Source organism: Melozone crissalis, unplaced genomic scaffold (genome assembly GCF_028551555.1).
Source record: "Melozone crissalis strain CALT ecotype California unplaced genomic scaffold, PUWL_Pcris_2 ptg000016l_1, whole genome shotgun sequence".
Taxonomy (NCBI): Eukaryota; Metazoa; Chordata; class Aves; order Passeriformes; family Passerellidae; genus Melozone; species Melozone crissalis.
In genome coordinates, this window is record NW_026535794.1 from 43,336,935 (window position 1) to 43,388,740 (window position 51,806).

General features: G+C 40.9%; 2 protein-coding genes across 2 annotated transcripts; one reads left to right on the forward strand and one right to left on the reverse strand.

The window, feature by feature from the left end:
• Positions 1-420: 420 nt before the first annotated feature.
• Positions 421-20,730, reverse strand: EAF1 (ELL associated factor 1). The gene is made up of 6 exons (XM_054274013.1): positions 20,551-20,730; positions 17,030-17,124; positions 13,550-13,686; positions 10,855-11,021; positions 4,192-4,422; positions 421-2,287 (listed from the first exon to the last, which is right to left on the reverse strand). The coding sequence occupies exons 1-6, from the start codon at positions 20,651-20,653 to the stop codon at positions 2,241-2,243; spliced, it is 780 nt and encodes a 259-aa protein (XP_054129988.1). The 5' UTR covers positions 20,654-20,730; the 3' UTR covers positions 421-2,240.
• METTL6 (methyltransferase 6, methylcytidine) lies at positions 20,718-29,835 on the forward strand. Its single transcript, XM_054274012.1, has 6 exons — positions 20,718-20,768; positions 22,390-22,773; positions 23,453-23,587; positions 24,783-24,953; positions 26,671-26,812; positions 29,427-29,835. Exons 2-6 carry the CDS (start codon positions 22,492-22,494, stop codon positions 29,573-29,575), a joined length of 879 nt encoding a protein of 292 aa, XP_054129987.1. The 5' UTR covers positions 20,718-20,768; positions 22,390-22,491; the 3' UTR covers positions 29,576-29,835.
• Positions 29,836-51,806: the final 21,971 nt, after the last annotated feature.

A 51,806-nucleotide genomic window follows, 5' to 3' on the forward strand; every position in this document is an offset into this window, starting at 1 on the left:
GGGCCAAACTGCAAAGCATGGCCAAACTGAGTTTAAAAGTGGTGCAGTTGTGTAAAAATATCTTAATTTGGTTACCAACAAACAGAGAAAGGGAAAAAAATCTGTCAGGGAGGGGTGAGCAGGAAAACATGGCCTGAAGCACAAAAACAAGGCAGAAATTGATTATTTGAATGAAGCTTTCCCAACTGCTGATCTAATCAGCAATTAAAGCAGCGATTCAAATCAATGTAGCCTAGTGCTATCTTACCCTCTAAAGTTTCATATCTTTTATTTACACATAATTAATAAACTTCCTATGACATGTCCTGGATTTTAGAGTACATGAGAAGGTAGTGGATGGTAAGGAATGAAAATGCTGCACTCTGCTGCTTTTCCATTTGAGTGCAAATAATATCAACAGAACTCAGGCATTCACTCCAGTAATGGGGAAATGGCATCAGAAAAATGTCTCTCTGCTTATTCAGATCTTTAGCTGGGGGAGAGTCAGGAGCAGCATTAACATTTATTAGACTGCAAACCATACTATGCAGATCTCTGGCACCAAAGTGTGAAATCCTGAATTGGTACAAGCTTGTAAGACAGACCATTTTTACTGTTAGAGGGAGAACAGAGAAAAAGAACAGAAAAAAAAAAAAGAAGAGCAATTGTGGCTTTTCATCAAGTATATTTCATAATTGTCCATTAAAATACATACCTACATCACAAAACACTTTAAAAAAACCAAGTATTTTTAATGTATGTACAATAATGCAAAAATATGCCTAAATATGTATCTAATGCAAAAAAATAAACCATTTAATAAAATCTCCCTTCAAATGTCCCCTTGCTCTTCAACATGTTAAAAAAAAGGACAGAGCTCAGTAAACAAACAGGAGTTAAAACACAAACTGACAGATGAGAGCAGTGCAAAGCAGAGACCTGAGAATGGGGAGGCATTTGATTCAGCTTCCCATGCCTCAGGATTACACCACAACTAAGGTGCAACTTGTCCTATGTCAGCAGAATTTTGATTTTAAAGTCACAAGAGGCTGCCTATGGCACTCATTTTCCATGTGAGCAAAAAAGTTAATAATAATCCAACTAAGCACCCTTTAAACACCCTTTAAACAGGGGTGAATTTCACCCTTGGCAAATATTTCATGTTCTGTGTACTCCTGCCAAGCACAAGGAGGTTCATCCAATGAACAGTACGGACTAAAGTCTACCTTTACAACTGTGGTGGGACAGAGACTTCTGCTGTTTCATGGCTGCTTGTTTTGTCACCTCTTCTTTTTGCACTCTCTAGGAAACTGCAAAGAGGGCTCCAGTCTTAGAATTTCAATAAGTCAAATATTTTGCATTTGTGGCATTGCAATGTCACTAGTAGTTGGGATTGTAAGTATTTCTGAAGACTAGGTCTGAAAGTCTGAGTTAAATGAGACCCTTCCGTTTCTAAAGAGAATGATTATCTGATTCCTACTTGGATGAGTTTAGGTGATTGATGTGTATCCTTTATCTTGCTAGAGTCACTGCCCTTAGAGCACAGCAGGCAGTATGTGACACACAGCTCTTGTTTGCAGAAGCAATCTGAGGAGGTTTCAGTATTGCTCCATACAGGGAAGGTGGCAGGAATTGAAGCACTATTTAAAAAACCTGCTCATAAGGCACTGATGCAGCAAGGTTTGTGACAAACATGGTTTAATCATTCCTATCGTCCAACTGTTTAAAAGTCAGTCTATTAAATCAACCATAAATAGCAATAAAAAGGCATTAAAAAAGTCCCAAACCAAAGAAATCAATTTAGTATTGAAACTTAATTCATGGCAGTCCCACTTCAGTGCACACACTAGCTCCTGCATGTTTTTATAAACTCATTGTAGGCACATGCTCACCCTATATACAAAAGTCCCCCAACAAAGTCATGATGCACTGCACATACCCTACAAACAAGAGATTTTCAGATGGCCTCACATAATTACATGTTAAACTTACAGATGGTGGACAGGAACATACATTGGCTCACTCACTGTACATATGTACTCAAAGCTTTAGCAGAGTAAGAATATACACAATATATACATGTAATTCACACAGTAAAACAGTCCTCAACATCTGCTATTTTGTAGGGCTATGCATTTCTTCTATTAAAATTCCACACATGGAACCATCTCTGTGCCAGCTCCTCTTCATAAGCAATAGGATCACTTCAAGGTAAATTAGTTCTTCATGTATATGTAACAGAAACAGCAAAAGCTCAGCCTCTAGTCATCACTGTCACTCCCAGACTCACTCAACTGCAAGTCATTTCCTATGGAAAACAAAAACCAACAAAACACAACAAGTGAGTAGGTGTCAATTCACATTTCATGGCAATCAAACCAAAGAACAGTCACATTGACACTGCAAGATTTAAGTAAGAATAACACATGAAATGAATGCAAACATCATCTGTGATTTAATTAAACTGCCCAAGAACATCAAGAGCTGCATGGGGCTAATAGCTGGATTCAGGCCAAACCAAGCATCCTTGTCTCCAGAGCCACCAAAGGTGCTCCCTGGTGGGACAACAGCCCTCTCCATGCTAACAGCTGCAGAAAACACTCCACAGTCTCCACCCACCAAAGCTCCAATATATGGCTCTGGGACAAGGCATTGGGGAATTCCTTGGCTTTCTTTACCCTTTAAAAACAGATTTTTTTTTGGTGAAAGGCCATTTGGGTAGCCAAGGCAAGGCCTCCACATGCCAATAAACCAAAAGGGCTGTTAAAGCCATCACAACTCAAGACTGAACGAAGCTGACATGTGCTGTGAAGGTAAAGGCTGCCCTCCAAAGTGCAGAGATTGGATAAATGGCCAGGATATGGATCAAACCTACTGGCTCTGATTCTGTTTTGCAGAGCAGTCATGATTTGGTGAGATGGAGGGGATAAAAAGGGTAAAGAATCATGCTTGTGTTCTGATAATTGAACCTAACTCTTCCAGCATTTTCCCACTACCCTCCCCTCAAAACAGCTGCAGGGCATCTATTCAACAGACATAGAGACAAGACACGGGAGACAAGGACTTGGGTTAGGGGTGATTCTCCCACACCAGAAGTATTTTAAATCCAAAGGCAAAAGCACTGCATGAAGAGAGGAGCTACCCTGGTAGTTCCCAGATTGTCCTGCAGTCAGAGGCTTCAGATCATTAAACCCATGCAGTACTGTGGTCGAGGAGAAGCAGGGAGGAGGCTGCTCACAACCAGAAACAGGGAAATGGGCACAGTCCTAATGACTTTGTTGAACTTTCGATTTCACTTAGTCCTTCATTACTGGCAGCAAGACTGACACGTCTCTAAGCTTTCCAGCAGGGCTTTTTGGTGGGGTCTGTACAATATACTTATCTTCTCAAAGCTGGAAACCCTACACATACCTGTATTCAGACTCCCACCAGTTCCCTATGAATGGGTGCCAAGAGATGTGTGCAAATATGCCTCAGGAGGAATTAAGAACAATTTATGGCAATTGTAAATTCAATATTCTAACTCCACCGAGTTAGAATGTACCTGATGTAGTGCAAGGAAAGAGCAACACCCAGGCACACCATGTCTCCAGAGAGAGTCTCATGGGACAGAACTATGCTTTAAAAATGTTCCTGACACTTCTTAAAGGGTGAAGTGAGCTTGTACTGATTCAATGCTTGCAACACCATAGCTGCAATATTTTAACAAAATTTTCATTTAAATTTCCCTTCAAAACGTGATATTTGTGAAAATACAGCTGAGACCAACACAGTAAATCTGCTGACAAAGCAATACTGAAGACCACAGAGACTGCACTTAGGAACCCAGGACAGCCTTGAGCCATTTACAGTTTTTTACAGACCTTTAACTAACAATGTGTCAACACCACTATTTCCATTTAATCTGTGTATTCACATGAAAATAAATCCCATCCTCCAGTGCACCAGATCCTCCCACACCAATGGCTACTTGGAGGCCTGAATCAAGACCCAACAGGGACAATGGGGACCACTGCACTGATGCCCACAGGCTCTCCACACCTTCAGACAAGTCCCAGCCCCCTGTTCATACAATGCCCATGTATTTGAGCCAGTGCAGCTCCCTGGAACTACTATTTGGCAAAAGGCATTTCATGGAGTTAGCCTATCACGCTAAGTAAATGAGTGGTCATAATCAGCTTTCACAGTGGTAAGACACAAGCATTTACTTACGGAGCGTGTTCATGAGCTGATTGCTTCCCTGTGGCCTGCTGGTGCCATTAGCAACAGCATTCCTGTTGTTGTACTGCTGGTGTGGTGGCTGGGAAGGGGAAACGTGTGCTGGCTCTTCCCCCTCGCTGCTGGAGCTTTCATCTTCACTCCCAGATGAGCTCTCTGAATCCGATGAGCTGCTTCCACTGCTGCTGCTCATCTGCTCAATAATTTCAACCTCTGCTCTCAGTTCTGAAATAAAAAGGAATTCATCTGGTTGATACCACAAATACAGGGCCCCATGGAATTTTGGAAAGAATGTGCAAATGCGATGGTTTTGTCAAGTATAGTTTGTCACACCAAAATATCTCACATGAAAGGAAAGGGAAACAAAAAAATCCTGAAAACTTTTTTACTTATTGCTATAGCTACATTTTAAAAAACAACAGCATAGGTTACTATCATAAAACCTTCACTTCTACAATTATTCTTCATATACTTTACACTCCTGAGAGCATTTTCAGCTTCATTATTTCTGACAGGCCATGGTCAACATACAAAGTAAGCATGTCAGCTGATCACGGAAATCTAAATCTGAACTGTTAGATGCTGGTGACATTTAGGCCTTTGGAAAACACAAAAAATGGTTACATGGATATGGGCAAATGATTACAACAGAAACTGCCTTGACTTCAGATAATGTATGAAACTGCTTCAGCACAGTCACACAGCCCATTGTAAACAAACTTCAGAAGCAGATGGATGACATCAAATAACTTTGCAGTAGGACAGGTGAGAACAGCTGAGAATTTTCACATACTGGGGAGTGGCAAAAATACCATAACCTGCTACAGAGCTTACAAGTAGCCAGGAAATAACGAAACTACTCTGAAACTAGGAAGGTATACAACTCAAGACACTGCCCACTTTAGGATTTCCAGTGCAAAGAAACACTGGAACACCAGGACAGCACGACAACAGCCTCATCAGCAACAGCTAGTGCTGGCTGAATGGCTGGTTACTAAAGAGATATTAAGGTGTGTCACCCCAAATGATACAATATTGTAAAATTTGTCATAATTATAAGTGGCTTAAACACTAGTAGAGGACAACTCCTTTGTATCCACCCACAAGGCTGAGTATCTAATGACTCAGTTCATCTTGGCAGATTTCCAGGAAAGAACAACATCCACAGATATATTAAGCATGGGATGTGAAACCCTCAAAATTCAGGCTTTTGTTGTGCTAGCAGCAGTACTATATCCACAGTGTTAGAACTCAGTGCTTGCCCTGGAAACTCACAGAATAAAGGACAAGAATGAAAGAAGGGAGAGATGAGGTATTATCAACCCTACCTAACAAGTGGAGAACTGATGCCAGGAGTAATTCATGTTAGGTCAGATGTGTGTCACGAGTTCCTTTTTAATAGGACTCATTTTCCTTGGGCTAAAAAATAGCCCAATAAAAATAAAAGAGTAACAGTTAAAGTTTCCTAAACTTTAGAGAACTTTAGAAGCCTAAAATAAAGAGTAACAGCTAAGTTTCCAGCCTCCGCAATATTTGCTGGAGAGAATTCCTCTAGTTTAGCATGTATCAGTTTGAGAAATTGTGTTTTCTTTTGCCAGATTTAAAATCACTATTTTTCACTTTCAAGGTTTAGAGCTCAATTTCAAGTGCTTTGGTTACACTCCAGCTGGGTATTTCAGGATAGCAGCGCTGCTTCTCCAATTTATTTCCTACATCTAGATCCCTGCCTATACCATCTGTGCTCTCTGTAGTTTACCAGTATGCCAGGTAAACCCTACTCTTTCAGCTTGAAGACTTAGTATAAGAGACCATTGGAAGAGAAAGAAAATATGATTCAACAGAATCATATATTGATTCAACTGGCCAACAGCAGATAGCACTTTGTACTGTAATATCTTTCTACCTTATTGCCTCTCAACACAGTCTTGCAGGCTTTAAAAATACATTTCAGGCCTGGAGTCTGATACACAAACAAATGAGCACTTGTGAATCACTGTTCTCAGCCTACTCATGTTGAGGCTTTCAAATTATAAATGTTCCTTGTATTTAAGGCTAGGAAATTAATAGGGGAAATCTAAAGGAAAGGTAACCAGGAATAAGGGTATTTTCTCTTTAAAATGCCCAGGTTTAAACTTTTTTCCCTCCAGCTTAATGATGTAAAATTTCTACATTCTTCTAGTGATGGAGTAGTTAGTTGCAAATTACAGTGATTATAATACATTATTAGAATATCCTGGACTGCAGCAAGCACAATCACCTATCACAATCCATAGTGCAAAAAGATCCAACAGACAAGTCTAACACAGGACAAGTGCCTGAGAATTACAGAGCTGGAGTCTGTGGCTGGATGGAAGAATGTTGGCACAGTGACTGAGAACATAGAGCCCATATGTAAAATAGAGTGAAGAAGGTGAGGTGATCTTAGGTATTGGTAGTGAGAGGGAAAAGTTAAAACAAAAACACACTGCAGACAACTAGAAAAAAAAAACAAAAACAAAACTAAGCAAGAAGTGTGGACTCAATACAGTAGGTGAGGAGATCACTGAAGGAAGTGATGCTGCCTGACCTATGGGAAAGGAAGATTAGCCTGGCCAATTTTAAACAGAATTGGAGATTAGTGTGAGAATGAAGAATGGGAAGTTTCTGCTGGGGAAGCAGAAAACTAAGAGACCATAAAAGACATTTGGTTATGAGAAAGGAATGAGAGAATGCCTTGGAAGTAGTGCTAAAGCCTGCTATGCTGAACAGAGGCAAGAAAAGGCAAAACAGAACCAGTATCACAAGCTTCAAGGACTGGGAAGTCAAGGCTGTTATCAGTGACACTGGTCACAGGTAGAAACTTGGTCAGAGCTCATCTTCTAATCAACTTCTGCCTCACAGGCTGACAGCTCCCCCTCAGATCTCTGTTGTCTCTCATTCCTTGAGCCCAGAATTTTAAACATCTTGTCTTTGCAGATGATAGAAAAGCAATTGTTTCCACTAATGTTCTGGTGGCTGCTGCAACACGAGAAGTCTGTCAAGAGAAATTCAGCAGGACCACTAAGGAATTCTGTTGAAAACACTCTTGTGTCACACTGCCAGTGACTAAGCCAATGACATCAAAGCCTTATAGGAAAATCACAGCTGCTTTACAATGGTTCAATTTTGTATTTTCCCATTTGACTGCTATGCTTAGTACAGCTATAGGTACTGAAGACGTGGGTTAAACATTTCCTCATGGTGCTTCCATTAAAATAGCTGTGTGTGTATGTGCACATGTATTCTAAGCTGAACAAGGATAGATTTGACCTTTCCTAGACATTTCTGCACCGTAAGATCAAACACCTCATGTCGATGAGCCTTTGCAGTCTGAAAGATGACAAGAGTCAGGATGTGCAGCAGTTACTTTTAAAAAAGCTTTCCATACAGTACAGTTTTGAGCACTTGCCTTAATTGAGTCTACATCATCTGAAAAGGCTGACACTGCTTTGGGAACCTTAACTTCTCTACATTTCACGTTACAGCTGTAAGATTTCTTTCAAGAAGACAAAATGACCGTTTTACACTGGCGGGCAATGCAGGTTTTAGAGTAAAAAAAAAATAAATTCAAGGTCAGAAATCATTATCCAAACAGAACAGCCTTTCTCAATAGGGCTGTCTTCTGTATATATTCAGTATTAAATAAGAGTGTTTAACTGCTCCTACTTCTTCTCTCAATTCCAATAGGTTGTGCAGGTTTTTTAACTAAAGCCTTCACCTCAGACTGCAAGAATACAAAGAACTGCCAGAGAAAAGTAATTTAACTTTAGGGAGGGTTAAGTTTGAATGCCTATAGCAGAACACATAGTGGTAATAATAGAATGCAAGGTGGAGAAATCAACTTGATACTGGCACCCTGAGCCTGTGGAGATAGCAGCTAGAAGAGGCAGTATTTCATACTGATGTGCAGAAAAATTGACTGAGGTGTTCTTGAGAGACAAACAGTGCGATGGCATAATCTTCACATACCAAAGCTACAGTCCAGGTAAATAAAATCTGCTCAGATTTTTAAGCACTGAGTCTTCAAACCTGAAATATGATTCTGTGGGGTTTTTTCTCAAATGTTGTAACCGTGTCAATATTATTGCATGCTGTAATTTTTCAATATTATTGACATATATCAATATGTTGCATGCTGTAATTATGTCAATGCTGTTGAAAACATTTTCTGCTATGATCAAATTGGTCTGATAAATGTCAATTATTTTGTGCAAATAAATGACTGTATTGTGGTATATGTGTGCAAATCTTCACAGCTTAAGGAGACATCATCAGATGTAGCTGAGTGTTCAAAAGAACAAGCTCCTACCCTCTCCTATGCTCCCTTCAGGCACGAGGACAACATAGAAGTTTGAAGAGGAAAGGATTTCACTTGTGCAAAACCTTCAACACAGCCTCCCAAAAGCCTCTGTCCATGAAGGAAGGGAGTGGTTCAATTCCCAGATGCTCTGACTCTGTCCTCAGACACTGCTGTTTGGACAGCTGTGTACTGGGACAGAACTGACCTACCTGAAAGTTCATTTCCAGCTCATCTGTAAGAGAGGGGTGGAAATGCCCAGCTGAGGGTACCAGGGAAAGCAGAAACCTGCACTGAGGTTACCTTAAAACTTAAACTGTGAAACATCATGAAGGCTGTGTGTCTCACCACACCCTTAAGTAGGGCATACTGGAAGCAAGAGGGTGTCAAAGTGCCAGAGATCCTTTCAAGAAGCTCCTCTGGGAATTTTAAGTCCTGTGCTGTGTTCATGAAACAAAACCCACAGAATTTCAGCTGTTTATCTTTCTTTCCTACAGAGGAAGCACTTCAACCAAAACTAAAACTACTACTTGAATGGAAAGAACACATGCTCTTCTGACTTACAAGTCCATGTTAATAAAAACATGCATTAAGGGAAGATAACAGGATAAGGCAGACTAACTTACAGCTTTTACAGCTTGTCATTGCCTATATTTCATTGTGGAATGGTGCCATTTTAATTCTACCTTTTTTAAAGTAGGTTCTTATGATAAAAATGGTTTATCAATGCTGACATTCTAGATCATCAGTGCTGGAAAGGGTTATAGACTATAAGCAAAAACACCCCTGCCCAGGCTTTTGGCTCTTCTGGGGCTTTGTACAACTCCCCCTATAAAGTAACAAATTAAAGTCCTATTTTTAGTAGAACTCAGGTGCTCTAACTCTTGATTTTGGGAACAAAACTGCACAGGTTATTTATTTGGAGGTACTTTCATATAAAAGATCATCAGGTGGCAAAAATATATTAGGATAGCTCTGAACAACGTGACATATACTTCAGGCCACTAGAAAATTATCTTTTAGAATAGATGTCACCCCATACAAATGTAATTATTTTACTGTAATACAACCTTTACAAATTGCTGTATGTATACAAAAGAGTGCCCCAAAGGTTAAGTAACTTATTATACCCTACAGGAAAAGACATTTAAAATCCACAACTGACTTGATTTCAAAAAATTGATATATCACCTATTATCATTTTCCTTACCTATTATACAGAAAATAAAAATAACAATGAAGCTAACAGAATCTCTCAGAGGTTGATTCTGGCTGCTGACCAGCATCCAAGTATTGAAAACACTACTGCTGCAGAAAAGTGAGACCAGTCAGCACCTATGCAAACACACAGCTTAGCAGCAAAAGTGTCACCTAGTGATTACCATGAACTGAAAAAATACCCTGCTGAGTAATTAACTTCATCTGGGCAATTAACATAGGCAAAGTCTCCAGACAAAAATAGCTATATGGGACAGAGAAAAAAGAGAAAGAAACCCAGAAAAAAAAAGCAGACAGAAAGAACAAGCTTAAAATAAAATAATTGTGTCTGGTGTCAGTGCCAGAGAATTACCAAACAAAAATTTGTCTTCTTTATCGTGACTGTATCATCCACAGCAAAAACAGGTATCACATCAGTAGGAAAAGAAGGCATGGGCAAAGAAAGTGCATCCTACCCACAGCAAACACTAAGACAAAGCTCTGCCTAAGCAGAAGAGTGAGCTGAGCCAATCATTCCTTTAAGGTACTTTTTAAATAGAAGTTTAGCAGCCATAAGGCATGTGTGCCAAAGCTGCAAAGGAGTGGTTGTGAAAGAGGGTAAGCTGCAGGTTTGTTCACTCTCTCATTCCTCCCCTACTAGCAGTGCTTGGCATGGTGCAAGCTTGTCTTGTACTGGGAGCACAGCTGCCTAGCCCCTCCATCCCCCCAGCCTCACTCAGTGCAGGGTAACGTTCTCCAAGTGACTTGACTGTAACGAGACCTTGGACCATTGCACTTTGTTATTGCTGCTGTGGTGGCCTAAGACACCCCAGCACTGAGCTACAGGTTTCTGAACTCACATTGATTTTTTTTTCTTCTTTCCCAAACAGAGAAATAGTTTGGAAGAGAGAAAACTACCCAGAATGAGGAAGTTTTCTCATGCCAGTAATATAGCAATACAAAGATCTATTCTAGTAGAAGAGAATAAATAATCAGTATACTAAGATGAATAAAGGAACAAGATATAAAGAAGTCAACACAGCTATCAAGCACCATCTTTTAATCCCTGAATGTTTTTATAAATTGCACAGTCATAGTTTTTATTATAAAGAAGAAAGACAAAGAAACTACAAACCCTTCTTTACCTCTCTTAATATCGTCCAGCTGGGGCTCTGGTGAAGGATTATCCTTCAAAGGAGAAGTTTTAGGTCCAACTGCTGGCTTGGTTGGGGCTCTGAACTGTGAAGGAGGCTGAGATGCTCGGGCAGACTGTTGCTCTATTCGGGCTTGGATCTTACTGCTACCCTCTGCTCTGAAGAAATAACCAGATACATTTAGTGGTACTCTGCAACTATGTCCAACTTTTCAATATCCTTGTGCTAAGGCTTCATCTCTGACTTCCTTTTGTACAGATCTCTAATTTGTTTTACAAAGATGATGACTGAATTACAGCTTTCTGTATGCAACACTTGCTTTCAATAACAAAGAAACATATACAACTACACTGCAACACTCTTACAAAATGTATTTTCAAATCCAGATGTGGTTCAGTGATGCCAAATTCTCTACTTGAACAACAATGAAGGCTTTAATTTAGCAGTTAGCAGTTGTATTTTTAAAAAAAGAATGATCAATCATAGTAATTTAAAGTAACTACAAATCCATTCACAACAAAATCCTGCTTAAAACAGTCACAGCAAAAGAAACAATTTTCTCAGTTGCAATTAAATAATCTCAAACTGAACTCTCTTAGAGGTCAACTTGGCTAGAGTAATCACTCTTACTGCTAAATACAGCATACAAGCATTTAATTCCTGGGTTGTATCCATTTGCTGTTAGCTCTTCAAAACAGTTTAAGCCGTTTCCTTAGTGGAAAATAGTCTCCAGAATAACACTATGCCAATTTGTTCAGTTCAAACCAGGTATTTCTGCCTTTTACTGAACTTCTGATGTGACTGAGACTGCAGAACAGTCAATACCCTTGGCAGAAAAAGAAACCCAAAAAAACCAACCACAAACCCAAAGTAGGTTCCTTTACAGTACACCATATAAGGTTAAAGGGTATGGTGTATTTATTGCATAACAGCAAAGCCTTTGGGGTTATGGCTTTGTGCAGTGCAGCACAGAAGCAGCTTGTGGATATGAGAGCTCAGTTTCTGTTCTAGGAGAGTCCCAGGTCAGGAGTGTTACACTTTGTGTCTGGAAACTGATCCCATAATGTGAGATAAATTAAAGTAGCCCATGTTGAACGTCCTGGGGATTCACCTAAACCACCTGTGGTACCAGAGCTGGTACATGAGCATTTACTGGGATATCTCTGTGCCTCAGTGAACTCTAGATTCAGTCTCACACAGAACCCCCTCTTCATTCACCAGTGACGTGCAGCTGTTGGATACCACATTAATGCAGCTTAAAGTTTATCTACAGCAGAAGTGAGGAGTTGGCAAGATACTCACTGCATCAAGTGGATGGTAAAAGTCAAAGCTTTCCAGCATTAATTATGCTCATGGAACTACAGATGGTTTTATGTGGACTAAGCTCACTTACTCCCCTGTGAATTTCATCAAGGTATTAACACTAAAAGCCCTGTTCCCACAGAGTGCCAACAGGACGTTAAAGATCAGAGTAGTCATGGAAAATAAAAGGCACTTCTGATCTAGAAAATCAATGACTTTGCAAAGCCCTGCTCATCAAAACAGGGACCCTCAAACTTTTTACTACCTGAGAAAATTTTAAGTATTTTTACCCACATGAGACTCAAGAGTCAGTGTAACCAAACATCTCACAGAACTCAGGCCCTCCTGCACTTATTTGCTCCCTTCTGACTTAAGCTTCACCCAGACAAAGTCCAGCAGAACTGAAATTGGGAATTCAAATCTCATCTGTGATGTGCTCATATCCACTGGACAAGATGAATACTACATGGATGAGTTTTCACATCACTGACTCAGAGGAGTGTTACAGTCCATTTATTTTGCACTCAAGGTGTTCCTGGCAAACACCCAGCCAATTACCAATGAGCCGCAACCCACATTTCTAGTAGTTTTAGCAGCTAAGGGTTCTATACTGCAACAAAGTGTTTTTTAATGTAAAACTTCTAAACTTATTGAAGAGTCTTTTCTTCACAAGACATTCAAATGACTGCTTTCTCTTTATGTGCCAACCTGTGGTGCAGTGATGCTGAAAGATCCAGAGACTTCAGGTACTGGCAGAGCAGTAGGACTGGTAAAAACTTTCCAGCTGCATACTTTGTAGCAATTGTGCAGCAGTATTGGGTCAGAAAGGATTTCTGGCTTCATCAATTCTTCTAGGCAAAACACCATAACCATTATTTCTACAGCTCTGCCCACCTTCACCAGCTGCAGGCTTTGTACTTGTGTTCCACTTGATATATTGCTTATCCAATATGGGAATGAGTGCTCCTTGTTCCCTAAGATTATGTTATTGAAACATCGTGACTCCCACAGGAAGCTGCAGGGAACAAACCTAGAAAGTCCAATAATCTTTTTGGCAGTCTAATATTTTCATGGGTTTTTTTGGCTAACTAGAGATTCTTGAAACACATCCCATCCTTCAGCCAGCATCTAAAGCCTCAAAACATCACAGGTGTTTCACTGCAAACTATAATTATGTAATTTCAGCCATGGAGAATTTGCAAATTCTTTACTCTTGGATTCACACTCCTATTTGCATTTTTAGGCATGATAATTGGCCATGTAAAGCTAAGGTTTAGTAATTAAACATCACTACAAAATAAGAGAGTTCTGTTTCAAAACCCAGTCTTAATATGAAACTTCAGCAATAATTAATCCCATCAATTAACCCTGTCCCCAGCTTTACCTTGTTTTCTTGACTTGAATGCTGCTACTAAGTTTTTCCAGCACATATTCCCCAGTGTCATGATTGATAATAAGCACACAGTCCTTCTGATATGGCCTTTTATTTCCTTTAAAGACAGTCATCGGTGGAGTTGAACCCTGGTACAAAGAAAGAGCACATATTTGGTTATATTACTCTGTCCAAAAATTTATGAATACTAAGAGGAAAGAATGTATGTTTTGTTCTGAAAAAGAGGCTCAGAACTTAATGTTTAGTGCCTACAGAAAATATTCATTCATGAAGAGAGAAATACAGAGAAAATGTGCAGTAGATCAGACATTTCCTCATAGCAATATTATGCCTTTCATCATTTTAAGTGTCCCTGTTGTGACAAAACATCTTCGCCATGGCTGCCTTTATTTACAGTTCTCATTCCCAAAATGGCAGCGTAACTAAATTTGCATAGCTGTCCCTGACACGTATCAGAAATCTTCTTGATGTTTCTGCCCTGGAAATCATGGGTTTGGATAAGAAATAAAGTTCTAATTATTTGAGCAGCAGAACTATTGCCCAAGGAAATATGTGGTCAATTGAAAAATAATTTAAACTGCACTGTATATTTTGCATAAATATATATGGCAGTATTTTCACAGTGGATTACAAGCAATTGTCACTTACAAACTATGTAAGAGCAGCTGCCTTCTCCAAAGTCAGATTAGCATGCATATGCCCATGCAATTGTACTGAAATGTCTTCTCAAAGGCAAATGGGGTATTTTGATGCCTTCCAGAAAGTCCCCAAGTCCACACAATGCTACACAGAGCCTTAAAACTCTAAAGGCTTAGACTGAGAAGCAAAAAAGACAAGAAACTCATGTGGTGGTGCACACTGGCTAACTGGTAATGCTGAGATCATGCTCAGCAGTACTGCATCCTTGCACAGCCTGGCCCATACACTGGTTTTGACATTACAGCCAGCTGAACCCATGGTTTATCTGCAAATAACAGCATGGATACACACCTGGCCATGACAAAAAGCTGTTACTCAAGGGGTTATGTTCTCAACTATGAAACATTCTCAGGCTTCTCTGTAATGTGTAGATGCTGTATAAAAGAATGTAGATTTTAAAAACAAATGTTTATTTATATGCACCTTTGCACGTACTGTAGGAAAGCAACCAAAATCGGGAGGCAAATGAAAAAACCCTGCACTCTCCTATATATTAATCTGAGTAGCAAAAATGAACAATCACATTTTAGCTACTCTGAAAGCAATTCCTATTCTCCATGTTGTTCACAGATAGAATATATTTGAATTTAAAATAGGTTCTGAACAGTAAGTGTGAAAAATCTGAGTTCTTAACAAAGACACAGTAAGAGAGATTCAGAAATACAATTCAGAAAGGATGTCTCAAGAAAGTCTAGTCTTCAAAGGCATGTTACATTTTTATCATTCCTACATTTAAGAGAGGAATGCAACATTTAAGAGAGTAAAAAGAAAGCTTAAAGTCAAATCCTGCATGCTGTTGACATCTAAGCCACGAAAGGTATAGTGCACAAAGGTAATGAAAATTGATCAAAGTTTGTTGGCTATCATTCTGCTACCCAGAAGCCTCCTAAAGCAGCAAAGACTGTGATTCTGGCTAAATAATAAGTAGAAGTGTAAGTGCTCAAGCAAATTAAGTCCCATTCTTCTACTTAAATCTAAATGTTTAGGGTTTATGTTGGTGCCTAAGTAACAGTGGCTTACAGATTTTGCTGATTACAGGACAGAATTGTTTTCACCTGTGAGGGTTTTTGCCTGACAGAGTTCAAGAAGCGTTTGGACAATGCTCTCAGGCACATGATGTAATTCTTGGGATTGTTCTGTGCAGGCTTAGGAGCTGGATTTTGATGATCCTTGTGGGGACCCTTCCAATTCATGATAGTCTATGATCTCCTGTAGTACTCTAACAAGCAGAAATTTTCCCTTCCCCAATCCAAATTGTTTTTCAGTTATTAAAGTCACTAAATGCACATGCAGAAATAGTACTTCAATTTATCCAAGCTGCAAGAGACACCAAAATATTTCCATCAAACAAATTATCAGAGATATTCTCAGGCACTAGGCAGTTTCAAAAAGAAAACCTCAAGTCAGAATTTGAATGCTATCCAATTGTTGCTATCCAACTGGGAAGCAAAGCAGCATCCAAGAAATTCAGTGAAACTTGTCAGGATGAAACGATCTCAAAACCTCTCATTCTCTTCCAGTATGCCAAGTGTTTTCCAGCTTTCTGTCCAGAACACAGGCAGCACTGCCTTGGAACAACATACACAGAGTGGCTTGGCTGCCTCAGCCTTTGCAGCATACCATAAACTCAAGGCTGCTCATACTGAGGGGAAGATAATCAAATTAAGCTCCTCAGTACAGAGATTTGAAAAGGAGTATTACAAGTGATGCTGCTCAACCCAAAAAAAATCAATGAGCAACTCTGTTTCCAACTAATCCAAGATGAATGCTGTTAGTTGTGCTGTTACCTGCTCTCCAATAGCACTACCATGCTCACCATTTCTACAGACAAAAACTCACATAAAGGAGTGTGTGACCTCCTGCAGCACTGATGGTGACCAAAGCCATCTAATGAACAGGAGCAGGGTGAAGCAGCTACAGCTTCACTCAGTGAGAATTATCACAGTACCTTCACCTACCAATTAAAACCACAGATGTGCTGGGAACAACAATACCAAAAGGATCTGACACACGGCTTCCAAACTGACTGGTGCCCCCTGCAGCTACCAGACCCATTGATGTCTGTGAATTCTGGTTTATTGGCTTGACACATAGCATCAACTTCAGCTAATAAGCAAATCTAGTTCCAGCACATGAGCACTTTCTTTTGTTTTGGTAAGGAAACCACTGAACCTTCAATTACAAACCAGCTGCACCTCTGAAGAGATTGATCACTTGTTTTATTGCTGTTTGACCATCATCCTCACACAGTAGATCTTTATGGCATCATTAGGGAAGGAAGTGGATGGGAAACTACTTCATGGCCACTCACCAGGACTGTCCCCTTGCTTCCACTGATGAAGCTAAAGGCAGGGAACCCTCTATGCCCTATCTGTACATGATTGAGAAAGGCAGGAGCTTACAGGTCTGCCTGTGGGTTCTGAACATCCAACCTTGACTGAAGCTCGAGTGACATTGCCTTTACACAGCATTAAAAATGGATGGGAACCAGGTGTACAGCTCCAGCTAATAGTAAAAGTCTCCTTGCCTTTTAAGGAAGAGTAGGAAGGAAGGAATCAAAAGTAAAGAACAATTTGGCAACATTACAAATATAGCCCTTTATAAAGAGCCAACTGTACAGTCCTTTCCTAAGGTGGTAAACTATAAGTCTGGCTGCTTAAATATTGAACCCACAGTGTTAATAAAGAAAGTGAAAATAGCATTTATATTAGAATGTAACAACAATGCAAATTTGTTGGAGAGTAAACAGGAGCACATATATAAGAGACTTACTGGAATATGTGGCAAAGTGATGGTAACATCATCTCCTTTACCCACTTGGAGATCCCCCTCACAAGACGTATCAATCGATGCTGGCTTAAAATCATCTAAAGAGGAAAACAATTGTGATTACATTTGTTAGAGTCTCCAGAAGCATCAATGTGCCCTGCAAAGAGCCACCATACATTTACTGTGATTATAGGGAATAGTTAAACACACACTAGTGTTTACAGCAGGGTGGACTAACACACCAGTACATTGTGACTCTGAGCTTCCCTTTTAAAACAGAAATGAGGTTGTAGATCTTGTGTTCGAACACCAAAGCAGACTTCTCCAAACCCCAGGCTTTGAGTGGCACTTGGTTTTACTGGCAAGTGTAAAACTGTACCAATCAAACCCAAAAGAGTAACAACTTCCAAAACCCTGGGCTCTGCTTAGCTCTTGCCAATTGCAAACCTGAAGACTCCTCTGTGACAAACACTAATTTAATGACACTTGTGGAGGCTGGTAAACTGGCTGAGAAGCTGACTACAGTCCCCTTGAAGGACAGTCCTTAAGCAACAACCTCTGGTCATGGTGAGGAAAAAGCTTCCTCCAGAATGCATTATTGCCATATTGATATTGCCATATGTTGATTCTATGTGTCCCACTGGCCTTTCCCCTTTGTTCCACGCCTGTGCCCTCCTCTCATTTGTTCTGATGTTCTGCCCCACTCCTTGCTATCCCTGTATAAACTCCTGCTCCCTGCACCCTTTTCTGGCAGGAGCTCAATAAAGCCCCTCTGTGGAAGCCCATATGAAGACTCTGTCCCTTCCACCCAGGATGTCTTTTTAAAGACACTTCTCTGGGAAGGTCACAGCACTCTCACCACCTCCGCCTGCCAAGACAACTGTAGCTTTGAGTGGCACTTGGTTTTACAGGCAAGTGTAAAACTGTACCAATCAAACTCAAGAGAGTAACAACTTCCAAAACCCTGGGCTCTGCTTAGCTCTTGCCAATTGCAACCCTGAGGACTCCTCTGTGACAAACACCAATTTAATGACACACACTTATTTAGTCTCACTGATATTTCAGTAATTTCTTTAATGGCCATCTTGCCTCCACAGTAGTGCTAAAAGCTCCCCATGGGTGGAGGAGATCTCAGCTCTCACTTATGAGGAAAGAGAGAGGTGCTGATCTTACTTCAGCAGCTTCATGCTCCTCCAGAGCCACTGTGGACAGAAAGGATCAGTAAGGGGAGGCACTGTACTGGCTTTAAACTTACACTTGTTTTAGGTATTTATGCTCTGTTGTACAATGCTTTGTCTCCCAACCAAGGCACTTCTGTTTAATGTATTCATTTGAACTAAGAATATTTTAAATTAAAAGTATTTTCTCCTCATTATTCTGTTGCGCTGGTAAGCCATAAAATAACAGGAAAAAACCCTATCAGAACCTCTAATATCTTGAGAGAGGATTTAGACAAACTGAAATAAAATCACACAGCTATAGGCTAGTTTGCCTTGTGTTTGTTTTTATAAGAAGCCTGCATTCAACTCTAGCATCCCTGCATCTGAAGAGATGCAATTATATTAACGATTGAGGCTTTTAATTACTGTATTAGTTATGAAATTAATACCTCAGAACAAATTTAAAATATAATTCCACTATGAAAAACACATTTGCAGGAGAAAAACTCCCAACCCTGACTTGTAATAAATTCTCATTAAGAGGATGTTAATATTTAACTGAGTTTTACTTTGACAGCACAACAAGCAGAATCAGACACACTTGACTTAATTCTCATGCCTTAACTGCCAGATCAAATCATAGCCTTCAATTGCTCATCTGAGCAATCTGTTTCTAGCTATTGTTTCCCACCTACTTTATGTGCAAGCTTGCTAAATAAAATAAACCAGCTGTACAAGAGATAGTGTCTTTCCAAAATGGGATCAAGAATTCCAACAGCACAGTCACCAACTTAAAAGGAATATCACTACCAGACTTCTTTCTTAGGCACAGCAATATAGAGTTACTTTAAACAAACACTCAACTAATTGTTTTCATTTTGTTAGCATGTGCCTGGCTCATGCTCATGTAGATGGAGAGCACATATTTCCCTCCAAATATACCCACAGCTCTTTTCCCAAAAATCAGATGTTTCAAGATGTGTTTTTCAAGGATAATCCAGTTTATCAGTACAAGAATGAAGTATCTTAAGAAGGCTGAAACAAATATGTCCTACAAAATCCTCTCTTTGTAGTTTGTGTGAAGAGGATTATGGCAATAATATAATGTTTGGAACCCAGATAAATCATTCCAGAACAACAGTTAGGGGAAAAATATACGAAGACAACGAACAAATCTCATTTAAAAGTCACAGATGGAAAATAGAGCATTCAGAAAGATCTTCTGAAATAAAACTGCATTCTTCCAGTTGTAGTCTGAAGACCTTTGGCTTTGCAATCCCGTAGGAAATTGGTTATTGAAGCACTTTCCATTCTAGAAATCCAGTATATTTCCACCTGGATATAGTTTGGGTTTAATTCACACAGGATCAGGCACTTGGGTGACCAGTATCACTGAAACTACTATTTGTGGTGTATGAATATGGGCAATGAGACCAGGCCTGTATTTGTGCATCATAAGCCAAAATATCCTACTGCTTTTTGTATAAATTCTCCACTTTCACAGAAAACGAGTAAATTATAAGTTTAGTATTCTTTACATTTACTCTTGGTGGTTTACCAGTCATTTTAGTAATAAAAATTGGACTAGTTTTGCTCAGATTTCTTGCACCACAAAATTAATGTGTGGTAATACAAGGAGTTCCTCTTCAAAACAATCTACCTCAGGATTTATCTTGCATTTATTAGGAATTACTGTATGTGTCTGAGTCCCTTCTGCTTGCTTTCCTGGCATACTGATTTATTACAGCTGGCTGGAGCCGGGACAGCCAGGGAGAGCTCTTCTGGGACACACATTGCTTCATCAGGAAAACACCCAGCTACAAACCCAACTCTGGATGCTCGGGCTGCCTCTCCAGGCCGGGCCTGCGGTGGCACCTGTCCTGCAGTTCATTGCCACAAAGAGAAAAAAACAAGACGGCAAAGCCACCCCTTACGGAGGAACTCTTCATGCTTCCGAGCGATTAATGGCAAACTTTCTAAAGCTGTTCCTTCGCCTTGGCCTGTCTCGCTCAAACCGCCTCCCCGCCAGCATCCACCCTCCCCTTCCTCCCGGCGGGACCCCTCTGTGGGGAAACACTGGTGGGGAGGAAAGACGGGGGCTGAGGGAGCGGGAAAGGGGGAGACGGCTGTGGAGGGACAGCGGGGAACGGCGGGTAGCAGGGCGCTGAAGGGGACAGGAGGGAAGGGGGAGACGGGCGATGAGGGGGCAGGAGGGGAGCGGGTAAGAAAGTGGGGACGGAGCCCCGCGATGGCGGAGCGAAGGGGGCGAGGAGAGCAGCGGGGTGGGCGCGGCAGAAGGAGCAGCGCAGCCGGGGGACGGGACGCGAGCGGGGAGGAAGAGGCGGCCGCGGGGGAGGCGCTCACAGCGGATGGTGTGGAAGGAGGCCTTGGGCCGCCGCTCGAAGCTCTCGCCCAGCTGCAGCGGGTGCTCCTCCTTGTCCAGCAACGAGTTCGCCGAGCCGTTCATGGCCCCGCTCCCGGCCCGGCCGGTTCCTTCCCTCTCCTCCGTGCGCTGCCGCCCGGCGTCCTCCCGGAAATTCTTGGCTTTCCCTTCCGGGAACCCTCTCCGGGGCTGGCGGCGGGTACGGCGGGGCGAGGCGGGCGCCCGGGGCCGGGCTGGGGCTGCTGCCCCGGGGAGGGTCCCGGGGGAGGTGGGAGCCCGGCGCTCCCCGCCCTCGGTAGGGCAGGGCAGGGCAGGAGGGACTTTCCTTCCCTTCCCTGCCGGGGTATCCAAGCCCCGGCTACGCTGGGGCAGGAGCTGCTGGAGGGAAGCCGGTTCCGCGTGGGGGGACCGGAGGATCACACGGAGGTGTTACATGTTTGTGGGCTTAGCTCTGGATTAAACACCTTTAAAAGGCTCTTTAGCCTAAGCATGGGCTGTTGCGACTGAGTTTATCATCGCGCTGCCTTCCCACCGCAGCAGAGGCGTCACTGAAAGGACCGGCTCGCGTTTGTTTGTTTGCGTGTGCGCTCCTTCTGTGATGAAATAATGGAGCGTGCCTGGGGTATAGGCGGATGTAGAAATACGGCAGAAATGTTGCTGATTAAGTTTTTGTTTGTTTGTTTTGATGATATGCTCTTCTTGAAGAGACATCCTTTCGAAGGAGCCTCTTCTTCATAACCTCTTGCGCTGTTCTTGGAGGAAAAGAGGGTGTGTCTGTGACAATGGACGGAATTCTGACAGTTCTTCCTTTGCACGCTTCCGTATTTTGTGTTTGTGTCATCATGCATATATCATGATAGCATCATATATAACATGTGCATACAACCCATGTTATGTGGCATAGAATGTATTTTATCATAAGATAAAATACATAAGTAGTACTCTTGTTTGTTTGTTTGTTTTAGGGTGTGTGCTGTTGTGGTTTTGTCATTTCCTTTTTGGTAAATTGACCCCAATGCCTGGCTCCAGGCACTGATGTACACGAGTGCTGTGTGTTTGCTACCTGGGCTTCCCTGCGAGTTCCTGGGCCATGCAGGATTTAATTGCCATGTTCCATCATCCAGGATCTGCATGTTTATGACAAGGCAGATGTCAGAACCAGTTTAACATCAGAGAAAATGTTTGACTCCCTGCCCAGCCTGTATGAAGCTCTTTCTGTGAACTTCTGGAAGTAAAACCACCTGTGATTGCTTAAACCAGCGTGAATCCTCAGAGGAGGCAGTGGGATGAATGCTGGCACAGGGCAGCTCTGGGCATTTTGGCCACAGTACTGGTTTTGTTCCTTCCTTAGGGGATGTGTTATAAATGCTGTTGTTTTCACCAGTGTTTTCTCACGGACCTGAGAGCAGGAAGGAGAAATGCTAATGTGAATACACTTTGTTTCATTAATTTGAATGACATTCATCTTAAATGTCGTCTGTTCTTAATTTACCTTTTTTTTCTGAAATGTTCTAAGTGAGGTTAATGAGAAACAAAGCCCTTGCTTTCGTTCTCAAGTCTCTTTTAGTGAAAATAATGTTAGAGCTGCACCAGCTTTTTCTTGTTGGGTTTCTAGAATGCAGAGGGAAGACCAGGAGACTCTGAAGTATCCTCTTTAACTTTGACATCAGTATGATGTCGTATAGAGTTCTTAGCTTAGATGAAGGTTTTCTGAAATTAAGAGAAATCTGGTGACATATAAGTCCATCAAGTAGGACAAATCATTAAAGTTGTAGTATGTGCATACTGTAATTTTTTCTCATTTTTAATTCTGCTTCTAGATCCTCGCTTATTTGACCTAAATTAAGTGATGGAATCATACACTAAAGAAAAAAAATCATCCTTGGGTCTTTGGTGTTCATGTTTGTGTGAAAGAATCTAGGATGTTTCAAGAAAAGGTGTCAGCAAATTGCTTAAATATAGTACCAACATCTACTGAAGATGGTGCTTTCCAAAAGAAAGGCCATAATGCTCGAGTCCTTAGCCCAGAAGAAGCAGAAAAACTGGCAAAAGATCAGGTTTTGGTGTCTGAGTTCAAACAGCTAAAACTGGAGAAAGAGGCACAGAAGAACTGGGATCTGTTTTACAAAAGAAACAGCACCAACTTCTTCAAGGACAGACATTGGACAACCAGGGAGTTTCAAGAATTAAAGGCATGTCGTGAGGTGAGATCTGTACAGTTCTACTGTAAAAGATGGGATTGATTGTTTCCAGGGGAGTGAATAATACTTAGAGCAAAGCCATTTGGGTAAGAGCTGCCACATGTAAAGTTTGCAGTGCCACGTGTGTTTTCTTCTAATAAAAAAGATAACTTCTCAGAATCACATGCATCAGTTTAGTTCTAGTTTATATTTGGCCCTTACTGGATGGGGGTGCTGTTCATAGCATCCTGGATGCTGAGAGTGCAGTCTGGAATATTTGGTTTTCGAGTCCTAAAGTAGACAGCCTGTCTCTGTGTGTGCAGGCTGGTGCTCTTCAGTACACTGCTTTAGAGAAAAGCATCCAGAACTGCAGGCTGAACACAGTTAAGGGGAATAGCCAGATGCATCTGTTGTTCCTTACAGCTGAGTGAAAGACAAGACAGAAATAGCACAAGTCTGTTGATTACTTAAGAGATAGATGACTGAAAAAATATTAATATGTTCTAAAATTATTTCTAATTTTTTGGAAATTCAGGATGTCTGGGTTTTAATGTCAGATTATGCAGTGGCTGTCTACTTTAGTTTTTTTGAAGAATCATAATTAAAATTGATTCTAGCTTTTAAAATACTGGTTGAACAGTGCCTCTGCTCATGTGATGAGAAAACAAAAATTATGTTTTGTCTTGTATTGCTTCCTCCCCAGTTTGCAGATCAAAACCTGACCATTCTGGAAGCAGGCTGTGGGGTTGGGAACTGCTTGTTTCCACTCTTAGAAGAAGATAAGAATATTTTTGCATATGCCTGTGATTTCTCTCCTAGAGCTGTTGAGTATGTGAAGGTTGGTGTGATATTTAGAACTTCTTTTAGAGTGTTTTTTAGAAGCTTCTAAAATTACAAATGACTGTAACAACAGACTTCTCTTGGCTTCCTTTTTGTAGGAGGGGTGGGATATGCTTTGCCAAAAAAATTGAGACTGATGCATTTCAGTGGAGATCCTATGTAAGAAGCCAAATCATTGCTCCAGACTTGGCTTTTCAGTGTCAAATTAGAGCATTATGGTATATTACTTGAATGATTTATGAAGATAGTGTTTTTTGGGTGCACTACTATGTCTCTGTTGACTGTGCAGTAAAAGCAAAATTTCATTTGTCATGGAAGCTTGCCCTTAATAGAGGGAGTCCCAAGGAGAACCTTAAAAACAAGGCTGGGAATTATTGTTAGAGGGATTTGTAACCTGATTAGCAGTAGGTATGTTTACACTTAGTTATGGGTACTGCAGTCCAAAGTGGAGCCCTGCAGCAGAGTTGATGGGGGCTTTGGGCATTAAAAGCCATTATTAAGTTTGTAATCACAGGTAAATTTGTATATATCTGTTAACTGAAAGCATTGTGACCAAGAACCACAAGGCACAGACAGCATTTATCATGCAAAAGATGGGAAGAAAAATGCCTGTGGCAAACAGAAGAGGACAGCAGCTCCCTGGGATGCTGTGGCTACACCCCAAGATGAGGTTGGGCTGAGCCTGTGCCCTGGGTTTTGGATGATTTAAGGGCATCTGCCTCCACAGCTCTTGCTGAATTTATTTTTTGCCAAGACTGGGGTTTTTATTTTCCACAGCAAACCTGTGGGCTAGAACAGCCCAGCTGCAAATTATGTGACAGAAACCCCAAATGTCTGCAATCTACCTGTAGCTCAGGAGCTTTACTTTCATCACCCTGTAATATGTAATTTCTTTCAACAGAGTTTATGTATTCTTTAAAGAGTAGATGCAGTTGTAAAACAGAAATAGTATGTTTTCTGAATTGTCTTAATGCATATTCCTTCTCAAACTCATGGGAACTACTAGTTGTAGTTTCACTACTGTAGTTAGCAGCAAAGAATTTCTGATAGCAGTAACCACCCGTTGGAGGTTAATATTTTCTTGCCACTCTGTTTTGTGTCTCTCTACTGATTAATTTCACAAGATTTTTACTTCATTGTAGCAACAAATGCTGCTAATTTTCAGTGAAAGCTTGCTCTTTTAATGTCCCTAGAAAAATGCCTTATATAGTACTGAAAGATGTAAAGTGTTCCAGTGTGATCTTACCAAAGATGATCTTCTAGACAATATACCAGCAGATTCTGTGGATGTTGTCACACTTATATTTGTGCTTTCTGCCATTCATCCTGACAAAATGCATCTTGTCCTGAGGAACATTTACAAGGTAAAACCAGCTGATTTTACTGCCTTTAAAGCACTTTCCTTCTTTTTAGCTCAAAAGTGTATTTTTTATCTGAGAAAATTACTCTCTTGCAATGGTGAGTTTTCATATTATATTCCATGGATGTATTTCATTAGTTCACTGAGTAGGCAGGACTAAAATATGTTTTACAATGTCCTTTTTTTTTCCTTCTGGTATTGTGAAATTGTTTGGATTGAGGCCTAATTCATGCCATCAGTGTAATAAAAATATACATCATATATGGCCTTAATGTACTTGAAAGGGGCCTACAGGAGAGATGGAGAGAGATTTCTACAAGAAAGAGCATGTAGTGGCAAGGAAGGGGGAGTGAATTCAAAGTAAAGATTAGATTTAGATTAGATGGTAGGAAGAAATTCTTTAGGGAGTGTTGGAACAGGTTGCCCAGAGAGGCTGTGGATGCCTTACTCCTGGAAGGGTTCAAGGCCAGGAGAGATGGGGCTTTGAGCAGCCTGATCTGGTGGAAGTTGTCCCTGCCCATGGCAGGGGGTTTGGAACCAGGTGATCTTTCAGGCCCCTTCCATCCCAGGTCACTCTCTGACTCTGTGATTTTAAAGCTGTCACTTGGGCTGTATGCTGTGAATAATGTTTATATATTACAGAGCTGTCTGTGTTCATAAGGTGTGAATGATAGTGAGCCAAAATTAACTTCCAGAGATCCAGTGACCTGCAGTTAGGATGTTGCTGTTATTATGAAACATATTTGACCTGTGGTGATTTAACAGTGGAGTGTTCAGAAGTCAGCATTAATCTAGAGAGACTCACCCCTCTAAGCTGTCTTTGTTAGTTGGCAGACTAGGACAGGCCCACCCAAAGGGTGATTTAAACAAACTGAACTGTGACTGTTCTGAATTTTCCTGAGATGTCATATATTGACTGCAGAGGAAAACAATCTGTATGTTTTTTATTTTTGCATATGTGTGTATTAAGGGTCTTGTATTTTCTGATATTATTTGGCTTATTATCAGCAGTTTGAAAAAGGAATATTAGGAGGTTTTTTTGTATATCTCCAGCTGTTTTCCAAAATCAAGATTGGTTCTTACCTCATATAAGTATTTAGATACCTAAAATCAGTGTGGGCAATGACCATGTATTTATCATTTCTAAACTCCTTATGGCTTCCTTTCTTTACCAAAAAGCAATGTTAAAAACCCATTATGCACTTTGCTAAAATGGTTTCTTATTTATTTCGCAACATATTGCAACATGTTTCTTTCACCCGCGAGAAAAGAAATGTCACAATATTCCAAATTTTATTGTTAACCATTAAACAAAATCAGGTGCTAGCAAACAGGCTACTAGCTAACAGAAAAAATGCCCTCATGGGAATTTTTGTTAAACTGTGTATTTTCTTCTTTTTTCTCTGTTTGAAGAGTGTTGCTAACTGCTAAGTTGCTAATTTAGCTATCAGTACCCAAATAGGTATTCCAAAACTAGTTATAGTCTTTTATTCATAGGGAAATATTTTTAAGAGTCAATCCAGTTTTTGCACCACCTTTTTGTGGCACAGGGAATAAATTGTATATCTGTCTATAGATATAGATATCTATCTCACTGTTGTATTGACCATGCTAGTCCACCTTGTCTTAGTTACCTGTGTCTATATGTGTACAAAAATAAATATACCTATGTATGACTAAATCTGTTTAGCTTATTAAAGCCTGTGTGTATTATGTGACAGGTATTAAAACCAGGCAAGTGTGTCCTGTTCCGAGACTATGGCCTGTATGATCATGCAATGCTCAGGTTTAAATCAGGCAGCAAACTTGGGGAAAACTTTTATGTCAGACAAGATGGGACAAGATCGTATTTTTTTACTGAAGGTAAGACATGTTGTAGAGTGCTTTCTTTTCTGTGCATCTTCTGTTCAGACTTTCTCCAGCAAACTGCCAACATGCCCATGGAAGTTTTATTTTGTGTGGATGAACTGTTAAATTGTGGTTTATTTCATTTACCATCCTTTTTGGGAAGTAGCAATTATTTAGACTGGCAGAACTTCATGGAGCACTTCCTTGTTTATAAGCTTGTTGTATGTGCTGTAATTCTCCAGGAGCAGGAGTTTCTGAATTAGCTGAATTTCATTCAGATTTGTTACCTAAGGGGAAAAGAGCTGTGTTCAGTAAGAGAATTAATCATCTTCATGAAGCAAGTAAGCAGTTCTTTTGGCATCATTCTTTGTGCAGGTGAGCAGGATGAGATCTATTGACGTCTAAAAGCAGAACCATGACTGCGGCACTGAGAAGCTCGTGCACAAATCCTGCTGGGATAGCACTGACTGGCTGTGGTCACTCTGTCTTCTAGGGTTTGTTTTTTAGTGAAGACAATGCAAAAAACCATCTCCATGTGATACAGTATTTAGTTTTTGTTCAGTGCTCATAATGGTTTAGGAGGAAGGGTAGTTTTTGCAGTTTACTGGTGGAGAATTTGAAGCACAGAGACACGAAGGAATTGCTTAGACTCTCACAATGAATTGGGTTTACAGCTTGGCTATAGCTTCTAACTCCCTATTCCTCATGTTAAACTCACTACTCCCTCCATCACTTGTAGAACATTGTGTAACAAGAACTGTGAATTTATTTATGTGGGGTACTTTGTTTTTAAGTCTAAAGCAAGATACAGCTGCTGAAGAGACCGATTTGGAGCCAAGTAAATGTTATTCATATTTCATGCCATAACATATTGACTAATTGCTTCTGATACATAAAAACCATTAATCTTGTCTGAGCTCCCCCTATTCTTCATAGGACAATGATGAAATTTAAGATAATGCAGTGCTACAAGTTCATTGAAGCATTTCTAGAACTGTTATTTATTTAGTGATTTTTAGCTCTGTTTAAACAATTAGCTCTTACAAAGAGAATAGATGCTAAAGGGAGCAAACAAGAGACTGACCTATCTCTGGAATTTTAAATCTAATTTTTATTGTGTTTTAGAATAGTTTCTGAATGAGAAGTTCCTTGCTAGTATGCATGTTTCCCTTGCAAAAAGAATTGAGGTAGGGATGAGGAACAGGAAGGAAGGAGAAAAGAGAGAATTTATTTTATATGGCTTGTGTCAGCAATTGTTTTTCCTTGGGCTGGTCTGTGACTGTCTCACACATCACCTCTGTTCCCATTTTTAATCATTATGATCTCATTCATTTCACAGATTTTCATATAAACATTGCTTAATACTTGAGAATTCTTTTGTTACTGGAGACATGACTCCTATCATTTCCACAGAGGTTGCAACTCTTGCTATTTTTAATTTCTTTAGCACTACTTTGGTACACCAAGTTATTGCTGCATGAGGTGATTTGAATTATACTTGTTTATAATATGGCAGATGGCAACACCAAACTTCTTCCATGGGAAAAACAATCCATTCTTCTACTGTTTGAAATAATATTAAATTTGTGGAGGAATGCATGGTTGTAGTTTTGTATTATGAAATATGTGCAACTTCCTTACAATAAGATTTCAATAGGTCCACAATGGAGTGCTGTTTATTTATATTTCATTGGTGTGGGTGCCTATTTTACAAGAACACAGCATGTTTACAGCCATGATGGGCTTGGGTTGATATAATCCTGCAGTGCCACCACAGTGGGTGATCTCATCTTCCTCAACACACCATCTCTGGTGGTGCTTCCTGCACCCACATGATCACTGTTTCATCGAGCTAATCCCCCTGAGCAGTGAAAAATTGAATGTCTTTGTTTTCTATCAAGTTTAGAACAACTTAAATTTACTGTGGAATTGCTGCCTAAGTGAACTGAGGTGCATGAAAGGAAAGATTATGATTTTTAATTAACATGGCAAGTCAATAGCATGAGCAGACCTTCCTGCTGCTCAGGTCACTCTGTTTGTGAGGTGCTTCTGCCTTCCTTAAGGGAAATAGGCTCTGAGTGAAATTTTTTTGTTTATGGAAAATACTTTCAGTTCAACTTAGTGGAGTCTTGGTACCACCATATCCTCTTGGCCCTTTTGTCAGCTTTTCTGTTGAGCAATTGCATGTAACATAGGATGTTATTCTTCCCTGAGCAGAGGTGCATCTGCACAGCTGGAATACCTTTGAAATATTTGTGGTAAGTGATGTATTCAGCTAGTGAAGGTCAGCTGCACAGAGGGAAAATGCACTGGTATCAGTCACAATGAGAATGACAAGGCTTAATAAAAATAAGAGATGTGGCAATTTTTGTAAATTCAACTGAGTAACTAGCTTAAGTCCCAGTTTTACAAGCTGTTTTGCTTAGGTTGATGTTTCCAAAGGAGATCTTTATTGATTTTTATTCAGCAGTCTGCCCACATAGAACAGCTTGAAATCTGAAGGCTTGTGTGATTTTCATGCTGTAACACATAAGAACATATGCTTATATAAATGCTGTCTGGTGTTTTAAAAATAGTTTAAATATAATATTTCGTCTTCTTTTTTTTTTTTTTTTGAATTCTCTTTCAGAGTTCTTATCTCAGCTTTTCAAGGCTGAGGGATATGAGCAAGTGGTCAATGAATATGTGCAGCGAGAAACTGTGAATAGGAAAGAAGACTTGCGTGTTCCAAGAGTTTTTCTTCAAAGCAAGTTTCAAAAGCCTTTCAGGGAGACATAAGTTCTTGCTGATCAGCAACAGCATTGCTTGTTTGAAATGGAAACTAGTACATAAGCTGTGTGCTCATCTTTCTGGTGAACCAAAACTGTTGGCATCCAGGACCTCTTGTTGGTTTCCATCCTAGGATACAAAACATGAATTCTATTTCTAATTCAATTTTAAGACTGTTAAGTGATGCAGGCAACCTGTTGAGCATCTGTATTCCTGCTTCTAAAATAAAACCTGTGCCACATTGTTGGAGGATCATGTAAAGCATATAAATAAACTTCCATTTTTATTAAAAATTATTTTTAAATAAGTATCCTGTGTTTCCTGTCACTTGTGATTTTTGAGGCTTGTTATAGTATTTCATTCACTTTCAGTACTTGTCGGACTTCTGTGTGTACTTTCTCAGATACAGGAGTGAAACAGACTCAGTGAGCAGTATAGTATAAGCTGCCTTAATATTTTAATAATGGTATCTTTTTAATATACTCAGCACTTAGATGTGTAAATAAATGTTTATATTCTAAGGCAGATCCTAATTGATCTGATTAGGTCCTAATTTATCTGATTTCATGCTCAAAGAAGCATGTTAGTGGATAAGGTTGTATTTATCCCTAAATAATTTAAGATGTTATTCATTTAATGTGCAGAAATATTTGAAGTTTTGCAAGTCAGTTTCTTGTTTGAAACTGAAATCAGCAAGTCAGGAGTATTTCTTTGATATGCAGTGTAGTCAGCTGCTTCTTTCCTGGGCAGAGGTCCTAATTCTTTTCCATCACTCCCAGGAAAGTTGTGTTGGTCTTTGCTCTTGCTGCCACTAAAAGCCACTGTACTGTTGCTGCTGCAGATGTAACTGCTCAAAGGAACTTCATCCTTTCCTTACAGCTCTTTGCACTGTGGCACTTTGCACTGCAGGACCTTTTCTGTGCTCTTGGATGATGTAGTTTCAAAATCATGCCTGGGTCTTTAACCTGCATTTTGAGCAGCTGCTCTGCAGCAGAGGAAGGCCAGGAGCATCCGGTGCCTTGTGCAATGGCCTGTGCTGATCCTGTGTAATGTACACAGTTTGCAACTGGGGAAATTCCAGTGAAATGCTCAGGGGAGATCAAATGCTGGGGCAGGCCCCAGTGAAGTTTTGGAGCCTTCATTCTTGGGAATACTTGGAAAAAGACTGAAGAAAAAGACTTGGAAAGTCTTGGGAAGGACTTGGAAAAAGGCCCTGAGCATCCTGTGAGTGTGAGGGTGGCCCTGTTCTGAGTAGGGATTCAATCTCTGGCTGTATATATGAGTATGTGATTGCTTGACTCAAGCTGTCATTCCACTGGACTTGTGTGTTGTTAGATGACCCAGTCATACACTGATGTGGACCAGAGGTGATTTTTCCCTCTGTTTATGACATAGGATATAATAATGATTTTTTTTTTCCAGGCTCTTAGCACTGGGTGTATTGTGCATGAAATGAAAGAAGTAATAATTTTCCAGCCTGAAGCTTAATGTTACAAAATTAACCAGTCAAATTTTCTTTAACAAATTGGAGCTGCCAAAGGTCTTATTCAGTTGATATGGTTAGAAATAAATTTGCAACAGATCACAAATCTTTGGCCTCTGAGAAAAAAAAAAGCTTAAATCATTCACAATTCTCCTAATGACCCTTTGAGAAGGGTTATTACATCTCATCTCCTTTTTTTTATGGAGAGTATTATCCCAGAGATTTATGCATTGCTGGCCCCTGCTGTGCAACCCATTAGCTCTTTCTGTCATGCTAGTAATAAATATCCAGTAACACTTACAGTAAATGAAAAGCTATTGCTAAAAAGAGATATAATGATGACAGCACTATCCTAATCTGAGTTATCATTATTTGGTGGCTTTCATCAGCACATGTTCATCTTTAGCATGGCAGTTTTGCAATGACCATGTGTAGTCTGAGCACGGTTGATATTTAGTGGTGCTTGCAGCCTGTAACTCCAAGTGCCTTTCAGGACCGCAGGCTTGTTCCTTTTGGAGTATACAGCACATAAATGCGACTGAAGGAATGCCTTGCATGGTGCCTTATCTCATGGGGCTGTGTGCTTGTCATCACATGCAAATCCAAGTGCGATGAACTGCTCATCCCCAAAAGGAAATGAGATATAGGCAAGAATCAAAAATATTAATCAGAAGACCTGAGTCAGCCCAACAGACTTAGCTAATAGACTCAGACAGCCACTGAGCTCCTTTTTACACTGAACCATTGCCAGAACAATAATTCATGCTTTTGTGTGTGGCTATAGCTTCAGTATTTCTGTGTACACTTTTTTTGTGTACCAGCATGTTAAATGGAGTGCAATATTTCTAACTTTTTTATTATATCTCATTCAGTCTCATTTCCAGTCAGACCTGCAAAATGAAGTAGCATGCTTTAATGCCCCTGCCAGAAAGATCTTCTGCTGTAGTTCTCATAAAGCAGATGTTATTTTGAGATGAATGGCCAGAAAGGTTAATTTAGTTTCTATGACTCTGCTTCTGTGGACTTTAAGTCATGGCAAATTTTTGTAACTGTGGTAAAGTTTGAGGAAGTTGAGTCAGCTTTAAGAAATCCTTGCCTCATCATGTGAGACATAGTAACATAGAGACATAGATGGGATGCATGTGGTTGCTGCAGTGCTGACTAAAGGGGATCTACTCTGCCAACTCTTCAGCTTTCCCCAGCTCAAGTAAGCTCACCAGCAGCACATGCCAGCAATACCTGTACCTTGTGTCCTTACTTGAACAAACTGCAGTGATAGGACAAGGAGTTAGTGGTTCAGACTGAAGGAGGGAAAATTAAGGTTAGATGTATGGAAAAAACTCTTTACTGTGCGGGTGGTGAAGCACCAGAAGAGGTTGCCCAGAGAAGTTGGGGGTGCTCCTTCTCTGACAGTGTTCAAGGCCAGGCTGGATGGGGCTTGGAACAACCATGGCAGGGGGATTGGAATTAGATGCTCTTTAAGTCCTTTCCAACCCAAGTCATTCTGGGTAGAACTGTCCTTAGGGAGATGTAGTAATCAGGGATAATGTTGTTAAAATTACTTGAAAAAAGAAGATATGCACTGAATCATGCTCACCTTGCACAAGCAAGCCACTGTGCTGTGATTGTAATAGATGTCCTGATTGTTCTTTGATTTGTCTGCAGTCAGTGGAGGCTGCTGAGGTGACTCAATTGTCTGAAGAAGACTGGCTTTTTGTTCCCCTTAAGATGAACTAGCTGCTGCATTTGGCAAGCATAAGCAGTAAGTTCCTTTATGCCAACACCCTATTCTGAGCAATACTTAGAATAGAAGGAAATAATTGTTGAAGTAGTGGGACTGAGAAAACCCTTTTTTTTTTAATGATTTGGTGCCCTGAGCTTACATTCTCTGATGTTTAATAAAGTTTGAACTTGGATTAAGGTTTTTCCTGAAGTCAGGGAGTCCTAAAGGCCACTATTCAGTGTGGGATTCTTTGATGTCTTCTCCTGGAACTGGACATCATGTATTAAGGAATGATGTTAATGAGGGCATGGGTAAGGTCTGACTGTCATCTATTTTCATCAAATTTACAGAAGTATGAAGTCTTTGAGTTCTCTGACATTGTGTGTCCTTTCTGTCAAAGGACAGCTTCTGTCAAATTTGATTGATGTAGTCTGATGTGTGACAACAAGCTAGGGCTAGACAGAAACCCACACAGGTATTGTGTCTGTACTGTATGGATGGGTGAGCTTTCTTTCCTTAGAAATATGCTCTATTGAGAAAAAAGCATTTGGACTTTAAGGTGATAGTGTCACAGCAGGTTTTATGCGGTTCATTTGGTAGCTAAAAAGCTATTTCAGGTGCATCTTCCAGGTACCTGAAAGCTCCTTGGGTTCCAAAGGCAGAATATTTCAGTAATTAATATAATACTAGAGCCATGGTTGATTGTGCATCACTTCTATGAAACCAAGTGCTATAAAAGTGAGACCTGAAACTCCAGCAGCTGTAAGCAGCAGCAGTCACTGTAAAACATACAGCCTTGGTCTCCTAGGAGAAAACTGGTATATGAAATTGGAAATGTCATTAATATGCTCACCTGTTATAATTTTTTTTTTTGCTTGATCTGTTGAACAGTTCATACATCTGAATATACTGAGAGACACAAATTACAAATTAGGAAGTGCTTTATGGAAGAGTTAGCTGAAATGTGCATTTATATGTATATATATTTGGAGAGTATATCAGTGTTGAGCATCAGTGTGTGAAGGAAAAATGGTAAGATTATGTTTAAATTTCTAAGCAAAAAAAAATCTCGAGTTTCACAGATCAGGGATAACATATAATAAATTAAGCTGTTCATCTGAAAAATGAAATTTTGGAAATGGAAGCCTGCAGGTTCCAAAATTAGGCTGATGTTCCAGGGAGGCAGGAAGGTGGCATCTGATTGTGTGTGGTATTAGTAATACATGCAAGACTCTGTGGGAAGCAGAATTTTATATTGCAAAGATATTGCTGAGATACACTTAGTGAAAATAGATAAGTATTTTTTAAGGAGTTTTATCTTACCATAATATAGCTGTGATGAATTTTTCACTGGTTATGATTGTTATTAGGAAAGACTGTGAGCCATTTCAAACATTTGGGAGCAAACATTTGCTAGTTATACATACTGCAAAAACATCTGACCCTTGGGTGCAGTAGGCTCAGGATATGAATATATTTGTGCTCTGTGTTTGTGATGTGAGTTCATTTATTAGAGCACAGGCAGATGGTGAGCCTGCACTGTGGGGAGGCACACAGAGGCATTGCTTGCAAAGATAGAAGCCATTAGCCAGGTAAGATGTTCCATTAGGGAACCTTTTTCATTCCCACTTCCTAGGCTGATGTGCACTGTTCATTGTGTTTACAGCAGGGTGCTGTGAAATCAGGGAAGACAAGGACACAAGAAAAAGACTACGTGATTCTTCCAAATTAATAGTGATTTTGTGTATTTCTACTTAAATGATTCTGTTTGTGACCATTTACCCTCTTTCCCAGCAAATTTTAGGTCTCATCCTTGAAAAATTAGATTGCTTTTGAAAATCCTTGCCAAAGACATAGGCTTAACTTATATGCTTGAAAAATATATGATGTGAAATATTTAGAAAGGCAGCTGTGTGACTGAAAATACAAATCCAGCTCTGTTTTCCTCCTTTGACTTGAAAGAGACTTTATACTTCACTGTCACTTCAGTGCTTTTTTCACAGTTCCCACTTTGAGGTGCTGTGCTCTCTTAAGTCAGATGGCACCAATCAACTGCAGCTCTGCTTTCTGATGCCTGTAGCATCCAGAGAACTTGGAATGGAAATAAATGAGGGCAGCTACAGGGAAAAGTCAGAAAGTAGGCAAATTACAGGTAGACAAGCCTCCTTACTGTCTAGGCTCCACTCAGTATTTTTCCAGAGTCCATTTCTCTGGACCCTTGGATTGCTGTTGTAAACTTGGTACAGCAGAGAAGCTGCTGTTCAAAGGGATAATGATATCTTCATACATATGGGATTGTTGTGCATCTGAAATTTAAGGATATTCATGGGCTTTTTTGGGATTTTTTTCCCCCAACTTAGTCTTCAAATTTCTGTTTGAAATAGGACACTTAATTGGAATATTTTATCATCAAATAAAAGCCTTTTCAATTAAAATGTAACAGACCTGTTGCCATTTTGCTAAAACCAGAGTGCTCAAAAGCAGGATGGAAGAAGTTAAGGAGAGAGGAAAGGAGGCTTGTTTTCATTACATAACAAAGAAATGTTCTGTTCTATTTGTTTTATTTGCAAACCACATTTCACAGGAACATGAAAATAGTTTGAAGATGCCTCAAAACCATTGCCACCATTTTTTCAGAACTACCTTCAGGAAGATAAGTTCTGAAATCCTGTACAGCTTCATAAACTTGGCTGTGACCATCTGGGTGAAGCCTCTAATCAAAGACCTCACATTTAGAATTTGAGGGTGCTTGGTTGAGTCCTTTAGGACCTGGCCTCAGGGAACATCACATTTGTGAATTCTTGACCATATGAATCTGAAAGCTGAATGTGCAGATGTTTGGATTTGCCACCTGATGCAGCAGCATGCCGTCTTGGCTGCATCCAGTGTATGCCACTAAAGACTTTTGCTGGCTTTGGATCAGCTTCCAGTAGCAGTTTCAGGTTTTGGTTTTGTTCTTGAAAGCAGCTAATAAATTAAGGATCAGCAATTATCTGTGTAGTCTTGACCTGTACTTGGCTGGGAAACAACGGCCAAGAAAAAGCCATTAGAAATAAAACTCAGAAGAGACAAGAACCCACCTCAAAGTAAACTGAAACAATCAAGCTAATACAGAGCTAGGAATGTATTTTAGAAATAGTGAAAAGTCTTCCTCTTACAGATTTTCCTCCATACAAAATACTAACCTGCCCTTAGGCTTAAGGGTTCCTTTCCAAGCTGCTTTCCAAGTTCCAAAACCCATAAACATTAAAGGAAAAGAAAATACCACAAAAAGACCCTACAGCATCTCCTAAAATAGAGCAGTAGTGTTCTCAAAAGCCCACTGAAGAGGGGATAAGCTTAGCAACTGAGAGCTTTAAACTCAATTCCATTATGTGCAGTTTGTACTTCATATTCACAGACTTCTTTATGGGAGATCTATGCCTGATTCAATCACCAGTAGTAGATCAGTGAGATAAATTGGTTTTGCAGTTAGAACAGATCTCAAGATATATTAGGACTTCTGTAAAAAAGGTTACCTGTGAATGAGGGATGAAAGGGCAAGACTGTTTTGCTAATGCTAGCAGCAACATTGTTTGTTCATGTGCCAGCCCAGCCTATTGTTTGGCAGGAAATTCAGTGTCAGGCAGCATTATGTTGTACTGTAAAAAAAATACAAAAATTAATATCCTTGACTTTAAAAATTAATAATAATGAAAAAGGCATCTTTCAAAAATATCAAGAGAGGATCTTGAATGGGCCTGCAACATTCAAGTATGCACTGTCCTAGCATGCAACTAAAACTGTAGCTGCAACAGTGACATAATTCATATTTAAATACCAGACAAAGCTGAAGGTGTGCAATGCCAGACTTTGCTCCTGCTTTGCAGCATAGGTAGCAGTAGTGTAACTCTCTGTTACTGTGATGATATGGTTTCTGTTTCATGTATCCTTGTAGAGAGTTGTGAATATGTTACTGCTGATTACATTAATAAATATGAGTACAGTATGAGGCGTAAATACAAGCAAAGTATGAGAAATTTTCTTTTGTGTCTTGATTTGATAGTTCCTGCAGCTTTTCATATAATATATCCTTACTTTAGCTGATTTTATGTTGCCATTGATTTTTATGGTGGGTGTCTTAAATATTACAGGACGTGGAAAGAAGTATAAATTACTGGAATTACAGATTGTACAGTACAACAAGACTCTAAGAAACCAGGGTGAATGGAGTCTGAATGACAAGTTTAACACATATCATTTTCCAACAAGGAATCTATTGAACAAACCCCTTTAAAAATATTCATTACATGCTTGTTGTGGTGATGTCTGGGAACCCTTGAATGGGACAGCATTTTCCTAGGTGCTGTGGACTCAGAGAGTAAGAGACAATCCCTGTCCTAAAAACTGTAACCATTCAACGATGCAAGATGGGTAAGAGGAAGAAAGGACATCCCCCTTGTGGTAAGACACAGAGATTGATAATTTCCCTACTTCAAACTTAAGTTAGTGTGAAAATGGGACTGAAGAAATTATCTCCTATATCTTGGTTCAGTGTATAACTAGCAAACCATCTTGATGCAGAACAGATCCTTTATTAATGAGAGATACTGGCTCTGATGGCAGATAACCTGGTTCCTGAATGACTTCTCACTGCAATTTGAGTGGCCAGTACCATTCCTAGCCCTGTTGTTGGTTTCCTGGGTGACTCCAAGCCTTTACTCTCACTTTCTGCCTTGTAGGGAAAAGGGAAAGATTTTGGAGTGAAAAACTGAAGAATCATCAAATTGTTTAGGTTGAAAAAAATCTCTTTAAGATCATTCAGTCCAAGCATTAACCCAGCACTGCCAATTCCACCACTAAACCATGTCCTTAAGTGCCATATTTCCAAAATACTACTAGGCATGGTGAATCCACTGCTTTCCTGAGCAGCCTGCTCTAGTGCTTGACAACCCTTTTGCTGAAGACATTTTTCCCTCATATCCAAACATCCCCTGGTGCAGCTTGATACCAATTCCTCCTATACTGCCACTTTTTACTTGGGAGAAGGGACTGATCCCCACCTGGCTACACCCTCCCTTCAAGCAGTGGTAGAGAGTGATAAGGTGTCCCCTGAACCTCCTTTTCTCCAGGCTAAATACCCCCCAGCTCCCCCAGCTGCTTCTCACAAAACTTGTGCTCCAGCCCCTTCACCAGCTTTGCTGCCCTTCTTTGGACAAGCTCCAGCACCTCAGTGCCTTTTTCAGGGCCCAAAACTGAGCGCAGGTTTTAAGATGTGGCTTCACCAGTGCTGGATACAAGAGGATGATCACTTGCCTGGCTCTACAGGTGTAGTGGGTCACAGACAGTTTGCCCATGGATTAAGGGATCTTCCTTCTGCTCCCTGTCCCTGTTTTCCACTTCAGTGAGTACCTGAAGACCAACTTAATGTTAGTCTTAAAGACTGAAGCAAAGGCAGCATTAAGTATGTCAGCCTTTTCCTTATCCTTTGTCACTAGGTTTCCTCCTGCATCCAGTAAAGAATGGAGATCCTCTTTAGCTCTCCTTTTGTTGCTAATGTATTTATAGGAACATTTTGATTCTCTTTTACAGTAGTGTCCAGAATAAGTTCTCCTTGGGCTTTGACTCTTCTGATTTTCTCCCTCTATAACTTCAAGATATCCTTGTAGTCTGCCTGAGAAGCTTGCCCCTTTTTCCAAAGCTCATAAACTCTCCTTTTATTTTTCCCTTGAGATCCAAAGCTCTCTGTTCAGCCAGGCTTCTCTTCTTCTACCACAGCTTTTCTTTAGGCATGTGGGGACAGCCTGCACCTGCAACTTTATGATTTCCTTCTTGAAGCATGTCCAGCCTTCCTGGACTCCTTTGCCCTCCAGGACTACTTCCCAAGTGACTCTATCAACAGTCTCCTAAGCAGACCACAGTCTGCCCTCTGGAAATCCAAGGTAGTCATTCTGCTGATCCCCATCCTTCTTTGAGAACAGAATACTCTATCACTTATTTTTGTGATCACCATACCTAAGATGGACTCCAACCCTCATGTCACCCATCCCTCCTTCTCTGTTCACAAACAACAGGCCCAGTGCCTTCCCCAGGTGGCTCTCTCACCAGGGGAGAGAGAAGTTACCTTCCACACACTCCATGAGCTTCCTACTCTGCTTCCTATCTGCTGTGTCTTTCCAGCAGACACCTGGTGAGTTGAAGTCCCCCCCTAAAGAAATGGTTCATAAGAAACCAGAAGCTACATTTGGTGTGAGTTCTAATTCTTATTTTCCTACTGCTATAAACATCAAGTCTTTAAAGTGAAGGAGATGGAAAGTTAACCACAATGCAAGCTTGAAAAGGAAAGGATTGGGTAAAAGGACAAAACTGGAAGTACTTTCCCAAATTAGAAAGGGGCACAGTGAAAGGGCCCTTCTGACAAGGCTGAGGGGAAAATTCATCTGACTTCCTTGAGAGCTGCTTGCTCCTCTAGGATGGCAAAGGGGCTTGCACTTCAGGATGGGGGATCTAATGCATCCCCCTCCTTAAAGATCCTTGATGTTGGGAAAAGAGGAAACACAGATATGGACAAACCTGATAAAAAAACCCTGATGAAGTAGGTACTCAAAACCATGGGATGGAGTGAGGGTGTAGGAGAGGTAGGTGAGGAGGAGAAAAATGTATCGAAGTGCCTTAAGTAATAAAAAATAATTTTAGTTTTAGTGGCAGAGTTTCAATTACAATTATATGCTGCCAGGCACAGATCTTATGTTAGTATGTTACAAAAAGTATCAGTGCTGCTCTCCTTCTGATCTCTCCTGTCTTTCCTGTCTGCTCCCAGTCAGAACACTGCAAATCCCACTCTTGTGGAGTCCACAGGGAAGTTGGAGGGTTGGTTATCCCTGTGTTTGTGTTGTTTGAAATGCAGTGAAAAAGGAATAGATTCTTTTACCATCAGCTGTACTGTAAAATATTTCTCTTCTTTCTAGATTTTCTCTATTTTGTAAAGCTCTTGTCTGGCCTGGCTGGAGTCATAGTCTCATGTTTTATCCCTAAATAAGGGATAAACTTCTTGTCATGAAGTTACTTACTTGTGCAAAAGTAGGATTTTATTTTTTTACTCTTCTCTGCTGCATAAGTAGTTTGGTAAAAATGGTGCAGGAAGGGTGTTTGGGATTTTGTTCACAAGGTGGCACTAGCCACTAACCAGTGCTACCTTCCTTAAAGTCCCAGCACTGAATTGTCTAAATCTTTAACAGGGTGGTAGGAAGAGCTGGGAATGATTAACTGTAGACCAGATAACTGAGTGTTTTCTTTACGTTCAGTCAAGTCCTCTTTTTTTGTGTTACTTAAGTAGCACTTGGATATCAGAGAAATAGAAACTTTTTTTTTTAAAGAAAATACAGTTGCATCTCAGAGATACTTGCTATTTAGAGGGAATGTTCCTAGCATAATGTGAGGGAGGGTACAGTGAAATACTATTATTGTTAATGGCAGCCTGGATTCTAATTGTCTCTACCCATGAGGCAATAATTTGTTGCATTGACAGCTTGCTGTTTGTTTCTGTTTCATTTGTGTCCCACTGTATTGATACCTTAGAAACCGCAGTGCTTTATACAAATTTCTAAATTCAATGCCTTTATCCAAGATTTCTTTAATTCCACAAAAATATTAGACAAATCTATGTTTATATTAACTGCTCCCATTTTCCCCCACTTCTTTTGTTTTACAGATGAGCTGCTCTCCATTTGAGCAGCCATTCAAGCAGAGATGCATAGGATGCACATGACCACAGAGGCAGTGTCTCTCTCATTAATTACTGTGTGAAGTCAGCTGCAGTTTAGTTTGCCATTTTACAGTTTCTCCTACTTTAGTAATCCCCATTTTGTCTCTGGCAAGCCCTTCTCATTTCAAGGGAAAGAGGAAGAATAGAATAAAATTACATTTACATATTGCTGGCTTTATATATCAGTTTAAACATAGTGTGTTCAGTATAATCCATTACTGCTAATAAGCTACATGTAAAATTGCCTCAACTGCATTTTATGAACAGTAATTCTTCTTCAAGTCTTCATTTTAAGAACAGTAATTTTTTTGGATATTAAATATTTGAAGTAGTGTAAATGCTAATTAGCTGCCAGCGCAGAAACTGATTTGTAACAACATAGTTCCTCTCCTTGCCTTTCTTACACCTTCCCTTCTCTTTATTTAGAGCTGGCTTCTCCTTGCCTTTTGCACAAGTGAGTGGGATCTGCCAACCCCAAAATAAGTGACTTCATGGAAAGGCTTCTATGAATGAAACCTATCACCAAGCACAGTGCAGGGGCTGTATCCAAATGGCTCCTTCCCAGCAACTGGATGATAGGCAGAAAAAGACCGAGAGCTGCTTTTTCCTGCTTCCCAAGGCAGCAGTGAGTGGCACTGGCAGGTATGTTCAGCCCAGTGTCACAAAGGACCTGCTTCCCACAGGCAGCCTTTTCAGGCTCTTTCAGTTCTTTCCTGGCCCCTCTCTAGGACTGAGAGAACACAGGCACTATAGCTATCTACAAATGCACCTGGTGGCCTCTCTTGCTCAGAGACCTCTGACTTGTTATCAACGGCCTGATCTTACAAAATGCTGCATTGTGCCATCAGTTTCTACTGACTTTGGTGGAGGGACCACACCATAACACAGATTTGGGCCTTGAGACATTCCAAGGAAAGGTTACTCTGAATGGGAACTACAGTGGGGGTTAGCAGGTGAGTATTAGTAATGTGGTACTGGACTCCTGGTACATTATGTTATTCTTCCTTATATGCTATTCTTCCTTCCCTCTCCACCAAACTTGTTCTGATTTCCACCATATAGAAGTAGCATCTGGCCTACCACTTCCTCTCTAAATACCCAGTGATCAAAAAGAAAATGTGTCATAGTAATATCAAACATTTCTTTGTCTGTCCAGGCTGAGAGAGCAGCAGACCCATAGAGAGCAGCAGCTCAGAGTGTTCTGGTGTATTTGGGCAGGGCAAGAAGTCTTCCCTCCTCAGTTAGTGCAGGCTGATGGGTGTCACAGCTGTGGGTCTGTGAGGTTTCCCTGGTTGTGTCAGGACTGCGTTCAGCCTTGGCATCTTTTTTCCCTACACACTGAAGCAGAGGTGGAGCAAGGGTGTTGAGTGTTACCCTGTGGTGCTTCTGTTGGCAGGTTGGGCTGTGTCACTGCCTGTGGATTTTCCAGGAGCCATGGCCAGCTCACAGGGGAGAAGGATGAGAATGGATGTTTGCACTCTGCAGTGCTGGCACCAAGGTGTTCAGAGCCAACAACTGTACAGCCTGCAAGGAAGATACTAAAGCTGGCATCTGCCCTTTGTTCAACAGGTTAGGTGATCCTGGCTCACATTACTGAGGCTGCATCCAATACAAATCTAGAGACAACACTACAACCCCAGCTTTCCTGTTCCCACCCCTCCTGCACTCTTTAGCACCAGGCAGGACAGCAGAATCACTAGGACAATTTGCATCCAGGATGTGCAGTGCCTTCCTGGGCTCCCAGTCTCACAGCCTTGTCACCACTGTATTTTCTGAAAAATCTCTTTGCCCAGGACTTGTCTCCTGGGAAGCTGAGAAGCCTCAGAGAAAAAGGAAAACAATATTATCTCATTTGCTTCTCCTGTGTTTTGCTGCTTTGGAATGTGGTTTGGAGATTGTTTATCCAACAGGTGGGTGTTTGATTGGTTTCATGTGAATTGTTTTAACTTAATGACCAATCACAGTCAGGCTATGTCGAACTCTGGAGAGAGTCACAAGTTTTCATTATCGTTCTTTGTAGCCTTCTGTCAGCATCCTTTCTCTATTCTTTAGTATAGTTTTAGTATAGCATTATTTAATATAATATAATATCATAAAATAATAAATTAGCCTTTTAAGAACATGGAGTCAGATTCACTCCTTCCTGCCACGGGGGACCCCAAAAATACCACACAGCCTCCTCCTGTCTGCTGTGTTCTCAGTGTGACACTGGGAACAAAGGGCATCTGGGGACCTGCAGCGTGGCTGCTCCCTCCTCTGCTCACAGCAGGTGCATGGAAGCACTGGAAGCACTGGAAGCACTGGAAACATGACCCTCTGTGTCTCTGTGTGGGAATGAATTGGTGTCACAGCTGTCTGCCAGGCTGGGCTGGGTTGCTGTACCCTGGAGAAGCTGTGGCACGAGCACATGGCACTTGGAATGGGAGGCTGTGCTGTGGGCAGGCTCGTGTTGTGCCAGGCTGAGCAATTAGGGCTCATCCACTGAATAAAGCAGACTGTGACCAGGCTTCTTGGCACCGTGTGGCTATTGTGTGGCAGATGGCACACGGGGTACAATGGGCTGAGAAAATATTCTGAGTGGGGAAAATGTCACAGCTAAAAATGGCACCACAGCTGACGTGGCTCTGGAGATGCAGAGGCCAACTGAAAAAGCCTTTCATGCAGACAGTGGGTACCAGCAAAGGATGAAGACAGTCATGAGACTTTTTCTTTCCTCCCATTCTGAATCAGTTGATATGTCTCAGACTTTTGAATTGTGACCAAGTAAAGAGAAGAGGTGAAGAGTGCGTTTTCTTGTTCTGTTTTTAGTATGTGAATACAAACTGAAAATGCAAACTGAGACACCAGCTTTTTCCATCAAGGGAGTTAACGTGATCCCTGGTGAATTGCTGTGCACTGAGGGGGGTCAGAGAACATTATTAACTAGACAACACAAAACTGACCAGTTATATAGATTGATTATAATTTGCAAGGCAGAGGGAAACCCCCCGGGCTGGTTTAGGAAATTTAACAAGGTTGAGGAATTGTCCAGTACTGTGGAGGCACTAGGAAATGAAATCTAAAAACTAGAAGAAATGCAGAAAGACATGCCAGAACTCAAAATGTGCTGATGTAGAGACTTTGGCAAACATTGTTAGCCAAGACAATGCAGCATTTGAAAGAAGGATGTAAAAACACCCATGGGTTGTATTACTTGCTAGTGGAATGCAAAGAGTATAGGTTGGACTGGAGGATGGTGAGCTTCAGGAATAAAGAAAAAGTGGATACTGTTTCAGCTGAAGCAAATCTCTCTTAAACCACACAGCTGTGTTAGCAAAGAATTAGCCAGTGAGTCACAAGCTGATATGATCCACAAATACAGGAATATCAACATAGACACAGTGCTGATATGACTGAAGAGAAACAGATAAAGCCTAAGTGATGGTGGTAAGGGATGCAAATTGACAATCTTGGTAAGTTGTGAGTGGGCTCTATTAGTTTGCTCAGTGCAGACATGGGAAGGATACTGATTGTTATGGGAATCTGGGATTTACCTACTTGCTGACCTCCTAAGGTGAATGTGCCATTAGAGAGGAAGGAGGCCAAAGAAAAAAACAAAATAAAATTGAGAGTGTGTGTTCACAGATCAGCAGTATTTGCAACAGCAGCAAACAGAGGCAGCCCCACTGCCCCATACCATTAGTATAGCTCTCCTTGCCCTGAGGCAGAAGTCCGGGGAGAGACAGGCAAATTGATTACTCTGTGAATCACAAAATCAATAGGGGAGTTAACAGCATAGATACCCATTTGCTCATTGTTCTGAGAGAAGGCAGAAACCCAGAATTATCCACTTCATATATGAACCCAAAGAAATTTAATAAGCATTTAGAAAGGGAACATTTTTCCATGACCTGGAAGAAAAATGCTTTAAGAATTCAAAATTTTTTTTTAAGCTTGGTGCACCAGCAAAGTTCTGAAAGCCTAAAGAGAGTGCATACATGCATTTAAACCTTGTGCATTGCTGGGACACTGCTTTCTCAGCTAAACTGTGGGACTTGGACCTGCAGCATGGCCCCAAAACGACTGAATGTTGGGATAGGCTTGTTTGTGCACCATTTCCACTTCTCTCTCTTGAAGTCCTTGTTTTCATTAAGAAAGAGAATATCTGCGCAGGCAGGGAGAAAGCCAGAAGGGTCTGCATGGGTACTCCCTTGTATTATGCATCATACTCATCCTGATAGCCTTAAGATGCCTCTTGGGATTTCTTGGCTCCTGAGAAATTTCACTGGAAAATGCCAAGAACAGTAAATGGTAAGGGGAACAAATGTTTCTACAGAGCATTGCTTTGTCAGCCTGGGTCACTGCCTGGCTCTCTTTCTCTCAGAGACAGTGGTGAGGCAGACATTCCACTGAGTGGTGCAGGCTCAGGGTGATCAGGCCTGTGCAGAGTGTGGGTGCTGAGGAGCACTGGCTGTGCTCCTTGGGAATGAGCAGTGCTGCACTTTTGGGAGGCTCCTCTGCAGAGCCCCACGTTGCACAGGGGCTCGTGGTTGCAGCCAGCAGACTGCACAGGGCAGACCTCTGTGCCTGCTTGGCTCAAGGTGACTTCTGAACCAGGAAGCCAAGCCCATCAACAAGTCATCCCCTATCCAGCCCTTTTCCCCATTTTCCATAATGTCCTTCTTTATTATCCTCCTGCCCTTAAGTAAATTGACTTTCCTGGCTCTCTCCCTTCAGTGATGCAAGCTACCATGCAAATAACCCTTGTTATCTGCATATGATAAACATTTCCTTCCTTCTTTAGCTTATTGTCTTTAGACTGCAGATATTTGAGGGCAGGTTTGATTTCCTGTATGTTTACATGGTACTAACAACAGCAGAATCCAAATTTGGGCTGAAATTATCAGGATTTAGTCATCCTTATTCTTATTTATCATTTACAAAAGATAAGTTCCACAGGCAAATGCTCTGTAAAAAGCACTGCTTCCTCCAGTGACCTTGGTTCCTGCTGTGCCTCATTTGCATTGAGGATGTGTTGGGGGGAATTGCTCCACACACAACATGGAGTTAATTGCACTTTATTACACCCTTATTCAACACCTCTCTTTTATTTTTTTTTCTTTTAATTTCTCCTTTTCCTGTTAAGCCCTCAGAAAAATGTAGACAATTCACATTATTTTTCTTATATGAGCAGCAAGAGCCTTCTCTGTCATCTTGTTCTGCTGACTATTGAGTTCAAACAGTTTCACATCACTCTTCACATACAGCTCAGCAGAGTATGTCATCAGCCTCCTCCCTTCAGCAATTTGCTCCCATCTCAGCAAGTTCTTAGTCTAAAAAGATCCTAAATTTCATTAATTGGTCTGTAAGCCGACATATATTGCAGCCTGGTTTGTGAGGCTGCACAGAAAGAGGGGAAACCTCATTCACTGTAAGCTATTGTTCTGATTTCTTTTAGGCAAGTGGTTATTACAGATATTTGTGCAAAGGAAGCACCTGTGCTCTGTAGATCCACTCCCAGTGCTTATTTTCCAATTTTGGGTCATGTTCCCTTCAGAAAGTAGGCAGGAGAGGAAGAGCAGTCCAGCTGAAGAGAAGAAGTGAGAGATTTGAGGAGAGGAGAATTATGTTTGAATTACAAATCCATTTCCCACACATGACACATGTGAGAAAAAACACAGAGACTGGTGGGCTTCTGCTTTGGTTCCAAAAAACAAAAACCATGGAATCTTTAACCAGCAGAGAAGCACAGGTAGAGTAAATCATTGCCTAGAGAGTGGATTTGTTTGAAGATCCTTACTATGACATGAACACAAAGGTCAAGTGGTGCAAGATAACATAAGTGCTCCTGCTATCTGCTCTCCAAACAGTTTGTTTTGTTCCTGGGAGTTACCTGGGCAGTACAGGATTTTCATAAAGCTGGCTAGGAAATGCATGGTAGTGTCTTACACACAGAAAATCTGTTTGGAGAAACTTAAACTGTAGGTCCCATCCTCAGTCTTTTGAGGCAGAGGAGGATTAAGCAGTAGAGAGTGATGGACAGGCTCACAGGGGATTTGTATCACTGAGCTTAGACACTGAGACTAGCTAGGGCTAAATAGCTGCAAGGGCATAGACAAAGAAGAAAATGCCGAGTTAAGCAGCTCTGGATGAATTTTGGCCACTTGCAATCTTTTTAGGATATGAAAAGAGGACCAGAGGGAGGTAGGCTCTGGTTTTCCTTGAGGCTTCATGTGAGACCCAGCTGAGAGCTTCAGGCAGTCAGAGGTGACTCCCTTATTCTTGTTTTTCCCAAGCATCTCTATCTGACTCAAGGCTCTTGATATAACATACCATACAGTAGTGAGAGGCTCAAACTCCTAATCAGTATAAATAGTAAAGTTTGCTCACTTGACATGAGTTGGCTTTGGCTCTCAAGAAAGATTTCATTCTCTTGCTTTGAGTTCCTCAAGTCCCTACAAAAAAAAAGTTGCTCAGTTTGCCTTAAATTAGGAAGCACATGCAGTAGAAGAAAGACAAAAACTCAATTTGGACACCAGTAGAAGAGAAAGTAAGCAAGGACTGTGGAAATAAGGCTTGGTGTGCAGTGTCAAATCTCTATGCTGTCTTCCCACTATGCAGCCCACTTTCATTATTTTGTTTTTCTTCTTGGAGTCCTGGTTCAGGCTGTTGTTTTACAGACTCAGTTCTCATGACCAGAAATACAATCTCAGTTCCCAGTCCTCTGAGTTGCAGAGCTTGAAACAGTGGCATGATAATAAGAGCCCCCAAATGGAGAGTCTACTGTGAATCTATTTTAAGCCATTTTGGAAAGAGGAGAATATTTGGTTATACTATGCAGGAGCAGCAGAATTCTCTTCCTTCTCTTCCCCCACTTATAGTGCTTGTAGATGAAGAAGTAGGAAATGTACCAGATTATCTGGAGTTGATGGTGGAAACCTATCTAGGATTTCTTGATTTAAAAACTGCTGGACTTTTTGTATTGTGACAGAAATACTTTAGAAAACTCTGTTGTGTTTCATGTGCTTGTAATTTTTAAAGATGTCCTAGATATAATATATAGTAGATAGATAAAATAGATATAAAACACATTTTGGAAACTGCAGACGAGAATGTATGCATGTAATGACTGTTAGGATTTGCAGGATAGGAATCTAAGTCAATAGATTTGTTAGAAATACTTAGAAGAGAGGTCTGCTCATCTGAGAAACCCCACAGAAGTGCAGGCTCAAAAGCAAAATGTGTGACAGATAAAAGCAACCGGTGGCTTTTGAACTTCTCAGTGATTTTTTTATTGCTGATACATCTGTGTGTAAGATAGCTGTGAGAGCATTTTAATGCCTCTTTTAGAAGGCAGGTCAGTTTTAAACCTGAAGTTTTCTTTTTTGCTTGCATTTATTTTCCCCCTTTCAGGGCATACAGGTGTTCCTTTGCTGTCCCTGTAGCTGCTCATATTGCAATTTTCCATGGCAGTGCTCGGGGCAGGGGTGGCAGCAGCAGCCTGGCTGTGGGTCAGGCTGTGGCAAGCCCACAGGGAGGTACCTGGCAGATCCTACATTTGTTCTGCACCTCTGCTTTGTGGCATGGCTGCAGCCAGCATCCCTTCAGTTAGACCACGTGGATTTGTGAAAATAGCAATTTAAAGTGCCTGGCTGAAAACCATAATTTAGTAGAGAAATATTTCAGTGATCCTACTGCATTATGCCAATGTAAAGAATTCTGGCAGTTCTAATAATAACCTTCCTTTACATAGCTTAAAAAAGCCCTCTAGTCTTTCTTTTCTACTTTTTTCTTTTTTTTCCAGGCAGTTCCTGGTTGTAAACTATGTAATGCAGTTTTCAAGAGAAACTGTTTCTAATTTTCTACTGACTAGAAGAATAAATGTTCTTTATTGTGAGACCAGACTCTAAATATGTAACTCCTGAAAGCTTAAAGTTTATTTCTTACATGAAAACATGTATTCAGATCAAGAGTCCAAATTTCAGAGCTTTTTTTATCCTAAGTTTTAAAGATCAGGATTGTGGAGAAGTAGGAGGATATGAACTAACAACATTTCAGAAGAGAATTTTGAACTCTGAATTAGGCATTCGTTGATGCTGTCCACATTCCTAAAGTTTTTCTCATTTTAAACCATTTATTTATTTATTTAGTTGAATTATCATAACATTAGGAAACACATTAGTCACACAACTGTTATCAGAGTGGTTCTATCAAAGTCTGATTAGAGTAATTTTTAAAATCAGAGCCTGTAAGTGAAGTCTGTAGTGTCTGTTTTCATCTGGATAAAAAGCAGCACTCTTTTTTGAAGAGAAATTGATCTGACTGCACACTTGGATACCAATTAGGAAGAAATTCTTGCTGCAAAAGCACAAGAAAGAGTGGGTGGAAGGTTGTACATCTCTTTAAAAAGAAACTGTAATGATACCCTTTTTACAGTCATTTGAATTGGGGAATATTTGAGGAGAGATGTCTGAGCACAGGCTTTTGGGTGTGGGGAAGGTGCACCAGAAAACAAGCCATGATTGATGAAAGGGTGCTCTGCTCTGCTCTAGCAGTGACATACTGTTAGATATTAACGCAATGCATTTGTTACAGGTGAGGGTGTGGCATGCAGAGGTTTTTTATGTATTTAATGTATTTTTGGTAGAGAGCCTGTTTCCTTCTAAAACAGCTGCAGCGACTGTAACCCTGTGTAAAAGGTATCATTAGCTTAAAAGGAGTTTAGAATGATGCTGCTGCTTCCTCTGTGTGTGTAAAGTCAGATCCATCGTGCACATCCTGCATGAGACTAAGATATTTGAGTCTCAGGTGTGCTCTGCTGTGCTGCCTTCATCTCCAACCTCATGTGTGACTGCAGTGGAGGAGAGGTCACAGTGTTCTGGTGCAGCTGTGTTAGGTTTTGGAGCCAAGGGATCTCTTGTTGGAAGGTGATTTTCTCTCAGTAACTTCATACCATGGCCCTTCCTCCATCCTGCACTGAAGAGTCAACTTTGTGCCTTGCCATGTGATGCAACTGGTGAAGCCCCGTGTGCTGGACTGAAAGAAGATAGGAAAGGTGCCCATGGGCTCAGACAGACCAGCTTTAATGTGTGGGTGGTTTGGAAGCAGCAGTCTGTGGGAATACTCCTGTCCTTGGGGAAATACAGGAGTATTCGAGCTAACTTTATGCTTTTTCTATGTTTTGTTGTTTTGGGGTTTTTTTTGGTCTGTACAAAGAGAGTTGTACTATATCACATCAAGGTTTTTTTCATGTATGCAAGTCATGACTAAACCCCTTGCTTCTGCATCATAAAATTGTCCCTTGCTGCTGACAGGGCAATGGGCAAGTCTCCTTTGCCAGAAGTGACCTGAAGGAGGCTGCTCTGCACTCTCACTCTTTGGGGCTCTTCCAGCTTCTGTTTCCAAAAGTTCTGCCATGTTGGACCTGTCCTTCAGCTAGGAAAGAGGCACAGCTCCCTTGGACTCAGGGGAGCTCTACCAACCTGTGCCAATGGCAGAAATGATCCATTATTGTTAGTGCTCCCAGATGGTGAAATGTCCAGATGCTGCTACTGTAGGCAGGGAAGGAGGAGCCACGGTTTTGTCCTTAATCTGTATCTTTGTAATGCTATGGAGGGGGCAAAGGTGAAGAAGCATCATTCCTCCTCTCACTTCTGCTAGTATTTACTCATGGATGTGACAAGCTGTCATTTTCTAGTTTGTGTGAAAAGTGACACTTATTTCCCTTCCCCCCTTTGCAACCTTGCCAATGTATTTGCTGCATGCAGATACAGATTTGTGTTCATTTCCCTAGCAGATGTCACAGTGATTCAGTGCAAAATCTGCTTGGGGACATGATGATAATTGAACTGTCCTCCAGGAAGGGGAGATGAATGCGTGGGCATTTTCTGCTTCTGTTACATTAGGAGAGCTTTGTATTTCAGATCCTCAATTCAGAGCTTTAGTTTTCCATTTTTTCCCAAGCAGGCTGGGTGAGATGTACTGACATGTAAAATGATGTTTGAATTGTGCACTACCTAAACTGTTTAAGAACTGACTTTATAAGCAATTCCATTGTGAAGTGACAGTTGTTTGATATTTGGATGCAAGAAAGCATCTATTAGTGGAATGTAAATATTACTGTTATTTAAAGTAAAGTTTAATTAAGTGCTGGCTCCTGATACTCAAAATTTACTGAGAAAGCTTATCCTTTCTTTCACTTCTGCATCCAATTTGCATGTAAAAATAATTTACTGCCAAGGAAGTGGCTCAAGAAGGTTTGGTATTCTTGTTATGACAACCCAGGGGCATCACTTCCCTCTTCAGAGTACAAGTTGATTATATAGCTGCAACAAAATAATACAGGAGCCAAATTAAAGAAGAGCAAAAAGCAGTAACTACCTGCTCACATTGCTGCTGCTGTGCAATTATTTGATAGCTGTATAATTGATGTGTGTGGCTGTGATATACAATCTCCAGTTTGTGTGCATGCTTGGTGCCTGTAAATTCTTCCAGGAATTCCTGACTGCCTGCTATTTTCTGTTGTTAGGAGTAGATGTTTACATGCAGTGCATCTCCAGCTGGCTCTTGACCAAGCCTTCTCAAAGCTTGTGGAAATACCCCTCCTTTAATAAAGTTAATGTCAGTGGAGATTGCCATCTTCAACCATTTTGATATCCTTGGCACAAAGGAAATGCTGTTTCCTCCCTCTGGAGGATTAGACAGCATTAAAGCTGCTCCATCTGTGCAGATTAACACACTGCTGGGTGGCTGGTTTTTCTCCCCTTCCCCCTTGAAAGAGTTACTGCTGCAAAGGGGTGCCTGCACGAGGAGAGCTGTACTGCAGGCTGCCTGACATCTGCTTTGTGCCTTTTGCTCTGTCTGCAGAATGCCTGGCCTGAAAATCAGTTTCACCTCCTGCTGTTTGGAGCGGGTGTTCCTGTGCTGGTATCCCACTGCTCATCCCAGCACTGTGCAGTGGCAGTGGGAACACTGAGTCTGTCCCTGCTGCTCTACTGGGGTGCCCTCCCACTCCTGTTTGCTGGGGCTGGGGAGCAGTGTGGATGCCAGACTGCATTCAAGCAGCTTTTATTTGCATTATTGACAGTTTTCCCAATTTGTCTGGGAACTCTGACAGACTCTTCTGGGTCCCCAGGGTGTTGAGCACACCAAACCTTCTTGTGACCAAGGAGGCAGATCCCTCTCCTTTCTGGTAGATGGCTGTTGAGATATTGATATGCCAAACATCTTCTCAGCTTATTTTGCAATGTGTGTATCCTTCTCCAAACAAGGGCTGGATGATCCTCACAGAACCATCAAACACAAATCCCTT

What these genes read in the sequence shown, in the direction of transcription:
- EAF1 (XM_054274013.1), bottom strand. Translation starts at nt 20,653, where the DNA reads ATGAACGGCTCGGCGAACTCGTTGCTGGACAAGGAGGAGCACCCGCTG. An exon ending in CTCCTTCCACACCATCCGCT is followed by an intron (nt 17,125 to 20,550) that starts GTGAGCGCCTCC and finishes TTTCCTCTTTAG; the next exon opens with ATGATTTTAAGCCAGCATCG. An exon ending in TCAGCTCATGAACACGCTCC is followed by an intron (nt 2,288 to 4,191) that starts GTAAGTAAATGC and finishes TGTTTTCCATAG; the next exon opens with GAAATGACTTGCAGTTGAGT.
- METTL6 (XM_054274012.1), top strand. Translation starts at nt 22,492, where the DNA reads ATGTTTCAAGAAAAGGTGTCAGCAAATTGCTTAAATATAGTACCAACA. An exon ending in GAGCTGTTGAGTATGTGAAG is followed by an intron (nt 23,588 to 24,782) that starts GTTGGTGTGATA and finishes TAATGTCCCTAG; the next exon opens with AAAAATGCCTTATATAGTAC. An exon ending in TCCTGAGGAACATTTACAAG is followed by an intron (nt 24,954 to 26,670) that starts GTAAAACCAGCT and finishes ATTATGTGACAG; the next exon opens with GTATTAAAACCAGGCAAGTG.